This window comes from Euleptes europaea, chromosome 11 (genome assembly GCF_029931775.1).
Source record: "Euleptes europaea isolate rEulEur1 chromosome 11, rEulEur1.hap1, whole genome shotgun sequence".
NCBI classification, from domain to species: domain Eukaryota; kingdom Metazoa; phylum Chordata; class Lepidosauria; order Squamata; family Sphaerodactylidae; genus Euleptes; species Euleptes europaea.
In genome coordinates this window covers 24,772,060-24,844,148 of record NC_079322.1, presented here as the reverse complement: position 1 = coordinate 24,844,148, position 72,089 = coordinate 24,772,060, and the positions used below count along the sequence as shown (strand labels likewise).

The window sequence follows — 72,089 nt, the reverse complement described above, 5'->3', positions numbered from 1 at the left end:
CACAGCTGACTTAAGGTGACCCCCGTAGGGTTTTCAAGGCAAGAGATATTCAATGGTGGTTTTGCCATTGCCTGCCTCTGCGTGGGCTGAGAGAGTTCTGAGACTGGCCCAAGGTCACCCAGCAGGCTTCATGAGGAGGAGTGGGGAATCGAACCCAGTTCTCCAAATTTTAACTTCTACTAGTTGTTGATTGCTTTGGTGTTTTTTACAAAAATTGCAGGGCAGACATTTAAAAGTAAATGTATAACCAAATAAATTCCTGTATTTTTTCTGCCATGCCATACTAATGTATTTTTCATAATTTTTGTATAATAAAGCAAGTTACTCTCTGTTAATAATATGAATTGGAAATTAACATTCTACCCCCACCCCCTACCCCACCTCTATTCCTCTCTTCTCTCTATGTGGATATAGTCCTCAAACGTTTATTTGGGAGGACTGAGAATATTAGTACGTGTGCATGTGTTAAGTACATTTTAAGTACTTACTCGTTAAAAAATAAGTTTCTATTTTGAAGATAATTAAAAATAAATCTGTCTACGGAAAGTAACTGTGATATTGGCTGAAAGTAAGGCCAGTGCTCCGCAGTGAAATGGATTCATGCAGTAACAACTACATGTTCTCAGTTTAGGGACCTGAGTGATTTGCTGCGCGATTTCCTTTTTTTTGGGGGGGGGGTAACATTACATACCAGGCAGGATGCCCTTTAGATGCCTACTTCTGCAGAATTTATTTTCTCTTGGGTATGTCTAAATTTAGAAAAGCGGCTAGGGTACACTCATGTGTATGGAAGAAAACTCAGCTTAACCTTATCATGCATTCCTCCCCACCCCAACTCAGAGGAAAGTCGGTAACTTTAACTCTTCATTTAGGCATTCAAGGTGAACCAGCGCATTCACGCATCCCCAAGAGTGCTCTTATCACCTTGCAAAAAGCCTCTACTGTAACTGCAGGCAGAAAACTCCAAAGTGCACAACAGGAAGAGCACAAATAGCTGCTGGACTAACATCCCGGTCAACAAGAGAAATGTGCTTCTTTAGAATTTTTAATCACAGTTGAACACACCCTCATTCTAAGGCACTTTGGGGTGGTGTAGGGTTGCCAGGCCCCTCTTTGCCACCAGCGAGAGGTTTTTGGGGCAGAGCCTGAGGAGGGCAGAGTTTGGGGAGGGGAGGGACTTCAATGCCATAGAGTCTAATTGCCAAAGTAGCCATTATCTCCAGGTGAACTGATCTCTATAGGACATTTTCTGCTACTACCTGGAGGTTGGCAACCCTAGGGTGGTGCAAATGGGTGCGATTCCATTTTATCTAGATAACAATTTTCCAAAGTCGGGGTTGCCAGCTCTAGGCTGGGAAATACCTGGAGATTTTCGGGGTGGAGGCTGAGGAGAGGGTTTGGAGAGGGGAGGGATTTCAATGTCATAGAGTCCAATTGCCAAAGCGGCCATTTTCTCTAGGTGAACTGATGTCTGTCACCTGAAGATATGTTGTAATAGTGGGAGGTCTCCAGCCACCACCTGGAGGTTTCAATACAAAGTTAGCCTGTTGTTACAAAGGTTATGAACAACAACAGGAAGGCAAAGTCACAAGTAGTATGCAAAAGTGTGAACGTTGTTGTAAGAGTATCAAGAACTATGTCAAATACGAAGTGCAATAATATATAAAAAAGTACAGCAGGTCTACAAAATGTAGGAATGTCCAAGAAAGAAAGTCCTTTTAGGTCATAGAATAAACATTGTAGGAGTTTACTTCAAGGCAGTTAATCAGTATCAAAGTGGCCTTTGATACTATTGGCCATCGTATCCTACTGAGCTGCCTCAGTACTGGGACTAGAGGTACTGTGTTATGGTGGTTCGAATCCTATCTGGGGGGACAGTCAGAGGGTGGTACTGTGGAATTCCTGCTATACCCAGTGGCTGCTAAACTGTGCAGTTCCCCAGGATTTGATCTTATCCCCCATGCTATTTAATATTTATCTGAAGCTGCTGAAAGAGGGCCTCAGGAGGTCTGGGCTGCAGTGTCACCAATATATGGATGATACCCAGCTCTGCCTTTCTTTCTTACCTAATTCTGAGGATGCTGTTGATGCTCTGAACCAGTGCCTGGAGTCAGTAATGGGCTGGATGAGGGTGAACAAGCTGAAACTTAATTCAGAGGTTCTCTGGGTTAGGGGAAAGGTAGACCAGAGACTTGAGATCTCTACTGTCTTGAATGGGGTCATACTCCCCTTGAAAAGCCAGGGAGTGCTCCTGGACACAGTGGTCACCTTAGAAGACCAGACTCTAATCTGATTCCTCACTCCTCCACATGAGCGGCAGACTCTAATCTGGTGAACCAGGTTGGTTTCCCCACTCCTGCACATGAAGCCAGCTGCGTGACCTTGGGCCAGTCACAGTTCTCTCTGAACTCTCTCAGCCCCACCTACCTCACAAGGTGTCTGTTGTGGGGAGAGGAAGGGTAAACCAGTTTGATTCTCCTTAAAAAGGTAGAGAAGGTCAGCATATAAAAACCAACTCTTCTTCTTCTTCTGGTGTATCAGCTGTGCCCGTTCCTGGCTCAGTCAGATCCAGCTAGAGTGACCCATGCCTTATTCCCATCTAGATTGGGCAATCACAATGCACTCTCCTCTGGGGGCTACCCTTGAAGAGTTTTCGAACGCTACAGCTAGACTGCCGATCAGGACCAGCCATCAGGAGCCTGTGACCCTGATATTATAGCAATTACACTGGCTATTGATCCACTCCCAAGCCCAATTCAAGGAGTTGTTTTTGACCTTTCAAACCTTACATGGCTTGGGACTGGAGTGTCTGAAGGACCAACTTCTACCAGCGTGGAAGAGAGCCAGCATGGTGTAGTGGTTAAGAGCAGTGGTTTGGAGCGGTGGAGTCTGATCTGGAGAACCGGGTTTGATTCCCCCACTCCTCCACATGAGTGGCGGAGGTTAATCTGGTGAGCTGGATTTTTTCCCCACTCCTACACACGAAGCCAGCTGGGTGACCTTGGGCAAGTCGTGCTCTCTCAGCCCCACCTACCTCACAGGGTGTCTGTTGTGGGGAGAGGAGGGGAAGGTGATTGTAAGCCGGTTTGATTCTGCCTTACGTGGTAGAGAAAGTCGGCATATAAAAACCAACTCTTCTTCTTCTTCCACCATATGTTCCCGCCTGCTAATTAAGATCACAGCGAGAGGTCCTCCTGACTGTTCTAGCATTCAAAGAAGAGTCCACCTCCTAAATCAGCCGTTTTTCTCCAGGGGAATTGATCTTGGTCGTCTGGAGATCAATTGTAATAGTGGAAGATCCCTAGGTGCCACCTGGAGGTTGGCAACCCTAACTAAAGGGCTTCCTATCGTTGGCAACCTTAACTATAAGGCTCCCATTAGAATAGTTCCTCTTGGGAGAGTTTAGTGGCCATTTTTGTTGCCCTGGCAACAAGCAACCAAAAATGCCTGCTAAACTCTTGCAAGAAGGAACCTTGCAACAGTTTGGAAACTGGCATGCAGAACAACTTGCTAACTGCTTTTAAGGAGGCCAGGAAGGTTAAGGAGATAAACAGGATCCTTTCTGCTGGGTTGCCAGGTCTCTCTTCACCACCGGCGGGAGGTTTTTGGGGTGAGCCTGAGGAGGGCGGGGTTTGGGGAGGGGAGAGACTTCAATGCCATAGAGTCCAATTGCCAAAGCGGCCATTTTCTCCAGGTGAACTGATTCGCATCGGCTGGAGATCTGTTGTAATAGCAGGAGATCTCCAGCTAGTACCTGGAGGTTGGCGATCCTAGCTGGCTTCCAGGTGGAGGCCGATGTGAGGCAAGTGGCAACTGAGACTCAGATGCCCACATTGAGCACACAGGATACACCAGGTGATTTAGAAAGTTTGGATTCAGCTCAATAGAGAAGTCCTAGTTTGAGGAACATGCTGGCTGACAGGGGGAGCTTGAGATTCCTGGGGTGCTAAGCTATTGCTGCTTGGGGCTATCGCTACCTGATTGTGGTTTGGCGACTCAATGTCTATTCAATCTGTGTATTTGGGGGGATCAATCCATAATTACAGAAACATTTTCAGAATTCGTTGTTTTTGTCCACACACGTACCCACCAACTTGGTATGGGTGCTTTGAGTAGGGTTGTCAATTTTGGCTTGGGTAATTCCTTGACGTTTAGTGCCTGGGGGCAAACGCCGGTTTCTCCACCTTCTGAAGTTTCCATTTTCTCCAGGGGAACGGACCTCTATAATCTGAAGATCAGTTGTAATCCCAGGACAACTCAAAGCCCCACAAGGAGATTTCCTACCTGGCAAATAAACTGGGAACAGGAAGCAATGTGTTTTTCAGAAAAGGAACTCTTCTGTTTTCTTCACTATTTAAGATCTGTTGCAAGGCATCTCCAAACATCCAGTGACCTTTTTTTTTATCAAGATGGTGATGTGATTAGTCAATCAGTTCATTCAATTTTAATCAGAGCTCTGTGGTAGAGCTATTTGCATCTCTTGAATCATGCAAGGAGCCTAATGGCTGTTGCTAAGCATGCTTACTCTGAAGTAAACCTCAGTGTGTTTAAGTATGCATGCCCAGGGCTACAGTCTAGAGCTATAGAACTGAAGTCCTAAAATGACTTTGAAGCAAGTCTATGGGACTTAACATTTTTAAAAATGACTATAAGATATTTTTGTAAACAGAATAATACAAAAAAATTATATATCATCAAAAAGTCAACTGTATTGCTACTGTAATACTTTAATAAATGAATTTATCAGTGCATATGCTAAAGTAAGGCTGCCAAAGGGGAGTGTAAGAGTGACAAGATTCCGGAGAGGAACATAGGAAAGTCACACTATGCAAAGACCACAGATAGTTGGATAGACAAACACCACTATCTCAGTGTAATCTACCTCACTAGGGTTGCTGGCTCTGGGATGGGAAATACCTGGAGATTTTTGGGCGGAGCCTTAGGAGGGTGGGAATTTGAGGAGGGGAGGGACTTCAATTAGGGTTGCCAACCTCCAGGAACTAAGCAAAAATCAAGCACAGATACCTTTAGACAAGCTGGGTAAAGATTATGGTATCAAGCTCAAAATAGTATGCAAAAGTGATGTATTGTTTACAAGTGCAGCTATTATACAGAAATATAAAGAATGTGTAGCATGTAGCTACTCAAAGAAGGCAAATAATTTTCAAAGGTAAGTACAATGACTAGTAAAATACTTTCAAAGGTAAGTACAATGACTTGTTCATTTCTCTTTTCAGAACGAAATAATGGAGCTTGTGAACGACGTAGGCACGCCTCTACTGGAGAGTTTTCCGGATGCTTTGAACGCTTTCGCCATCCAAAGACAGCTTCATCAGCCGGTAGCCTCAAAATGTTGCTCCTTCACAAATTTCTTATTATTCACACACAGCTTTATTCTGGCAGCCATCCTGGTGCATGGAAGAATAAGACTTTGAATATACGAATATTGTGAAATATTCAAAGCATCAAAGCATTCAAAGCATCCGGGAAACGCTCCAGCAGAGGCGTGCCTACGTTGTTCACAAGCTCCATTATTTCTTTCTGAAAAGAGAAATGAACAAGTCATTGTACTTACCTTTGAAAGTATTTTACTAGTCATTGTACTTACCTTTGAAAATTATTGGCCTTCTTTGAGTAGCTACATGCTACACATTCTTTGTATTTCTGTATAATATCTGCACTTGTAAATAATACATCACTTTTGCATACTATTTTGAGCTTGATACCATTATCTTTACCAACCTCCAGGTACTAGCTGGAGATCTCCTGCTGTTCTCCAGCTGATAGAGATCAGTCCACCTGGAGAAAATGGCCGCTTTGGCAATTGGACTATATGTGTTGAAGTCCCTCCCTTCTCCAAACCCCACCCTCCTCAGGCTCCGCCCCAAAAACCTCCCGCCAGTGACGAATCGGGACCTGGCTACTCTAACTTCAATGGGGTATAATCACATAGAATCCACCTTCCAAAGTGGCCATTTTCTCCAGGGGAACTGATCTCTTTCGGCTGGAGCTCAGTTGTAATCCCAGATCTCCAGTTACTACCTGGAGGTTGGCAACCCTATACCTCACCAACAGGGTTGCCATTCCAGGTTGGGAAATTCTGGAAGATTTGGGGGGGGGGGCTAGTGATGGTTGGGTTTGGATAGGAGAGGAACCTCAATGGGGTATAATTCCATAGAGTCCACCTTCTAAAGCAGCCATTACCTCCGGGGAACTGATTTCTGTGGTCTGGAAATCAGTTGTCATTTCAGAATATCTCCAGGTCCTACTCACAGAGGTGTTGTAAGGATAAAATTTATACTGCCTTGAGCTCCTTGGAGGAAGGACGGGATATGAAATGGAAGGAATGAAAGAAAATTATGGTCACACAGAGATAACCTGTTATGATTCATGCTAACAGCTGTGATTTATTCTCTTATGATGCCTAGGTGGTGTGACCAGGGTCCCAGGGGGAATTTTTGTGGGGGGCTCTCGGCTGTCCGGGATAAAATAAGCTGGTTAATAAATTAAAAGTCATCCACTTGGATGACTTTACGGTGAGACGTTGTATCACCGGGGAACACAGATTTCCCTTTTGATCTGGTAGAGAGATCATGAAGAATGTCCTGAACATTACAAACACCACGTTTATAACAAGTTGTAATGGTCATTTTGTTTTTCTCCCTTGAAAAACGCCATTTAAAAAAAAAAACGGTGCTGCAACAGAAGGAAGATAGGAAGGAACCGAGGAAAGAAAGTTTCTCTGAACAGATTTAGGAAAGCAATTCTAATCCCTCTCCGCTCATTAGGGATGGGCCCACAGGGCCAAGGAGGATTTGCCATTAGGCCCCGGAGCCTCGGGACTCTGCTTTGCTACCATGGCAACTTATCTGCATCATCTTTAATACCCTGTGGATAGCCTTCCTCAAGCCCTATTTTCAATGAATGGAATCAGGATGACTCCGCTCATCACCGATCCTTTCTGTAAATGCACTGTGTATTCAATATGGGGAAAATAATAGAAGGGGGTTCAAACTAACAAAACATTCCCCGAGAAAAATTACCCACAGAAAAGCCTTTTTTTTTTAGGTACGCTGCTGCAGGATTTCCTGTCTCCCCCCCCCCCCAAAAAAAAACTATATATAGTTTAGCTTGAAAAGAGTGAAGAAAGGGACTCCCTGAGCAACGCGTTTAACATTTTGGCACCAGCTGGCTTGTTCAAACACAACATTTCTCGCCATTCGAACTGCCTTGGAAATCACATAGCGAAATTCGCCTGTTTGTTAACTGCACAATTGCGACAGCGGCTCCACGGGAAGCCAGTCAGAGATCATGAGGCACTCCCCTCCCCGCCGTTTTCGAAGTCTGAATTAATGTTTGCATATGCATATAACTGTAATGCAACTATTTCTTTCCTCTCTCGCTCTCTTCTTAGATTCAAGACCAGTGAATTATGGAAAGAGACAGACCAGCTTTGGAAATCTAAGAGGGCGGGGAGGGAAAAGAGAAGTTTTTTGGTAATTAAACGAGATGGCAGAAATGTTCTTCTCAGTTAAATCAACAGATTAAGAATGTAACCTACTCCTGTTGTTGATAGATCCTAATTTTCAAAAGCCGTCTTTGCTAGTCAGGTATTTCTCTCTCTCTAATAATAGGATTGCCATCCTCCAGGTGGGGCTTGGGAGATCTCCTGGAATTACAACTGATCTCCAGGACCACAGAGATGAGCTTTCCTGGAGAAAATGGCTGCTTTGGAGGGCGGACTCTATGGCATATCCCATTGAAGTCCCTTCCCTCCCCAAACCCGCCCCCTTCCCAAATTTCCAGGAATTTCCAACATGAAGTTAGTTGGCAATCTAAGAATTCAAGAGATCATATCAGTTTCAGCGGTGTGTATTTTTCCCCATATTTCTCCTGCGATATTTTTGAGCCACTTGTGAATTTTGAGCAAAACTGCTAACGGAGAGGGTACGTCAAGAATTGAATGGGCCTCAGTACAGAGAGAGGGTTTACCAGACTCCTGCTGGTCAGCTGTTTCAGGCAGGGCAACTATGCCTTTCAGGGTTGCATACTAAGAACGAAAAAAGCAGGTGGTGTTTTATTCAGCATACACATGAAACAGAGGGGAAAGATTCTGCTACCAGGTTTGTGCTTGTCACATGGTCATTCAACTAAGGTTGCCAATCTCCAGGAGAGCTCCCAGAATTACAGCAGGTGTCAGTTCCCCCTGGAGAAAATGGCTGCTTTGGAAGGTGGACTCTATGGCTTTATACCCCGCTGAGGATTGCTGACCCAGGGCTAAATGGGACGGAACGCCGGCGCGCTAAAGTTATAAGAAAGAGACTTCTAATTAATGATTAAACACAACATAACTTTATTAAACAACAACGTACATAACAATTAATTAAGAAGATTGAGATGATAATTGGAAGGTGATAGGCCATCACTTGGAATTGGCATCAGCTGCGACACCCGTGGGGCAGCATGAAAGATATGTCAGGTAACAAGGCCGACCCCAATGTGGCCCGGTATGCCAACCAGCCCACTGCGGTCCCGCTGTGAGCAACCAGAATGGCAGGCCAAGAAGACACCAGGACGATCGCCACTAGGTGTTTTTGCCCGCCGCTTGGGAAGAGGCAGACAGCCTACCCTTCAGCCAGGGCATATCCTTGAAGCCTCTCCCAAAACCCCATGTTGGGGTTCCCAAAGTTAGGAAAGCAACCCCTCCCGGCCGCTTTCCCTCCTAACTGACACATCTCCATGCCTATCTGCCAAAAAGCTGCATTGGGCCCCCTTTACTCACGGACCCGTGCAGCTTCCGCCACATCTCACAGCTGAAGCCAATTCATCAGGCCCCCTCGAATGCTCTGGAGCCGTAAATCCATGCCCCAGCTGGTGAGATGCACGCCGTTCCAACGGTATAATGCCACCATGCGGAAGGAAATGTCCCACTGACGTATTACCATTCCGCCCAATCTGACCACCTCTCTGCCAATTGCGTTGATGACCTTCCTCCTTGCCACATCTATGCGCTTGATGTTGTGGGCACCTCTCCAAGACCTCCTTTTGAGCAAATCCGACCAGCAGATTACCATGCCCGGGCATGCCGCCGACAAAGCTGCCAAGTCCCGGCAAGCCTCCTTTTCCAGGTCTTTGCCCCACATGCTGCAGAGGTCATTCTCCCCCAATTGGAGAACCAAAGCTTGAGGAGCCCCATACTCCTTCACCAACTGTAACATCACCGGCATTAACGAATGCCAACGCATGCCTCATTGACCCAGCCAATAAATCTGGACAGCACGTTCCAGGCCCAAATGTCGTCCCCATCCAGCCGCCATAGCATAACATCCAGTCCAGAAAATGATGCTGTGGCCCACGATCCACACCATCCGACAGCGTCCTGAAACTCATAAGCACAATTAAAAGAAAGCCCGGTCAGGCCGGACATAACTCTTGTATGCCGATGAACGCCAGTGACCAATGACCTGTATCCGTTCAGCTGCAAGGCCAGCGCTGGCCACTAGCATGGCCACCCCAATGCGGAAGGAGTGTCCCCCATATTCCGATGCAGGGAACCCCATCCTGCTGATTGTGGTTTGGAACACACTGACAAATTGCTATCTTGTCAAATGCATGCGGTCAGCATGGATAAACAAATACCCATAGCCTGTCGGGCGCACTCTTAAAAACTGGCGCAAAGCCCTGTATGGGCAAGGCCCCTTTTTGCCAGTGGCATGTAGCTGAAACGATGCCCCTTTTCCACACTGTTCCGTTTTGGACCATCTTATCACCAGGGTTAATGTCTTAGAGGAAATGCATGCATCCCCCAGTCTCAGTGCCCTCCAGGACCCGTCATGCCAGGTTTGGGCTACGAGCTCCCCAATCCTAAGAGCCCCAAAGAAGGCGATAGACAATGCTGCCTCAAACAAAATGGCCTCGTAAGGTGACCTGCATGCCATCGGGAGACAGGAATTTATCTTTGCCGGCATGGATAAGGTAACTGGCCTCCTATCATCGCTAGCAGCTGGTGTGTCACGCTGCCAGCCCCTCACGGCCCGCCTCGCTCGGAATGACGCGCATGGGTCAGGAAACCCGTGGGCTTTTGAAAAGAACGATATGGCCGCCATGTGAACTCCGATGGTCCTGGCGGCGTAACTGAAACTTTTAGGTGGGCCAAGTATTGAAGTGCCATTGTTTCTGTGATTGACCATGTGCTGGGCCCCGTCACGCTTTGAAGAAAACCCTTGAATTGGGCAGCAGCTCTGTCATAAGCCCAGATCGTGGCAGGGGAAACCGAGCTCCGTATGCCGTTCATAATACTGTGTCCCCAAGAGCCCACAACTCCTCTGGGCAGGGTATCGGAAGCAGGTCTGCCTCTGATGCCGAGCAACAGAATTTGTCCCACTGAAACCGAGACAATGCATCGGCTAAGCAGTTGTCTAAGCCAGGCACATATTGTGCTATAAAAGTGATGTTAAATGACAAACATGTTAAAACCAAGTGCAGAACTAATCTCATTACTCTTTCAGACTTTGAAGTTTGCCTGTTAACGACCCTCACCACAGCCTGATTGTCGCACCAGAACCGGACCCTTTTATCCTGAAAACGTTCTGCCCAAATGGAAATGACCACAACCAGTGGGAATAGCTCCAAAAAAGTCAAATCCCAGCAAATCTCGGCCCCCTGCCATCCATCAGGCCATCGCTGGGCACACCACTGCCTGTTGAAATAAACACCAAATCCGATGCTGCCTGCAGCATCGGATTGGACTTGCAAGTCTCAGTCAGCATCAAAATTATGCTGCCAAAGGGAGATTCCATTATATTTTTCAAGGAACTGTAACCAAATTTTTAGGTCTTCCTTGATGCTTTTGGACACTCTGATGCGATGGTGTGGTGCTTTGACCCCTCTGGTGGCCCTGTTTAACCGGGCACAAAACGGGGCCATGGTCTGCCCGGGGCCATGACACGGCAGGCGAAATTCAAGTGGCCAATAACGGACTGCATTTCCCTTAAGGTGCATTTTGTCCTGTTGGCCACCAAGGTGAGTAAAGCCCACAGCGCAAGGAGTTTTTCTTCTGGTAATCTAGAAGTGCCCGCTACTGTATCCAACTCAATACCCAAAAATGTTAATATTGGGGTGGGGCACTCTGTTTTCTCAGAGGCTAATGGCACACCTAGCTCCCTTGCCAACACCATGAAGGCGGCTAACAAATTGGCACATAGCAGGCTGTTCTGTGGCCCAACGAACAGAAAGTCATCCAAGTAATGGGTAACGGAGGGGATCCCCGTCCGGTGGTGTATGGCCCATTCTAAAAAGGTGCTGAACGTCTCAAACGCAGCCCATGACACCGAGCATCCCATCGGCATTGCTTTGTCTACGTATGAGGAACCATGAAACTGAAAACCTAACGAACAGAAATCGTCCAGGTGCACGGGAAGTAACCTGAAAGCAGACTGTATATCACATTTTGCCAGCAGGGCCGCATGGCCGCTGGCCTGAATTATACCCAATGCGAGGTCAAAGGAAGCGTATCTCACGGTAGTGAGCTCAGCCGGTATCCCGTCATTGACAGAAGCCCCTTTTGGATAGGACAGGTGATGTATCAACCTGAATTCCCCAGGCGCCTTCTTTGGCACCACCCCCAACGGGGAAATCCGTAAGTTGGGAATAGGTGGCGTAGAGAATGGACCCGCTATTCTGCCCAACTCCAACTCCTTCTTGATTTTCTTGGCTACCACCCCCGGCATGTCTTTGGCCGATTCCAGGTTATCTGCCTGCATAGGGACCCGGGCGTTGAAAAAGGGGATGCGGAAACCGGCCGTGAAGCCGTCCATTAAATATTGTGCAGTGGCCTTGTTGGGATATTCATGCAATAGCGGTCTTAAGGTGTTCCTCTTTATAGGTGTGCAGTCCAGGCCCCCCAACACCGCCACTTCATTCATTGGAAGCATTAGTGTTGGTTGAAGGGCCGCTCTCTTTTTTGCTATTGGAAGACCTGCCCCCTCGAAAGGGGGGCTGACTCGAGTTACCACGAGGGCAGGAAGTGTGTGGAAGGGGGTCAAAGCAGGAATCACAGCAGTGTTCGAATCTGCACGCCTTGCGTTGGCATTTTCCAAGGCCGAAGTCCCAGCATATACGCCTGTTAACGTCCCTACCGGGTTTATTGGCCCAGGCGGGCCTACCGCCCTCAGTCCTCCCTTTGATATGTGGCCCTACTTTCACAAGCCAGAGCTTGTCGTTGATGAGGTTCCAGCGGGTTCTCTCATTCTGAGAGGCCCATTTTCTAAAGGCCTCGTCGTAGTTGATGGCGGCTGAGTCGCCGGCTAAAGCTCTAGCTCTTAAAACATTGCCCAAATGGTTGAGAAGGTGCCACCCTCGTTCAGGGTAGGCCAAGGCTACCACTCCCACAAATATGTTGTAGCCCACAATCCACTTGTTGAATGACCTGTCCGCCGCCCCCAGCTTATCTTTCTTTTTATCCCTTGCTGAAGGCCTAGATCTACGCCCTTCTTCCGCTTCCGGTTTACTAAGACCCAATACATCTATATAGTACCCATTGAGGATATCTTCCCTCAGCCTTCTGGGAAGGTGGATCCCAGGGGATCTTCCTCATCCTGAAACGTGAGAGGGAGGAAGAAGCCCCTGTCCAGTTGTGCGGGTTCCCACACGTCTCTGGCCTCCACTTCCCCCTGCTTTTTTGCCTGGCGCCACCTGTGCCTAAGGGCCCAAGCTGGTAAGCCCGGAAACGAGGCTGCTGCGAGCCAGTAGTCGTCCCCATTGCCCTGAGAGGAATCGCTAGAGGAAGATGTCTCACCATCAGAGGTCGAAGAATCGGAATCAGCTGCCCTCGACCTTCTGGCCACCCTCTTCCTGCCCCTCTTTTTGTCAGGTTGGCCCCTGTGCTTAGATCGACGCGGTTCCTTGCTGGAATCCTTCTGGGGGCAGCCAGCCAGCCTCTAGATGTTCCCAGGCCACTAGGGCCAGGGGCATCCCTGTCTTCAGGCTGTTGGGCATTGAGCCTGTTCATGGTGCCGGAAAGCTGCTCCACAGCGTAGGAGAGGTCCCGAAGGGTGGTCGCACATGGCCCGGTAGCAGTAGCTTTTTGCCGTGGCAGAGGCCGTGTGAGACCTCCCCCCCCCCCGAGCAGGCTGATTGGCCTGTTCTGGATGCAACGGTATCACCAGTTACTGCCCGCCCCACCACATTCCCGGTGCTGTACGATGGCTACCAGCGCTGGAGGCGGTGCCTGATCCCGCGGGCCTGGCAGCAACCCCTACCCAGGATGGCCTGGCTTAGCGCCTGGCAGGAGCGAGGCTTGCCCATGACCACCTGGCAGCCCCAGCCCTCCCCCTCATAAGAGGGGTGGACCCACTTCTCTTAGGAGTGTTTTTACATTTAGGAGGCATGGCCATTCCCTGACTGCTGTCACTCGATAAACCTTGTTTGCTTTAACTCAGTATGTTTTTTAAACTGAGAGGGATCTGCAGTGTAGTGCAGGCTGCTTGGGCAAAGACCTTTTGGAGCTGGCACCACTGAGCCTGGAGGCTAACAAAGTAAGGGACCTGCAATGTGGTGCAGGCTGCTTGGCCCCACTGAGCCTGGAGGCTTTTTGGCGCTGGAACCAATGAGCCTGGAGGCTAACAAAATAAAGGGGCCTGCAATGTGGTGCAGGCTGCTTGGCCCCACTGAGCCTGGAGGCTATCCAAATAAGGAACCTGTAGTGGGTGCAGGCTGCTTGGCAAAGACCTTTTATAGCTAGGCCCGCTGAGCCTTGGGGTTTATTCAAGTATCGCCTCCAACAGGAGGAGCGATATCACAATTGCCGCCTCCAACAGGAGGAGCGGTATGCCCCGAGTATGGAAATATGTGTGAGGAGAGGAGATATAAGCCTGCTCCGTGCTTGGCGCAGTCGCCCAGGCGATAATATTAGGGGCGCCACAAATGCTGCCGCCAAAGCCGCGGTGGGGGCGGTGTGAGCCTGCTCGGCCCTTGGTACCATCACCCTGGCGAAAGCCCAAGCCACCCTGCCCTCCTCCGTTTTATACAAAATTGGGAGGGGTAGCCCCGCCCACTCCCAGCTCCCGCCCTTGGCCCCCATTGGCCCAGAGCCCCGAGTTCTGGCCAATGGGAGGCTGTTGCTGGGGAGGCAGGGACCGGCACGAGCCCCCACGAGCATGCGCAAACGCACGTGTCGGCCAGCTGGCCATTTTGCCTCCCCGCGCTCCGGCTCACCTCCGGCCGCGGGCAGCAAACCCGGTTCCCGTTGAGGCAGGAGCCGGAGCTTCACAGGGTGACCATGGATCAGCCACTCTCCCAACCTAGGTTTTTTCACAAGGTCATTGTGAAGGTAAAATAGGAGGGAACTGTGCTTGCAACCACGATCTCCTTGGAGGAAGGGCAGGATAAAAATGGACAGGTCTGCCCCTCTAGGTATAGCTTTTCTCCTCTCCGTGACAAACTGCACTTGGCCAACACGACCTCTTCTGCATAACTATGAAACAGGAGTCCTGGCTTGCTCGTCCTGTACTGGAAAATTTTCGTACTTGTTCACGTGCTACAGCAGCTGTGCAAGTGACTTATAATGCTGATAGCCAACAGGCCGGAGGCCAAGAGGCCCACACCTCTATGGTTGCGATTACCAAGGAGGAGACGACTCAGGCATCAGGTAAAGGAGTTGTTTATTAAGCCGGCGGGAGAAAAGCACAGCACAGCAGGGCTGAAATCAGTTCTCCAAAGATTTCCGCCCAAGGATTCAGCAGTTATACATTTTTGCATTGCCCATATTTGGCACGCCTGGTTATCTTACACCATCTATTGGTTGCCCTGTCTCATGTCATTCTCTTGTCTCCATGGTTTCTGCTATTTTGGGGGATTTCCGTGGTGGGCCTGGGTATTAGTAACGTCTATATCTGGGTTCCCCAGGTGTCAGCGATTTACGTCTTGCGGGGTCAGCGATCATTGCTTTTGCCAACTTTGTGGTTAGTAGTTTTGCTTACGTGAAGGTTAGTAATTGAGCTTCGGCTGTCTTGACCTTCACTCCCTATCCTGTCATGGCTATCTCTATTCTGGTTACTAACTGACTCCCTTCAACCTACATCCTGCATCCTGTCTGGTGCATGGCTTTTTAAGACAATGTCTAAGACATCAATCAATAAGTAAATGCAAAACAACTAAGCAAGTCATGAATTTGTTCTTGAGTAGCTATTCATCATGCCGTTCATCTTGGTAAGACCATATGACAGTATCTTTTGTTTTATATCTAAACATAGTATTTAGGCGAAAGAGGACATGCAAAATCCTTTTGGGAAAAGATGAGTTTAAAGAATAAACAAACCCATGCTTCCTCAACCAGACACAACTTAAGACTTTTTGTGCATCTCAGCAGTAGCTTTCAGTAAGACTTTTCAGACTTTGCTTAGCAAATTGCAGGCTTGGGGCTTTCGTAGAACCATGCCATGGGAATATAGAAAGTAGGACAAATATCCTGGAGGAAAGGAGAGGAAATAATAGATGGCTAAGGGAGGCAGCGCTGGGATGTTTTCCCCCTATTCGTTTAGCATTTTTGCTACGTGGGTCAGCATTTATGTCAAGTAAAATCTCCCAGTTCTGTCGTTACTGTGAATGTGCCTATATAGTTTTCATTACTACACAATGATTTGCCTCAAAAATGTCAGCTAAAACAATAGGCCTCTTCTGTTTCAAATTAATTTACATCAAGTGATCTCCTTTTCTGCCACAAAAAAATGTAGAACGTTAGACGGCAGGGCAGGCGTGAGGGGTAAGCCTCTAGTGGAAAGACCTGCAAAAACAAGGGGTACTCCCATGCAGACCCAAAACTCTCGAGGGAACAAAATAAGTCGGTAAAATTCCTGAGGTCCACATATTTTTCAGAAGGCTTTCCCTTCCTCCTTTGCCAAGCAGGTAATGGTTTGGGAAGCAATTCTGTCTTATGACTCTGTCCTCCAGACCAACTATCCAACAGCTGGGAATCACTACCAAGGCCAAAGGCCTTCAAATGAAGAAGGGTTCGTTTTGATACCCCGATTTTCTCTACTTTTTTAAGGAGACTCAAACCGGTTTACAATCGCCTTCCCTTCCTCTCCCCATAACAGACACCTTGTGAGGTAGGAGAGGCTGAGAGAGTTCTGAGAGAACTTTGACTAGCCCAGGGCTACCCAGCAGGCTTCATGTGGAGGAGAGGGGGGAAAAAACCTGATCCTCCAGATTTGAGCCCAATGCTCTTAACCACTACACCATGCTGGCTCTCAGAGGTATATATAGGTGTAGCATGGAGAAATCTCAGAGTGTGGTTTAACAAAAATGTTAAACGAATAGGGGGGAAACATTGCCTTCAATTGCCTGCATCGATGCTTGTCTTCCTCTGTGACCAGCAAAAGCAGAATGTTTCAAAGCAAGCAAATATATTCCTTTTTCTTAATTTGGATGAGGTGTACATCTTGCACATTTCATCTCTTCGATGGTGCAGAATATTCTTTTGAAGTTCAGTAATGCGGCTCTGTGTGCATCAAGTATTTGTAAAGGCCTTGAATCACAAAAATGACTTTGGTTATGTAGGAGTGGTATTGTGTTATTTTTAGTAATGTTGTGGCTGCGATGCTATGCACATTTACTTAGAAGCGAGCCTCCTTGAACTAAATGGATCTTACTTCTGAGGAATGCACAGGCTGAAGCAGCATGGTCACTGTTTAATGTAAAAAAAAAAAAAAAGCAGCTCCCTTTGAGCTCTCGGGCAGAAAACTTGCTCAATAAGCTGCAGAGCAGGATTGTCGTCTTCTTTGTTCGGTTAGACTTTAATTCATCCTTTTGTTTCACTAGGATGTCATAAGTGCACACCCCCTTGCAAGAGAAGCGGCAAAAGATCAGATATTATGACATAGGACGCTACAAACTCCCTCCCCCATCTGCTGCAGAAAGAGACGTTTATCCCTGGAGAATATGCTGGCTAGCGAAAAATGAGAGACAGTTCTTTACAAGATGATCTTATAGCCTCCTCCACACGCACACCCACTCGCAAAATGCCTCATCTTAATAACAACACGGTGCATATGCTTGCTGCGCTCTGTATGTGGGTAGCTCCTCTTAAAAGAGTTAAAACATGTATTTTTTTCAACATTCTATAGAACGTGATGCATTTGTCACACACTTGCCTCCTCGTCCAGCAGTTTTCAAGCTGTGTTCTGGGGAACCCTGGGGTTCCTCAGATGCTTGGCAGGAAATCCTCAAGAGACCTGTAACAGCAGACAGGCTTCCCAACAATGCACCGATCACCATAGATCTTCCCTCGGAATGCACAGCCAAAAAGGAACATTGCAATGCATCCCAGACACCCTAAACCAGTGGTTCCCAACCTTTTTTTGACCAGGGACCACTAGGACTTTTTTGTTCGGAGCAGGGACCCCAAGGTTCAAAATAAAAATTCTGAGAATTTGAAAATAAACTTTAATCATAACTGTTAGTTAAACATTAAACTTAGAATAATATTTGAATATATATTTTTATAATAGAGAACTTATAATTGAAAATATTAATTTATTATGGGTTTATAACTTTGTTTCGCGGACCTTAATTTAGTTCTCACAGACCCCTGGGGGTCCACGGACCCCCGGTTGGGAACCAGTGGCCTAAACCAATGTCAACTTTAATAGGCCCTATAGCCAGCGTGGTGTAGTGGTTAAGAGTGGTGGACTCTAATCTGGAAAACCGGGTTTGATTCCCCACTCCTCCACATGAGCGGCAGACTAATCTGGTGAACCAGGTTGGTTTCCCCACTCCTCCACATGGAGCCAGCTGGGTGAACCTTAGGCTAGCCACAGCTCTCAGCCTCACCTACCTCAAAAGGGCCATTTATGCAGGGTCAATTTTGATGCTCGCTCACAGCTTTTTAAAAAATGCAACCTTTAAAATGCCTATTCACGGTCCCGAGGCAAAAGGAGAAATTCCACCCCCCTACTCGTCTGCTCCTTAGTTCCTTCATTTGCGTTTGCATCGCTAATGAGCGGCTGTGATTTCGCATGCTTCTTTGAGGGGATTTTTCGAGGCGGGGGCAGAGCAAACACAAAAGATCGCGTTAAAGGGGCTCTTAAGAAATGCGAAGCAGGTATGCGCTGGCTTCACAGCCACTTCCTGAATGACGGTTCAGAGTGAAAAACTCAAAAAAATATCCAGGGCACTTCCGCCTGGAACTCACTGCTAATTACCAAGCAAGGTGTCTGTTGTAAAGTGAGGAAGGGAAGGTGATTATAAGCCGGTTTGATTCTCCTTAAAAGGTAAAGTCAGCATATAAAAACCAACTCTACTTCTTCTTCTACAGGACTACCAAAAATGGTAATTCAGTAATTTGTAGTTGTTGTTTTTAATTTAAAGGCCTTGCATAGTTTGAGGCCACTAAACTGTAGTTTGCTTGTGTGTGTGCTGTCAAGTCACAGCTGATTTCTGGCGACCCCGTAGTTTTCAAGGCAAGAGGCGCTCAGAGGTGGTTTGCCACTGCCTGCCTCTGCATGGCCTGAGAGAGTTCTGAGAGAACTGTGACTAGCCCAAGGTCACCCAGCAGGCTTCATGTGGAGGAGTGGGGAATTAAACCCAGTTCTCCAGAGTAGTGTCCCCAGCTCTTAACCACTCCACCACTTTGGCCCTCTGTAGCTTGCTTAGCATGTGCATAAACCCAGCTCTGACTGCCATGTTGCTTTCTTGCTTTTCGGAAGACAAAAAGATCTGCTACTAGTACACATGCACAGAGAACAAAGTGTTACAGCAGTTGCTTGTCTTGGCACAGAGAGGAACTTTGGGATAGCAAGGTGAAGACTTCTACATAGCTCTGAGCCTCGGCTTCTTTCTCACAGTGGGACTCCTCCTGCTGCTTGATTTATGTTTCCCGTTCCTACCGCTCCCTGTTGTAGCCTTGGTACAGGAGAGGTCTCAACTCTGGGGGCCCCTCTTCCTGTCATTTGACTCTGATGCCACATTTACAATTAAGTAGGTGCTGCCTGGGGATTAAAATGCAGTCCTGGGTCTGGAAAGATTGAACATCACTGTTCTAGGGCACACTCTGAAATCACATAGGCCTACGTTGAGCCCTTAAGCCCCCAAACTGAAAGAGAACATCCTACAGCTTTCCTCAGAAACCTCTGCAATATGCAGTTGTTCAGAGGCAGGTGAAGGGGGCTCTCTGACTGACAAAGGCTTCCATGCAGGCACAAAAACTTAAAGATAGTGTTGCAGTTAGCCTGAGGAAGACATGGATGCTTTTGGTTCAGGGATGGGGGGCATGCTTTTGTCCCTTTAAGGATGGGGAGGGAATGCTTCAGTCCCTTTAAGGGATGCTTCTGACCCTTTTAAGCAACAGGTTCAATATATAAAAAACCAGCACAGGAGTTCTCATTGCAGGGAGCTACCTATTATTGCAGATCAAGTTGTTGTTAAAGGGTCAAATATAATGGACAGACAGAAGTTCAACATTCAGCAACAGCTAAAGACAAAGGAGTGTCAAATGGTAGCCTTGTTTCAAGCTCTGTTTTGGATGGATACTTGAGCCCAGATGCTAGGGACAATCCAGGGAATGATCACCCTCATCCCCAACTTGTGAGAATCCAGAAGCATACAACAGTATGCTGGACAGTACACATCTTGGTACAACTGTCAGGTTCTTAAACTATTCAAAAGACAGGTGAAAAGGGACACCAATTTCTGATGTTTTTGTCGAACTACCTGTAGCAAAGGGGGAAAAGATCTAGTGTGATGTAGTGGATAAGAGCGGTGGACTCTTAATCCGGAGAACCAGGTTTGATTCGCCACTCCTCCACATGAGCAACAGACTCTAATCTGGTGAACCAGGTTGGTTTCCCACTCCTCCACATTGAAGCCAGTTGACTGACCTTGGGCCAGTCACAGTTCTCTCAGAACTCTCAGCCCCACCTACCTCACAAGGTATCTGTTGTGGGGAGGGGGAGGAGATTGTAAACTGGTTTCATTCTCCTTAAAAGGTAGAGAAAGTTGGCATATAAAAACCAATCTTCTTCTTCTTAATTAAAGCTTTGCCCATGCAACACAGAATAAACTTGCCAAGCAAGAAAAATCAAGCCCTTTACTGAAACCATTGCATTATGTCCTATTTATCAAATACCGCTTCTCTTTTTCCCCCTTCAGTCTCTTCCTCAAGGACAGCAATTTAAATTCCAACATACTTTACAGGCACCTCTGCTCCCTTTACTCTACAAGATTTCTCTTACGGGAATCGGGCGTTTACTAAACCTTCCAAGCTTCGGCTTTTTTTTTTTAATGGAAGGTTTCTAATAAATGGAATAGACAACCAGAACCCAACTATAATATTAAACATCAAAGCATCAGCACAGCAGGGGGGAAATGGCTTTTCTTATAGAAGCCCTGTGGCTTATAGAAGAATTGACCCACAACGCTCATAATGCCAGCACATCAGTGCTGGGCAGCTGAGCCCCAGGAATCCGTAAGCATAGCTACAATCCAAGGACTCTTCACCACCCTGCAGCCATGCAAACTATTCCAAGGCTGCAAGCATGCTTCTGGCTGAGGGTTGCTGCAAGGGTCCCAATCAATTGCTGGGCATTTGGCACAGCATGTACGGTCATTTCATCATTTGGTATCCTAGATATTAGCTTTGATTAGGACTATTCTGTGCTACTGGTAATCAATGCAGTTGGACTTATGGGCGGCTCATCGTGTTGTAGTGGTTAAGAGTGGTGGTTTGGAGCGGTGGACTCTGATCTGGAGAACAGGGTTTGATTCCCCACTCTTCCACGTGAGCAGCGGATTCTAATCTGGTGAACCGGGTTGGTTTCCCCACTCCTCCACATGAAGCCAGCTGGGTGACCTTGGGCTAGTCAGTTCTATTTAGAGCTCTCAGACCCACCTACCTCACAGGGTGTCTGTTGTGAGGAGGGGAAGGGAAGCGGATCTGATTCTTCCCTAAGTGGTAGAGAAAGTCGGCATAAAAAACCAACTCTTCTTCTTCTTCTTGCTCACCACTACCAATGCTACAGCTGGCTAGGTGTCTGTGCAGGTATGCCCTAGGAATAGACTACAAATCCATCAGCATTCTGACATTCCAGGAGAATTCTAAAGGAGATAAGGAAACAGAAAAAAAGTTTCCTACAATTAGATCTAAGCCCTTTCCTAACACTCTTCCCTACTATCCTTGCGTTGTCTGATTTTCACACCATCCCATCGTTCTAACATGACAAAACAGAGCTAAGTGTAGATATAAGCTGTCTTCATTCTAAATGGCTCCCATTGAATTATATGCAAGTGGGTGGGAAAGGGAAGAGAGGATGAGATTCCCCACTGGTGAGTCTCACAGGTTCCCCCTTTGTCTTATCTAATAGGCACCACCATACAAACCCAAAAAATCCTCAAGGGGTGCCACCAAGGCTAGGGAATGCCTCTCTGCAAATCTGAGGAAAATCCTAACTTTGCAGAAAAACAAAGAGGGGTTAACCCCCCCTCCACCCAAACAGTGATGTCTGTGCATAACCCCCTTGTACATAAAGTAAACATGGAAGCATGAATTGCTCAATTTGTTTGATGGTCTATGACTGCAAATAAATAAAGAATAAAGAATTGCTGAGTGTTAACTTCTTAAGTTTTTGTGTCAGGGAGGGGAAAAGTAGCATGAAGTTACTTTCAGATTGTGGAACACCCTGCCCCAGGATGTGGTGATGACTGCCAACTTGGAAGGCTTTAAGAGGGGAGTGGACATGTTCATGGAGGAGAGGGCTATTCATGGTTATTAGTAAAAATGGATATTAATCATGATGCATACCTATTCACTCCAGGATCAGAGGAGCATGCCTATTATATTAGGAGCTGTGGAACTCGGGGCAGGATCATGCTGCTGCAGTTGTCTTGTTTGTGGGCTTCCTAGAGGCACCTGGTTGGCCACTGTGTGAACAGACTGCTGGACTTGATGGACCTTGGTCTGATCCAGCATGGCCTTTCTTATGTTCAAAGTGGATTCCTGCTTCAAAATGTTTGAGAACCACTGGTTTACAGGATTGTTGTAAAGCAGTATCACTATTATAGAAGTCACTAATCGCTAAACAAATTTCACTTCGCCATTGAATGGTCAAGAACACAGGTTACTACTGCAATAATCTTCCTTCTTTATTTTCTTTTTAAAATAATCTAATACAAAATTTAATTTTTTTGGCATTCCGAATGTATGAAATCTTTAAAAATTAACATGAATATAAACCACAATAACACCCTGAAAAAATGCATATTTTTAACACCGTGTAAAGAACAGCTAATATAAAAAAGGGGATAAAAAACCAAAGAAGTCTGTTGTCCCTTTCTAGTTCTGCAGGGCTCTGGAGAAGGGAGACACTTACAGGGGCTTTTTGTTTGTGTTAAGCTGTCTTCTGAATGCCTTGAAAGTTTAAAATTCAATGAATGCCCTGAAAGTTTAAAATTCAATGAAACTTGAAGAACAGCCTTCCTGTTGAAATTGTTCTTAGGCTAACTGACAGATAAATAATGGAACTAAACAGTGGAAAGTAGAAAAGGAGGGAGTAATCTTTTCTCCTCTCCGCCTTGGCTTCTAAGGGCAGAATTACTCATTCAGTGTATACGGCAGTCCAAAAGACTGGATGCAGAAGGGCATGATTTAAAGGAGAAGATGAGAGGAGGCCCTAGACCCAGCGGTGTGGGCGTGCGCAGATAAAGTGTGGCAAACTGGGGAAGAACTTAGCATCTCCCTGCTGACACTTCAATTGCTTTAAACAGCACCCTCTTCCCCACTGCTTTAGCTGTCCAGCCAAAACTTGGGTCTCTGCCAGATGTGTAATTCCAGACCCTGTCTTCCTGATGAGCTGATTGCATCTGAAATTTAGCCTCTCTGGGTACTCTTAAAATATGGCCGTGATCACTATTAAACTGGTTGTTAACTTTCTATCCCAAATTACGAATTTTTTTAAAAAAGGAAAAAAACATTGGTTGGCACATTTAACTTTTTTGTTGTTTATACATGCCAATGTTCGTTTTTCAAATGTAAATAATAAAAGACAGCATTCAATAGGGAAGGGACCTCAGCATTAAAAAAATTATCTTCTTTGTCGTTTTTTGTGTTTTCTTGAGAGCTTCCTGTGGTGTAGTTCTTCAAAGTTGATCTCCTCACCTTTGACTTCATTGTCCAAGTCTTTGTCATGGTCAAACTCTAAGGAGAAAAAAGGAAGGAGCTGTTCAGTGTGGAAAGGTACTGACACACACATTTGCCAAGTATATAGCAAAGCTTGTTTCCCAATCAAGGCCCCCAACCCTGAACAAAGAGGGCAGGGAACGTTTTCCACCTGGCGATCACAATTCTGACAGACTGGTTATTTAAAACTCTATCATGTCATTCAGCTTTTCAACCAATCCAAGCAGTAAGTTCTCAACAGCAAGAAAACCTCGCATCCAAATAAAATGAGTTAGGAATGGGAATAATATGAGTCAGCTTATGAAAGATGTAGATAGGTCTTTACTTCAAATGGAAGCTGGCATTTTAAGTCCTCATCACATCTAGAAGTATGCAGTTGCTGGACTTTGAACCTCACTGTTTCTCCAGTGCCTTGGCCCACTTTTTCCCCTTAGCCAAGGGAAAGCATGTGCCAAGGTACATCCTACTACAGAATGACACAGTGGAAAGAAGAATTGTGAAGAAATGTGAAATAAGTATCATAAAAGAACTCTGGAATTATTCAGTGCTGCCCTATCTGCTGCTGATTTGACACTTTTTCTCTATTTTTCTCTCTCTTTTCCCTCTCACTTAGGTTGTCACATATCTTTCCTTATTTAATTAATAACACAGCAACTGTACTGAAGATTTAGAATTTTTGTATAAGGTTGTTATTTTTTAATGGTTGTTCATATACTTTATTTGTACCCTACCTTTCTCCCCAATGGAGACCCAAGTTGGGTTTCATCATTCTCCCCTCCTCTGTTTTATCCTCACAACAACTAGCGTGAGCCAGTGTGGTGTAGTGGTTAAGAGTGGTGGTTTGGAGTGGTGGACTTTAATCTGGAGAACTGGGTTTGATTCCTTACTTCTCCACATAAGCGGCGGATGCTAATCTGGTGAACTGGGTTGGTATCCCCACTCCTACACATGAAGCCAGTTGGGTGACCCTGGCCTAGTCACAGTTCTCTTAGAGCTCTCTCAGCCCCACCTACCTCACAGGGGGGCTATTGTGTGGAGAGGAAGGGAAGGTGATTGTATGCTGGTTTGATTCTCCCTTAAGTGACAGAGAAAGTCGGCATATAAAAACCAACTCTTCTTCATCACCTCTCTTCATACAATGCATAGTTAAATTGTGGAAATCCCTGCCCCAGGAGGTGGTGATGGCTGCCAACTTGGAAATCTTTAAGAGGGGAGTGGACATGTTCATGGAGGAGAGGGCTATCCATGGCTACTAGTCAAAATGTATACTAGTCATGATGCATACCTATTCTCTCCAGGATCTGAGGAGATTGCCTATTATACTAGGTATTGTGGAACACAGGCAGGATAACTCAGCTGCAGTTGTCTTGTTTGTGGGCTTCCTAGAGGCACCTGGTTGGCCACTGTGTGAACAGACCGCTGGACTTGATGGGCCTGGGTCTGATCCAGCGTGGCTTTTCTTATGTTCTTAACCCTGTGAGGTAAGTTAGACTGAGAGAGTGTGACCGGCCCAAGTGGGGACCAGTCTGACACATTTAACCACTACACAGGCTCTCTACCATATAACAAGAAGATTAAACAATATTAAAGAGCTAGGAATGAGTTTGTAACTTGTTTTAATTTTTAAAATTGTAATCTTAATTGCTGATGTAGCAATATTAGTATCATGACATAATGTATTTTAATTCTTGGTAATGGGGCACAAAAAAACTAGACCAAATTCAGATGACTGTTGTGATAATGAGGACTTGGGCATTAAAATGAAGCAGAAAAAAATGGGACCACAGTAGTAGGTGGGCAAACAGATATTCAGTTTTAACTGGGTTAGATTCTGAGTTTCTAAATGATTGCTGTTTCAGTACTAATAAAGAGATAATTCAAAAAGAAAACAGCAATTCTGTAATTAATGATTATGCAATACTTCCATAAAGAGAGAGAGCAGTTCCATTTTGGCCTTCCATGCAACTCTTTAAGTTACAGGATCACTTGTTAGACAAAATACTAAGGTAACGTTTATCTCCTTTCTCAGAAGATAGGGAAGAGTGGACACAAAAAATTCTTTGTGCAAAAACAGCCCCACACAGCAAAAAACCTCCAAAGAACTACTCCATGTGAAGCAAGACAACAGCATACAGATGCAAAACAGATGCCTACCCCAGATGGAGTTTGTCTAGAGACCAGATGCAAAGGAGGGTTCCTATATCTTTAATAGCTGCATAGAAAAGGAAATTTGGGCAAGGGCAGCTTGTTACAATATCATTTATTTTCATGTGTTGTATCGATCCCATCCTTCCTCCAAGGACCCCAGGGTGGCTCATATCCAGAGTGGCTCTCCTCTTCCCATGTTATCCTCGCCATAACGCTGTGAGATAATTAAGGCTGGGAGAGCTACGTGGCAGAGCTGAGATATGAATCCATTTCTCCCTGACCCCACTCTAGCCACACCACCACGCTGGCTCTCAGTGAAAGGTACGTGAGCCTGTCCTCTTTCCAGTCTGACCGCCAGTGGGCACTGCTCGACCCGCGTATCTGTGCTAGAACTGGCACCCCAACTAAAGAATTTCCTTCTCCTTGCAAAGACGGCTTTAGCCATCCCTGCCTTTCCTTCTTATGGCTATGACTAGGACTGCCACGTGAAGGGACTCTGGGCAGGCGAAAGAATGTCAATAAGGGAAGCTTCTCCTGTTACGGTGCCAAGACTTAATTATAGAATCATAGTTGGAAGGGACCACCAGGGTCATAGAGTCCAACCCCCTGCACAATGCAGGAAATTCTGAACTACCTCCCCCCCACCCCCCAGTGACCCATACTTCCAGAAGATGGCCAAGGTGCCCTCCCTCTCATGATCTGCCTAAGGTTATAGAATCAGCATTGCTGACAGACGGCCATCTATCCTCTGCTTAAAAACCTCCAGGGAAGGAGTGCTTACCACTTCCTGAGGAAGCCTGTTCCACTGAGGAACAGCTCTAACTGTTAGAAAATTCTTCCTGATGCCTAGACGGAAACTCTTTTGATTTAATTTATGGCATCCAATAGTGAGTCCAACGTCCTCAATTATATGTTCCATGGTCAGTTATATACTTTTTTTTCCAGGACATAAAATTACAGAGCAACTTGTTATATTTGGATCTTGGTAAGACTGGCAACATACCCTCCTCCTGTAGTAGGCTGGCCTCTGCTTTCTTCAGCCATTTGCGAGCGTCGTCTAGGTTAGTGCCTAAATTCCTAGCCAACTTGGACATAGTTTCTTCAGCTGGAACAGAATTGCAAATTGATACCCCAAGTCAGAACCATGGTTGGAATGGGAACAATCAAGTGTGACTCAGCATATTTTGAATATACAGGAATAGATTAATCTGGAAATCACACAGTGGACATCCATCAGGGAGAAGGGGGGGAACTGAACTGGTTTGGGAGAGAAAATCTGTAAGTATATATGTGATGGTCTCAGGGATTTAGGAGATCGTTTGATGGTGGCTCTGATACCTAATTCAAATAAGTAACCTGTTGTTATCATGGGATCCCATTAAAAAACACACATCTACACAGTGAGGGCTCTGGAAAGGGTGCTTCTCGATATGATTTAAAGGCTCTTTAATTTCAGCCCAAGCATTTCTTATTTGTACAGAACTTTCTTGATTGCCAAGGTGGGACCTATGAAAAAGATCAAAATGGCTTACCATCAGACCATGCTTTTCTTTTGTAGATGTCTTCTACTGTATCCAAAATCTTCTTAATAGCTTCTTGGATTTTTCTTTTCTTTAGTTTAGAGTGTTCCAAATGGCCTCTGATGCATGTATTTTCTTCAATGCTTTCCACCACACCCATTCCATCACGTATTACTGGATCCACCTCCTCTTTGAAAAAATCATAGTATCTTTGATAAGAAGCACGTTTATTTTTATGCTCATCTAGGATTATATGACTCTCAAAAGTTTCACCAGCAGTAAAGTTTTCATTTCTTTCCACATTCTCTTCCCAGTCACCCTCCATTGGCCTTGTTGCTTCGGTAGGTTCCTTCTCAGAATCTTCTCTCGGAGTAAGGAATTTGTCAGGACTCTGGAGAAATTTCACTCCACAGAGATCACACTGCGTTCCGTCAATATCTGCTTTTTTAAAGACTCCCAGTGGCGTTTCCAAGGACTCTGGCTTTGAGATGGAAACCCTTTTCCATCTAATGCAACAGCGAACAAACAGGAAGAAGCACTTCAACTTCCGCTTGGCGGAGGCTTTCTGCTGTTGCTTCTGCTGCCTTATGGATGCAATGTTAGCCAACGGGTCCTTCCTCTCTTCTACATAGATGTCTTTTTCCAAGTCCATTTCCGGCTCTTCAAAAGCATCTGCCTGACTGAGATACGCAAACCTGTCCAAGTCTGCAACCTCGTAATAGATGCCCCTCAGCACTCTGCTGTCTTCATGCCAGGTCCACCTCGTCCCTCTGGGATCCCACCTCCAGCGACAGTCAGCTAAAAACTCCTCGTCTCGGCAAAACAAGAGCTCCTTTAGGCCTTCTACCACTTCTTTAACCTCCGAAGCTTCACTCATCAGGCTCACAATCCTAAGCAATCTTTCAGGCACTTTGGAAGGGTGGTCCTTTTTCAGTTCCAGGAGGCTTTCCTTGATGGTGGGAAAGTGTTCCACTAAAACACTTTTGTATTTCCAGCTGAGCACCTGGTCAGCATTTATCAACATCACTAAGCAGAGGACCACTGTGCGCTCAGCTTCTCCCGATATGATATAATCAGGATCGCCAAAAGCATCCACTAGTACGTTGAAGTTTTCATATCTACACAGAACATTAGCTAAATACATGAGATGTTTTTTAAAACCCCATATGGCTTTCTTTGTGTCTTCGGGTTTGTAGTCTTGTATAATGGAATACGAGAAGTCTTTGTTATGATCTCTTCGGAATAAAAAATCCCAGTAGTGGAAGAGAGAAATGTAACTCTTGGGAAGGCAAAGAGTCATGTTTTTGCAGAGGCGCATCAGGACAGCACAACCTAAGACAAACTGAAATTCTAGTAAAGCCACTGCGTTTCCTATGCTCGGAATCAAAGGATAGACACCTTTCCTAACCAGGACGTTCATGAAGCGGAAAAAACGAAATTTACACTCCTCAACGTTTCTGTGAACGTAGAACTGGTCCATAGAGCTCTGAAAGAGTCGAATGAAACACAAGTGGGTACTTTCGGCATTTGCTGCGTATTTGTCCGGCACCAGCATGCCATACCTGCCTTCTATTCCTTTCGGCCTCACTCTTCCCCTCTCTGCAAGCAACTTTAATTCTCGGTTATACTCGTCTTCCTCTCTAAAAACAAGCTTCTCAAACTCATCAGGGTAACTGGAAGTCAAGGCGAAGACCAGCATGGCCCTCAACCACAGATCAGTTGATTCTCTCCTGTTTCGGGCCGTCTCATGTTTCAACTCCGATCTGATGTATTCCCTCAGCACCATTTTGCAAGGATTTAAGGTTCTGTGAAGACTCAGGATCTCTTTGCATGCCACTGGGTTTTCAGACACCATTCTCAGATGGAAATGTTTAGGAAAGAAGGCGCTTATAAAGGATTTACACAGTGCATATTTATCAGCTGTCAAAAGTTCATCAATGGCATTAGGTTCACAAAAGACATCTTTTGGGAACACTCGCTTTGCTTCCAACAGTAGCCCGTTTATTGTAGCCAAATGCTTTTTACAGTGAAATATAGATTTTATCTCATGGCGTGACAACGTTCTGTGGAAGTCGTCACAGTTTTCATCCTCACACTTCAAGCCAACAATGAATTTCCTGCAAAGGTTGGGGAAGCTCCGTTCAAATAAACTGTGAGTAATTGCAACAAGCCTATTCAATAAATATTTATTCAGAGCAGATTTCACTTCTTCCAGGCGGACAACAAACTGGTCACTTCTTTTCTTCTCTCTGGGGGTAGAATACTCAGGAAAAAACTCCAAAATACATCCAGCTTCGTTCTGGGACACTTGGCAAAAACCTTTATCCATTAGTGCAATGCCGAAGTTATCAAAACATGACTTAACCATTTCTTTCTCAGCGTTCGTGGCTGCTTTCTGGAAAGCCTTGACCAGACTCAGAATGGCTTCTATGCCATACGAGGCAACCAATCTCAAGATGTTCTCACTTTTTTCATCACACTGAGTTGCTCCAAAAAGCGCCTCAACAGCACCAGCATGGTGATTCACACACAAAAACATGTGGAAGGCCTTCCTCAACATGCAGAAGTCCTTCTCTTCAATTCCCAGCAGATACGTTGCCTCAGCGCTGCCAGATCTTTGGTTGGTTTGTTCGCACAACTCCAAGGCTTCTTCCAAGATGGCTTTTAAGTTCTGCAGCTTACAAACACCCGCGATGCTAAGGCGGGCGGCAGCGAGCAAACACGATGCTCGGAAATCTTTCTGGTTAGTGAGGTCTGCTGCTTCCAACACGAAGCCATGTTGCTTCATTAGCTTCGCTGCCTCTTCGTCTCGGCCTTCCCTCTTCAGCAGGTCTGCAGCTTCAGAGAAGTATTTGTGATCTTTCAAGAACACAAGCTGGTCTTCGGAGTCAAGGTGGGAGAGCACCGCCATCATCTCGCTGACCCTGTTTGCACTCAAGTACTTGGCAGCAGCTTCTAGATAAAACTGGCTTGCTGTGTATGAAAGTTTTGAAGCCAGCTGCCTTCCTTTCCCTAAAATTTTCTCATATCTGGAAAAAATGTATAGAGGTAAATGTCAACTGTGAATTAGAAGTTGACACAGTCAAACATTTACAATGCAATACTAAGCAAAATTACACCTTGCTTGAGAGCCAGTGTGGTGTAGTGGGTAAAGAGCAGTGGACTCTAATCGGAAGAACTGGGTTTGATTCCCCACTCCTCATCCACATGATGAACCAGGTTGGTTTCCCCACTCCTCCACATGAAGCCAGCTGGGTAACCTTGGGCTACTCATAGTTCCCTTAGAGCTCTCTCGGCCCCACCTACCTCACAAGGTGTCTGTTGTGGGGAGGGGAAGGGAAGGAGATTGTAAACCGGTTTGATAAAGGTAGAGAAAGTTGGCATGTAAAAACCAACAATTCTTCTTCTCCAATGGAGTAAAAAGAATGTAAGTCTGCTTAGGATAGCTTTGTAAATCTATTAGGCTTTTGAATACTTTAGCAAAGCTGCCCCTTCAAGTGTCAGCACTTTTAAAAAAGGTGGGGGATCCACCCTTTTGTAATTAAGAAAACATCATTTTAAATGGAAACAAAGTCCCTTCATTGTATTTATCCACTTTAAAGCATTAGTATTTCAGTGCAAATGAGACCATGAGTTCAGTACATAGAAGTTGTTCTCTTGCTTCCCACTGTTTTTTTTTTTTTAATATAACATTATACAAGAGGAACATCATTGGCATTTTTTCCACCAGTGGCAAAACAATCACAGTCACTTTGATTTGGTGATCTGAAAACTGCATCATACATGCAAGAGTTTCCCCATTCAGAACTTCTCCATTTATTTAGATGAAAGGGGCCAGTTGACAAATCCGTTCCCCTCCTACACTGAGACAAATGCACATTTGAGAGTCGCGCATGCAACATTCAAATGTGCAACTTCTTACCCAATCTATGCACTTCCATATTAGAAATTCAACAGTCCTGCAATGGCAACACCCACTTAAGTTGCTCCACAACGTTTAACACCTCCCCACACACCCACTTGCGGCTTTTTGAATAAACAGAGTAACCTGATTTTTGCACCTTTGAAAACAACAGTGGTAAAACCTCTGCTGATGTAAGTAGTGAATTGTCCCTGATAACCAACTTTCATACCTAAAATAACACCTCCTCCCACCCGCATATACGCACACACACCTGGTATGAGTAATATTTTTCAGAGATGAGTAAATTAACTTGGGCTTTTTATAATCATCTGCATGCAAAGAGTGGGAGATAACATTCTGTAACCAAGACATATAATTTGCATGCATGATTTTGCAAAGCTGATTTAAAAACAAAAGTACTGGGTGTTGTAAAAAAAACACAGAACGTGTACTTTTCTATTATGCCTCTGCAAAGTGCTCCAAAATATCCTCTGAAACATGGTATTAGTTTTCTCCCAGGCTTTCAGATACGCCATATCAGTGCCACATACTTTTCAACCCAATAGCAGTTTTCAAATTTGCAAAGGCTATTTAAAAACACGTTCTTCAAATACGCACCTTTTCACACACTGGGCCGCTTCTTCATACCGTTCTTCATAGCAACACATTTTAAGCGCTAGATCAAACTCTTGAATCTGTTCAAAACACCTGAACGCATCTTTGTAGCACTGGCCTCTTTTATAGAAATATGCAGCATCCTTCACCTGCATGACAATAGTGTATTACAAGCAGCAATTCCATCAGCCTTCGTCCAAAAATATCTGCCTTCTCCCTCAACTTCTCTCCCTCCCCTCCTGCCACTGCCCAACCAGTACTTTCTGTCTGTCTCTTTCACTTCCCCTGCAGGCTCCCATTTCCCTGCCTTCTCTCTCCTCTCCATTGCATCTTTCTACACTCCAACCTTCCAGCCAACCAGACCCCCTATCAGTCAGGTGCCAGAGGGGAAGGAAACCTGAAGCAGAAAGTATATCCTTTGCATTTTCTGCATCAAGCCTGGGGCTGCAACTACCCGCCTGCTGATGGAGAGGGGGAGAGAATGGAGAGGAAAAAGCCTGTCCGAAACTCCTCTCCCCTCAGCAGGCAAGGTGGTGGGTGGGATAGGGGCCTGAAGCAGAAAGCATGGCCTTTTATGCAGAGACGTTTCCCTGCGGTCATCCCTGCCAACTGCTTCGGGGCTTCATTTTGATTATGCGTGCCCTATCTGGCTGTCAGATGTCACCTTGCTCTCCTCTCCCCACACATTTTGCCTGCATTTTCCAGAGTCTGCCTAAAACAGCATCTGGAAAACACGGGTAAAATGCGCAGGGAGAGTGAGGTGACCTCTGATGGGCGGGAAAGGCATGCATAATCAAAATGAAGCCCCGAAGCAGTTGGCGGGGGTGACCGCGGGGAAACGTCCCTACCTGCCTATGAAGGACACACTTTTTGCTACAAGCCTCCCTCCCCTCAGGCACATGGCTGCTGGTTCCAAGCATCGCGCTGCCAACTTGCCCTTGCCATTTCCCCCACCCCCACTCCTGCCAACTCAATCCCTTCCTTCCCTCCAACCCTCCAGCCATTGCCCTGTCCCCATCCTTCCAGCACCGCTATCTCCCCTTAGTAGGTTTTAATTGGTACATACACTGATGGTTGAACACCTCAAAAATTATTCTCCACTCAGCAGGTTTTAATTGGTAGATATACTGATTGCTGAAAACCTCAAAATTATTTCCAACAACAGAAGGTTATAATGAATTTGATTTCCTACCCTTCTATGAGATGAACGGGTCCCTGCCTTACCGGTGGCCTCCATTTGTGGTGGATGGCATGCTGGGGCCTGGGGCCATCTTTGCCGGGCTTCCCAGGGCCCCAAGCAGTTTGCATAGACCCCTGCAGCTCCCTTACCCAGCCAATCAGGTGGCAGCCCGGGCTGTCTTTGGGAGAGGGGCCAAGTAGGCAGATCTGAGGCAGCCAGTTTTTATTCTGGTCCATCTGCCCGGCTTTAATGCAGCCCTCCCAGGCACCCAGGGACACATTCTAACTCAGCAGCTTTCCCGGCTGACCCTCCCTCGCTTCGATCGCACAGTTTTTTTTCCATTTACTCATTTGTGCAGTTCTGTTCTTTTATCTTGCAATTGCCACGGCTTGCTATGCGATTTTAGCATTGGCCTGGATCCTTTGGGGGGGGGGGGGAATTGGTCCTGTAGGCCCATCATCCCGGTTGGGTGCCCCATTCAAGGACCTCGGAGGTGTGGGTTAAGGAGGCCTGCCCAGCTCAGGGGCCGCTGGTGTCTCCCTGCCCTTAGGTGGCAGGGCGATCACATAGTGGCATGCACCCAGGTGTTCCATACCACTTCCATCCCAGGTTCTTTCCTTCAACAGGCCAGGTGAGGAATAGGTTTTCCGATCGGGCAGCAGGCGGGTCGCTCAATGCCTTGCATCCACTGCCCTATGCCAAGCCAAACCTCTGCAGCAGTAATCTATAAAACTATGGCCTGTTATACCCACATGGTGTTGTCTTGGTTATCTGCCCAGCACAAGGCCCCCCCATTCACTGCTGGGGCTGAAAATTACAAAATCTACCTTCCCCGTACAGATGGGGGAGAGTTCAAGAACTTATGCACACTATTGTATCAGGGCAGTAAGATTCCCACAGTTTTAAAAACAGACAGAAGGAGAGGAGAGGCTATAATCACCTTTCCTAGTTTTTCGCAGAGCTGTGCACAAAGCCGGTATTCTTTGGCATGAATCAAGCATTTGAGAGCCAGGTTTGGTTCACTACATTCCAGGTAGATTTTAGCTAGATTCATGTATTCCATTTGCTTTTCTCTGTTAATAAAACAAAAAGTTAATCACACATTTAAACAAACCTTCCAAGCACTTAGTCTGAGCACAAGCACCAGCATGTAAGAAAGGAGGCTGCTTAAGTTATGCTGGTGGGAACTGAAGTCTTCCATGCGTTCCCCCTGCAATGGGACACATTCTCTGGAGTGCGGAGTTTCCCAGCCCTGACTTAAGAGCAAGGGGCTGGAGGAGAAGGAAACACTATTCCTTGCTGTATTTTTCATGGGCAGATCCCCTCCCAAAGAGCATGGCTTTTTTGCTTGCCCATTCCGGCTGCAGTCGCAAATGTTCCCCAAATTGCTATTCCTGGGGGTTCCCTCTTCTCCCCAGGAGCAGCTTTTCAGGGAGCCATTCGGGGCTGTAGTGGGATAGGGGAGGCAAGGAAGTTAGGCTCCATGGGCAGAAATCCTTCCAACTGTGGGAGTGCTCTAGTAGATTCAAGCTTTCATCTGCCGCCTCCCTCACACACTCTTCAGGATCTGTTCTGGCAAACGTTATCTAATAGATGCTTTTGTTCTTTCCTGGCAGACCTACAAGCCCACAGGACTTGCATTTTGCTACCAAATCTGAGACCCAATTCTTAATAAACACATTTCGGTCACACTTCTTACAAGTGCAAGGGTGCTTTAAGAAGAGTTGGGTTTTATATGACAACTTTCTCTACTACTTAAGGAAGAATCAACCCAGCTTACAATCACCTGTCCTTCCTCTCCCCTCAACAGATGCCTTGTGAGGAAGGTGGGTCTGAGAGAGTTCAGAGAGAACTGTGACTAGCCCAAGGTCATCCAGCAGGCTTCTTGTATGGGAGTGGGGAAACCAACCCAGTGTACCAATTAGTGTCCGCCACTCATGTGGAGGAGTGGGGAATCAAACCCGATTCTCCAGATTACAGTCCACCGCTCTTAACCACTATACCACACTGGCTTTCCAACCAGCCTTTCAGGGAGACATTCTGGGCTATAGTGGGATAGGGAAGGATATCCCCTTTAGGATATGTCAGACAGGAACTACTGCCACTCTGTCCCTCTTCTCTGCCAGCTTGAGACCACTAAGAATTTTACTCCGAAGTGGAGTTTTTTTTTCCTACGAGCAATATCAGACCAAGTAGTACTGGGACATGGAAAAGGAGGGCAGCAGAAAATTCCTTTGTGCAATGATAGAAGGAGATGGAACTTGTTAGGGCCAGATATATCGCAGGAGCCAAGAAGCGTGCTTCTATGAGACAGAAAACTAAGCAACTACACATGGGTGCAACCCAGTAGCTACATGTAAGTTTTTAATATAGTTTTTTAAAAAACCACTTACTTGGGACTGCTTTTCTTCGACTGCACTTTAAGCACAGCATCGTGTGCCAAAGCCAGCTTTTCCTTTTCAACTGCTCCCCCCTTTTGAAAGCACTTGGCTGCCACCTGAAACAAGGATCACTTTTATTCAGGGCACTGAAATATAGAATTAACCAATTATTTAAAAAACACACCACAGGCAAGATAAGGTGGCCAGCTTTTTTACCACACTGTTTCTAGGCCTGTAACACCAGCTTGAAATAGAGACCTCAAAATTTTACCTCAATTTTTTACTTCAAATTTTACTTCTACAAGTAAAAATGTTAAATGTTAAAGGACCAGCTCTCTCGCCGACTCTCAATGTATTTTTAAAAATTATATATAAAACATTTTTGTAATACTGTCATATTTAATGAGCTGTCATTAGCAAGTAATTCCTACCAGTTAGAAAAGCAGCATCTGAAAAACTCATGAAAGTCTTCGCTTATTTTGAAAAAAATCATGCCTCAAACTATGCCACACAGTTAAGAGTACATGCACAAGAAAATCATTAAGTCATGGGTTGGATTCAAAGAACCGTGAACAGCCATTAGCACTTGCGTAAGAATTCAAACAGGGGTGTCATTGGTAGGTTCTTTCGCAGTTCCCATACTTCCATTTGAGCACAAGTTTGGGCGCATTCATTGCAAGCAGATCTTTAACTGTGCATTTAAATTTCACAGAGCTCACGGCGTGCGCTAGTGCTTGTTGTAAAGCTACCCTTCCATCATTGTCTGGCATCTTCTGCATGCGGAAAGACACCTCTGGATCCAACCCAATGTGACTATGCAACCCAGAGAAAAATACGAAACATCCATCCTCTAGTACGAAAACAGTCCAAGTGTTTCAACTGTGCAAAAAGTAATCCAAACTAAGGCAGGGATATTATATTTAGTTAGTTTACTGGGTTAAAAAATGAAAACAGTGAGGAATCCAGCCTGTTATCAAACTGTGCCAATTTAATTATGTTCTGATCTACCAGAATGTCAGGGGCAAGTTTTTGTTTTCTCATACCGTTGTGGCATTTGTTCCACAATCATTGATCTACCTGCTGGTCACATTTCACAGGCTGACACTGTATCAGTGACAATGAAAAATAAGCATTCGTGTTGCACTGCAAGGGGAAAAAACATTTTAAGTACAGCAAGTATCAGCAGGGCAAACAATCTTCAACACAGTAAGCTTTACAGGAAAACTCTTTGCACTTTTATCACAGACTATACAGGCTTTACAATTAAAAGCTAAAATCAAAGTCCAAACCCACCAATTGTGGTTTGAAATACTCACCAAGGAAGGACAAAAAAAGAAGAAGAGTTGGAGAGCCAGCGTGGTGTAGTGATTAAGAGCGGTGGTTTGGAGCAATGGACTCTAATCTGGAGAACCGGGTTTGATTCCCCACTCCTCCACATGAGCAGTGGATGCTAATCTGGTGAACTGGATTTGTTTCCCCACTCCTACCCATGAAGCCAGCTGGGTGACCTTGGGCTAGTCACAGCTCTCTTAGAGCTCTCTCAGCCCCACCTATCTCACAGGGTGTCTTGTGGGGAGGAGAAGGGAAGGTGATCATAAGCTGGTTTGATTCTCCCTTAAGTGGTAGAGAAAGTTGGCATATAAAAACCAACTCTTATTCTTCTTTATTACGGTCATAGACCAGCATAACAGTGATAAAAATAAATATTGTAAATAAAATCAGAGTACAATAGATAGTTAAATTACATTAAATAACATTAAATTAAAATCTGAGGTCTATCTAAAATCAAGCATCATCTTCTAGCATTTCACCTCCTTCCCTCCCCTCAAAGTTATAGACTTCTGGCTCCCACAGACTGCCCCCCCAAAAAAGGTCAAGTGTCCACATTCCTTCACCCCTCTCTTATGCAGGACCCTGCCAAAATGCAGCCCCCCAACCATCTCTGAACATCTTTCCTTCCCCAGCCAATGCCAAGAGGAAATTCAGCACATTAGACCACCAGCCTTCTTTTTCATCTAAACATTAAAAGAAAAGCGGAGGCCGCAGGTAAGGGCTCGGAAGGGTAAACAGGAATTTGGTAGTAGTTACAGGATTCACGTTGGAAGGATGGAACTGGTGAAGAAGGGGTTCAGGCATGGGAAAGACGACCAGAAGGCAGAGTTGTAGGAAGTAAGGCTAAGTGAGTGGTTGTGGCCTTTTCCCTTAGGTTAGGAACAGAGAGAAAGTCGAGGTGGGAAAAGACAGAAGATGAAGGAGTTGGCTCTGGGAGCTTAACACACATAAATCTGTCCTGCATCAAACTAAAAATAAGGATATAATGAACTAGGTTGTGTTTTAACTGAAACCTTAAAAAAAATTTTTTTTAAAGAAATCAGTCCATCACACTGAAGCAGATCATGATGGGTAGTTGGGGTAATGTTACTACTTTAAAATGTTTTTTTCTAGAGATTAAGTAATGAACGAAATAAGATTTCGTTGATGTCAATTCCATGGTTCAGTGAAATTTTGTGCAATTTATGATCACATTTTCTTTGTTCTTCTTCAATACTACCAGTATATCTTTTGTCATAGATAACAGGATAATGAAATGTTTTAAATAAACAAAATTCACACTTTTTGGTAGATATTTTCTTTAGCAGTGACAAACTAGGTCATCAGAATTGACAATATGAATAATTAGATCTGGCATTGGGGGGAGTTCAGTATAATGAGAAGGGCCTCCTCAAAGGCTTGGGGGGGGGAATCTGGACCCTTGTCTCCTCCCCCCCTACAAAAAAAAAAGTTTTTTAAAGCAAATGTGTGGATTTACCTTCCAACACTGGTGTTTAGCATAATATTCTCCTTGCGCAATCCATTCTTCTGGAGTTGATGTTTTAACAAACATGCTATCATCCAAGACTAGAATCAAAAGGATGAGAAAATTAATTCACCTTTTAGATGTATAGTCAGAAAAGTTAACAGGTGAATTTTGTGATATCCAAACGCACATAGTAATTATGCCATCTCAAATATTTGTGAATTAGCTTAAATAACGGTAATGGTTCCTTCTAAACCAGCTAGTTATCCTTAAATCTGGCTAACTAAGGTTGATACAACATGAGCTTCAACCTCAGGTGGTAGGTTCAAGTTAATCTCAGACATCTGTATAATACCTTTCTCAATCATGGAAAAAAACAACATTGAAAGTGCTCTCATTTGATTCGCAGGATCCCTCTTTCTCAAAAGTACACTTTATTCTACAAACTGATAAACTGACAAACTGGACTACTTTAACATGTAGGGTTTCGAAAGTAACATCCAAAGTGCTGAGTTTTCCAAGCCAGTGTCCTAAAATGATCTCTGCAGTGCAGAGACAGGATTCCAGGACAGAGCCATACATCATTACTCTGGACATGACACGAGAAGCACAGATTTACACGCATCAATGATTCTTATATCTATTACTTCAATTTGTGATCAAACATGCAAACTGTACCCCGGAGAGCCACAGCTAGGAAAAAACATTTTTATGTCTTTCTAATTCCCACATGTGCCCTCTGACTGCGGATGCATAAATCTGCAGATAGGAGGCACACTTCCCCCCAACAGGTTTTTCTGCAATCTTAGGGAACCCCAATAGGTCTACAGAAAAATCTAATTAAAAAGAAGGGGGGGGTTAAATCCCCGATTTTTTAAAAAAGTGTTGTCTGCACAGTTTCAAAATGGCTGTGGCTGCTGCTGCAGAGAGCTGGGCCTGGTTGCGTTGCCTGCCAGGCCATGCCCGATGCTGGGAGTGGGTCCTGGGCTGTGCCACCTCCACAGCAGACACCTTGGGCCACTCCTGGGATGGCTGCTGCCCTGGTGGTCACCTGGGGCCACCCTGGGCCCAGTCACTGCTACAGTAGATGCCTGGGGCTGCTCCAGGCTTTAAGGTGATTCCCCCCCCCCGCATTGTGGCTCCAGGCCTCTCCCCCAGCTCTGCTCATTCACTGGCTCGCCCTGAGCTACCCTGGGTGGGCGCAGTGAGCTCCCCCCCCAGCCCAGCTCTCTTGCCGACTCACCGAGTGGGGGCCTGCAAAGGGGAGACGGGATTCCTCCCTCCCGCGAGTTTCACGGGCCCCTACTTATCTTCCTTTATTTTTCACCCGCTTTTGACTGAGCTGAGTTCTAGCACAGGCCACCTACAACTACTGTTTGTGCTGAAGCAGCTTGAAAAACGCTGACATCATTCTGACAGCCTTCAAACGCTAAATGTTATATAAGTTTACTAAAGATAGATGTTATCAGAGTGTACATTAGAGGGCAGTGACTGGAAAGCCCAGTAACAAAGCCAGGGACAGACAGAGGTGAGAAAGGTGGCGATAGCTGGAATGGAATTGACTGACAATCACTGTGGTGTGTGTATGCCTCAGGAGTAGGGGACTAGGCCGGCCACTACTCCTTTCTCAAAATGGCCCTCTGGCAGTTACTTGCTGACCAGGAATGTAAGCTTTCCATTTTAACTAACCCAACTGAAATCAACTGGAATTTCCTTAAACGTCGGCACTGGAAAACTTACAGTACCATTCTTATACACTCCCAAGCCCACTGAAGTGAACAGACTTAGAAGGGTGCAACTCTATTTAGGATTGCTCTGTCAGTTACTTCAACATGTCACTTGCAAGTGAAAATTACCCAAAGCAGCCAAGTTAACTCCCTATCACCTCAGTATCGTCATATGTTAAGCAAAATTCAAATAACGGTTCCGGATCTGTCTGAGAAGAAATCTTACGATGCTCTTACCTTTATTTTCATCTGTTTTGACAACCTGAACAAATTCTCGCTTGATGAAATATTGAAACGCCGGTGCACGCCTGTCACAGTTTTCATCAAAGATCCACAGATTGACCCTGGCTCTCGTAATAGCAGTATATAATTGCTTTAACTCTCCATTAAGCATCTAGGATTACAGCAGTTCAAGAAGGTGTGAGACACAAGTGAGGCTCTTCTAAAAGCAGGAATACCCCTAAAAGCATTTGGACCAATGTCTCAAAGACACATATTCTTTATTTCTATCTTATCTTCTTTGACTGGCCAAAGCCCAAGTCAAAGAACAATTTAAAAATGACCTAATTTGGTTTAACTTATCGCTCTCTCTTTTTGGTTTTTCTTTATAATGTTATTATCTCACCTAAAGACAGACATATCTGAATGCAATTTGGTACACATATTTAGGACGCCGCTTAACCCAAGCAGGCCAGGAAAGAAGCCCTCACCATGCTGCTGCAGATTCTGAGAGCTGAGATATGGCACAGATACTTGGTATGTATGATTATGACACAGATTTATGGCTCAAAAAGCAGTTAACCTCCCCCTCCACACACACACACACACACAATGTTAAGGGGGTAGCAGACATATGCAAAAAGCATCCTAACGCAGCATCTGAAATAAGACCCCTTGAACACTGAGGTAACTATAATCAGCGCTTTTATTTGTGAAAAAAAAGTGCTGATATTCATGTATAAGGTTGCACCAATTTCCACCAATTCTCCCATACAACTTGGGAGAATCCCCCATAAAAGGTGCCAGTCAGGTACACAGTACCAGTGAGTACCACCACACACAAAAAAAGTCCTGACTATAGGCATCTTTTCCACTTAGTATTATTGTTTCCAAGGGCTTTTATCTTCCCACTCACTCATCTTATAAGCTTTCCAGCCTCACTCTACCAAACACTTCTTCACTTTCTACAACTGTGCTCTTTGCCCAAATGGTGGCTGAAGAACAGTCTCTTCCTCCACCCCACCCCCCGGCCCACCATGGCTGATCTGGTCACACAAGTAAACAAATGAGGGGCACTAGGAACATTATGTGTTGATGAATAATCACCTTGTACATTTCTGTATTCAGAACCTGAGGCTTGCCCTGATGTTCGGTGTCTTTTTCCAAGGGTATTTCAATGATTAGCTTGTTTTCTTCAGAGAAATGACATGAAGGATTGAAATAGGAAACTATTTTCCATTCTTTGTAAGCCTGAAATGCCAGGAAAACAATATAGCTCAACTGTAAAACGTCTTATATTTCATAGGATGTAACCCACTGCTCTTATATACTATCTGAGATAAGCTAACATTAGAGACCCTTGTGAAGAATTGAAGCCATCTAAACCAGTGGTCTTCAATCCATGGGATTTGGCCGTCTTACTGTCTACGTTAGTCTTTATCTATGTTATTTATAGTCTGCATTTCTCACTGAGTCTCAAGTGAATTACATAGCATAAGTCAATACATTCGACAGGATGGGGCATCCAATAAGCAATGTGAAAGGATTAGGATTCTAAGAATTTGAAACCAAGCAGAAATCTGAAACAAAGCTAAAACAAAACCTGAAAGAGAGACTTTGAACCAATAAGATCCAGAGTTATCGCAAGGAAAATTAAAAGCTGCAGGTCACAGAGCAGAATGCTATGAGGTTGGGGGAGGCATCTGAGCCCCCCCCCCCAATTCTGCTCTACAGTGGATACATCCGTCCCTCAGTCAAAAGGTCGTGCGTGAATTCTGCAAAGGTAGATGGCAAAGCGCTTTTCATACCTCCGAATCTGTGAAAAAGTTGTAGAGGAGCACATCATCAAATTCTAAGCCTTTCGCTTCATAAATGGTCAGCACAAGAGCCAAACTAAGTTCCTCAGGAATCCTTTCCTTTGCCGCGTCATTCGCTACCAGTATTACCTACAATGAAATGGAGAACGTTAGCTCATTATAATCAAAGTGTGGTGCTCAGAGCCAGATCTCTCTCACACTCCCCCTCGAGCAACCACTGAAGAACCTCAATAGTACATAAAATAATGTTAATGCCAATGATGGAGAAATAAGATGCAGGTGAATGTATGAAGCTGAACTCAGGAACGACTACAGTAATGATAACCAGTAAGTCTTGTTGTTCTTCATGTTGGGGACCCCTGGTTTAGATCCTACCCATTGTTTACCAACTCCAGTTAGAATGAAGGGCCTAGCGGCCATCACTCTTGCTCTTGTGGCAGCCTCTAAGTTAGACCGCTGTAACAGGCACTAAGGCGGTTCATTGGAATTCTCAATTTTGCAAGAAAGACATCATTTCAAAGAAGATTCAAATACTGGAACAAAAACAATGATGGCTGAAAAAAATTCAGGATTACTCGCTGTGATTTATAGTAGTAATAACAACAGCTTGGATCCCACAGACAAGTTTGCTCATTTCCCCATCCCGTTGTACACCTCCAGCTCTCATATCATGCTGCCCCTGAGGGAAATCCCAGTCTCCCAGAACCAGGATTTCAGGGATCATTGTGGCCTGCAGGCGAGGATGGCCCATTCCGCTGACAGAAATTTCTTCCATGAAATCCAAGCCATTGTTAGGGATCATGAGAACAGTGGATTCGGACATGGAATTAGGCCACACACAAACTATCTATCCACCGAATACCTTGTATTAAGTAAAGCATACCTGATGCGCTCCAAATTCTATCGGCTGTGTTTTCCTTTTGTTGCCTCTCAGCAGAATTGCCAGATCACTAACACTACAAGATTCCAACACGGTGGGCTTAGGCCCATCAAAGAGACCCAGATCCCTAGGAAGACGATCAAAAGATTCAGGGAAATAGTACTGAAGCAAGTCGACAACTCCAGAGGCCAAGTGGAGAATCCCTGCAAAGACAAGTTGGGTGAAATTGACACACTGAAGGCAGGAAATGGAAAATAAAACAACATTAATGTTCTGAAGTTGGCAGATGTCTGACTTAATATGGTAACTGCCGCAGACAGGTGGGGCTGAGAGAGCTCTAAGAGAGCTGTGACTAGCCCAAGGTCACCCAGCTCGTTTCATGTGTAGTAGTGGGGAAACCAACCCAGTTCACCAGATTAGCGTTCGCCGCTCATGTGGAGGAGTGGGGAATCAAACCCACTTCTCCAGATTAGAGTCCACTGCTCCAAACCAGTGCTCTTAACCACTAGACCATGCTGGCTCTCTCAGAAATGCAGGAAATTAGTCCTGCCTATCACTAATTTTCTGCCCCTAAGCATTTCTCCCTTGCTTTAATCAAGCCGATCACATTTTGCATTGTACTTTTGTGTCCTGACTCCCTTCTTTGCACACCCCCTCCCTCCTTCTGACTGGGATATAAGGGCTCAGGGATCTCCATCCCTACTTGTATCTGACAAAAGGAGCTTCGTCTCTCGAAAGCTTTTACCCTGGAAATCTCGTTGGTCTTTTAAGGTGCTACTGGACTCCAATCCCTACTTTACAACTGCAGGCCAACATGGTGACCCACCTGAAACTATCCCGCTGAAGAAATAAGAGAATGCCAAATCAACATCATACAGCTGTTGCAAGGTCAAATAATATAAAGCATTTGTGTTGCTTACCATCAAGCCACAGGGGGGAAATTGCAGAATTATAATGGGACCAAGGCACTGCTTTTAAGTCAAAGAAAACGTATGACGTTCAGCCTTGGTACGTATACAGAACTTTAAAAGATACTGAGTGGCTACATTAAACGTCACAACAAACTGGGATTAAACAGAGGTGTGCTGATACCAGGAATGAACTGGTGCCTGCATGAATCGGTGTTTGTTTACTGTTGAGTTCTTCATTGGCTGACTTCTGCATTATCTATGGCTGTTGAGGCAGCACTGTCAGTGCCAGTTTGGGGAGGGGCCGTGGTTCAGTGGTAGAGCATCTGCTTGGCATGCGGAAGGTCCCAGGTTCAATCCCCGGCATCTCCAGTTAAAGGGACTAGGCAGGTAGGTGATGTGAAAGACCCCTGCCTGAGACCCTGGAGAGCCGCTGCCGGTCTGAGTAGACAATACTGACTTTGACGGACCAAGGGTCTGATTCAATATAAGACAGCTTCATGTGTTCATGTGTACCACTTACAAGCTGGGATTTTAAGCCTCAACCCTGGTTCAGAATCCCTGGACTATGGGGGTTCACTCCAGTTTTCTCAAACATTTGTTTTTGGATGTCACGGTCAACTGGAGCTTGACTGATTGAAGAACTTGTTCAATCAAGCTCAGGGTGTAACAGGGAGAGAGGGGATCATGTGAATGCAAATAAACGGTGTTCATTAAAAACACCGGCAAGTTTCTGTTTCATCTCAATTCGTTGTTATGGGGGAATGCAGCCATCGTGTTCCAAATGGTTTATTCTCAGTTGTTCAACTTGACTGTTACAGAGCTTTTGCATCACAAAATACAAATAACCATTTTTCCCAACCTTCCTTTCTAGCAGCCACATAACTGTAAATATAAAATTTCAATACCTGAATGAGACCTGTAGTTCTGATAAAGCTGATATATCCTCTTTGGTTTTCTTACAACATGCTGTTTCTTGACAGTAGAGTTTTTACTGGCATAATGGAAAAGCGATCTCAGGTCGCTGAAACGGAAAGCCACTCCTTTCATGATGCTCTGGGCTGTATCGCCAGTCAGAAACATTGCATTGGGGTCATCGATACATTTCATTAGTAACACGAGCTCCGCCTGAGTGAAATCCTGAATTTCATCCCCGTAAAGTTCATGGATGCACCATGGTAAGTCATTGAGCTTCATCAGTCTTTGAGACAAGTTGTACAAGAGATCTTCCTCATCAAAATAACCTCCTAGTGATTTTATTTGCTGGTAAACACAGAAAAGTTGATAAATTTCACTACGATCCTCTTTGAAGTTTGGAGACCTCTTCCGGCCAAGTTTCTTGTATTCTTCTTCTGTCAGTATGCCCTGGGGACTGCACAATGCTTCAATAGATCCTTTCAAAAATGATTTTATTTCTTTCCAAACCAATGCTGGGTTATAAGGACACTTGCCTTTTACCATTTTGGGCCAGATTTCATGAGCAAATGTGCCATATGTCACATAGACTCGAGGATCATGCTCTTTAGCATGAATTTCTGCAGCCTTTTCATCCTCGTCATAATCTACTTCTAGATCAACATCATCGTCCTCCTCTTGCCAATTTGAGATAAGACAATCGTCTTTAGCGGACCAGCCAGTAATGAAGCGCTTGAGGCTTCCATCTTCATTCCTATGGAAAAACGGGTCCGGCATTGAAGCATCAAGCAAAAGAAACCATTGTTTAGATGTGAGGAAGAGGGGGAAATTTTCATCTTTAACATCCTGAAGTCGGTAAACATTTGCCTCAAGTGGTTTGAAATGATCCGTTGCCTTGGCAGATTTACTGAGCTCAGTGAAGTTCCTCTGGACCTCTTGGCAAAGAACATGATTTTTAGTAATAAAGACCTGATGCAAATGTTCCAGTTTTTCAGATTCTTTTGCAGCATGTCCCTCTTCTTCCTCACAGTCATACACCCCGTTTCTTTCTGGATCATTTTCCCCTGAAGAATCTTGGTCATCTTCACTTGGTTGTTGCTCGTCGTCTGTACTTTCAACTGTTTCCAGTTCAGCAGAATCAGAGTTGCAGCTGTCTTCTTTTCCATTGTGATCTTCCTCCTCAGCCGCTGCATTTCCCAACTGCATATCAAATTGTAGTCTGCGCCACACCTGTCGGACCAGCAACGGACCTCCTGCACACTCTACTTTCTCCCAGTAAGAATGAAATTTCTTCCAAAGCCTATATAAGCAGCAAGTAGTCTTTCCTGTTCCACTCCGTCCAATTAAGATGATTGGCTCCAAAGGCCTAGGGTTCAAATCAATGACGGCATACTCCAATTCACCAACTCTGAATGGGTATTCAACAGTAGAAGTCATATCATTTATGATGTTGAGTGCCATGTTAGTACTAAAACTATGAAATTTCATTATATTGTATTCGGTTTCTACTGCACTAGCTGGGGGGAAGTATTCAGGTATGACACGACCTTTCGACTTTTCTGGCTTGCTGTCTTCAACATAAACCCGAGGAATGCGCTTTTGCAAGTTGGATGAAATGACAGCTGTATTTATACCTTTCAGTTTTTTTCTCAGGATGCATGAAAGCCCACGCTTGTAGGCACTACATATTGTTTCTATAGCATGGTCAAGTTTGTTGTGATCTAGTACAATGTCCCATAGTCGAATGATTTCGGTGTAAACTCTCCCCGTTTTTTCGGCAGGATGAACCGAAAGCTCGTGCTCTATGATCGTTTCCACATTCTCACTGCAACGGGGAGAAAAGTCTATTGCAAGCTCCCAGAGCATCCTTCCCCCCTTGTCCAACTTTGCTTCGTAGAGCTGAATGTCAGTGTTCAGATGCTTCAGCCGCTTTTGGACACCATGTGTCCACTCTCCATTTCCTAGCTGTTGAATCACATGTATTATATTCTTCTTTATGTAATGAGGGGTGCCCTTGTTTCCCAACTTCTTCAACATTTCAGATGTGCATTCAATTTCCCATGTCATGTTATCGAAGTCTTGAGTGTGCGCCTCAATCTCCTGAATTTGCTGATCGTCTTCAGCGGCTTTGTCCTCTTCTTCTTTGGTCTTATTAAGCTCAGCACAGGCCTTCCCTGCTGGATCTCCACCGTTGGCACAAACATTATAAGCCAGCCCCTCAAGTCTAAAGCTGTGATGCTCACCCTTTTCATCTTCGATCGTAGCCATGGATGGCTTTGGTGCTTTAGATGTCACAAAATCCGTTTTTATCAAGACTGCACCCAATGCCAATTTCTGGATCAAATTTGCAATTTCTTGCACAAGACCTTCTCGTAGTGTCAAGGGCTTATTAACATCTCTGTACGTCAAATTTTGCACTCCAGCACCTTCTGCCTCTTCCCACTTAGGGTAATCAGGATCTCTATCCAATGGCAATTTTCCACGCAGTATTTTTGATACCGGTGCAGATGACGAATGGTTTGTGTTTTTTGGCTGGGATTTGTTGCCGGCTGCGGCTGACTTCCGAGCTACCTGCGCGAATGCATCATGACGACATTTCTTCTTGCTCTCAGCCACGGCTTCATTCCAAGCTATAACCACTGGATCACTCTTTTTCTTCCTGTAACGCACATCTCTCCCCAAGGTATTTTTTAAATTAAACTTAATATGAAACTTCGCTAGCAGGCTTAGCATTTTCTTAACTTGCTTTGTCACACCTTTCTGAAAAATAATGTGCATTACTGTATTTCCATTCTTGTCTTGGACATTAGGACTAAGGTATGAAAATGCGGATTGATCTGAATCAAACAAATCTAAAAGGTAGCTCAGGAACTGCAAACCAATGTCATCTGGGGGGGGAAAAGAGCATACTGAGATAAGAGGATGAAGAGACATTTTAACAAAATCAATCATTTTTTCTTAAAATCCTAAAAATGTAGTCCTAAGTAATTATACACTTGTATGTCTACTAAAGTCAATGGGTTTAGACTGCTGTAACTTTGCTCAGGATTGCACTGTAAGACACCTAATGAAATTAATCCCTGTTATAGCTTTCCCAGCCTTCCCCTCCCTCCTCCAATTTTTTTTAAATAATGTGCTAACAATGGTATTCTATACGTGACAGACTTTCCTGGCCCAAAAAGAGAAGAGTCAATAGTTTGGATCTTATGGATCCATTCCATTAACAGGGTTGCTTTTTACACTACGAAGAACCTTTCCCTGACATCTACATCAAGGCAAGGTTCCTTGCACCAGGAGGAAGCATCACCATTAACAAAATGAATCCAAGGCATCTAGGTTAAAGGTAGTCCCCTGTGCAAGCACCGGGTCACTCCCGACCAATGGGGTATTGTCACATCCCGACGTTTACTAGACAGACTATGTTTACGGGGTGGTTTGCCATTGCCTTTCCCAGTCATCTACACTTTACCCCCAGCAAGCTGGGTCCTCATTTTACCGATCTTGGAAAGATGGAAGGCTGAGTCAACCTTGAGCCAGCGACCTGAAACCGACTTCCGCCGGGATTGAACTCAGGTCGTGAGCAGAGCTTTTGACTTTTTTTTTTTTACTGTAGTACTGCAGCTTACCACTCTGTGCCACAGGGCATGTAGCCCATAGCATAAAAGGATAGATGCTGAGCTTAAGGGATATTCTATTTGTCTCCAAGATCAGAGCTGTTATTTATAAAGGATTCGATTAAAAAACACTGGAATATTTATGAACCAGGGCCTAAAGGGCTTGTTAGTCATGTCCCAGGACCTTGTTTTCATCTGACTGACCCACAGCTTCTTGTGCCAACAGATCATTGATTAATCTATTCTGATATTGACAAGGAGCAGTTTTGGGAAGTGTCAAATGGAGAATGTTCCTCTGCTACTGCTTCTTCTCCATCTGGAAGTGCCAGGAACTGAATCTGCACATAAAGCCCACATGAGCGATGGCCCCTCTCCACCAGACCACTCGATATTGCTATGAACCGTTCCCACGTGAATGGGCTGCACGTCATAACACCACCTTCTCATCACTAAGGGGACGGTGATGGGAGATGAAGTTTAGGAAGTGTATGAACCTACCCAAGCTGAACGCTTACCTCCGTGTTCAAAGCAAATGGACAATGCCGCATGCAAAGGAGTGTCGCCTTCCGTAAGAGACAAACCCCGAGGATTTGTGCGAGAGCTCAACAGCAAATACGCCAACTCGAAATCATGGTTTTGCAAGCATTTTTGAAGTGGTTTTTCATGGAGGGGTCCAGTCCCATCAGGTGATGCTTTGAAAACAGATTACAAAACACAACATTATAGTCATATGCTACCTGGGGGGAGGGGGGGACATCATGGAATAAAAAGGTAAAGGTAGTCCTCTGTGCAAGTACCGGGCCTTTACTGATCCTTGGGGTGACGTCACATCTCGACATTTACTAGGAAGACTAATTTTCTCGGGTGGTTTACCATTGCCATCCCCAGTCATCTACACTTGATCCCCAGCAAGCTGGGTACTCATTTTACCAACCTTGGAAGGATGGAAGGCTGAGTCAACCTTGAGCTGACTGATACCGACTTCCATCGGGATCAAACTCAGGTTGTGAGCAGAACTTTTGACTGCAGTACTGCAGCTTAACACTCTGCGCCACGGGGCTCCGCATGAGATTAAATTCAACAGTTAGTGCAAATAGCCAAAAAAACATTTCATTTCATCTACATTTAAACTATTGGCAACAAGAGATTCTCTTGGGTCCTGGCTCTTCAGCTAGAAGGGAAAATGAGCTACATGTGCATTTTTATGCAGGCCTTTGCTTTTAAAAGGGCCGTGGTTTATGGAAGCAGAAACAGGGCTCTCTTACAGCCTCTTCAGCTAAAGATGGTTTAAGAGACACACACAGGCGGACTCCATAGTGTTGCCTTTTGTTAAGCAAGACGGAGCTGTAAAGACTACCTGTGATCCCTGCCTGGCTGCCAATCCTAAACCCAGACACAGTGGCAGGAGAAGGTAACATACTCTTGGAGGGAGATGCTGTAATCCTATCCTCAAATCCTGAATAAAATGAACCTTGACTAAGAAGGTGGACAACCATTTCTTTAGCAGCTTATTTGAAAAAAATAGATATGGCTTTACAACTGATCAGCTGGAAGGTCTTGCTGCCCATTTACATTGAAGTGTCCATAGTGTTTTTATCCTATACTTCCTTAAGGAGATCAAGGCAGCTCGCACAGTTCTTCTCTCTACCCTCACAATAACACTGTGAGGTAGGTTTGACTGAGCGACACAATGCACTTTATTTATGGCAGAGCAGGATTTGAACCCATGTCTTTTCGCTCCTAGTCCACCACTTTAAGTTACACGAGACTGGTTCCCATTCCTTTGAAGTGCATAGGGATGTGATTTAAGCCTTTTCCTGAGCCAACATGGCTCGCACAGGAACACTCAGCCACTCCCAGTGCCAAAAATTCAACAGAGTTAGTTACAACCCATTCAAAACTTATTTGTACTAAGTTAACTCTGCCACCCCAATCACAATAACCTTTTATCCATGAGACAATACTTCAGCTTTTCCAAATCACAGTTTCAGCACTCACAAAGGAGATGCTCTAGGGTGTTTTATAAATATCACCTCATTAAAGATGGGGGTGACAGACTGACTTTTAAGACATCTGTTTTGGTCAAGAATAGATAAGATTCAGATTTTCTACAACATTTCCATATTTAAGAGTTTTCACCTCCTCTCTCTATCATGCATCTTATGAGCTGTACTCGTCGCCCATCACTCTTGTCAACATGATTCAAGATAGCGCCGATGTCAAGATCCGAGAGGTCGCAGTTTTTAATAGGACCGTCTCCTGACGTCATCTCCTTCGTGGCCTTTCGGGTCAGCAGCAACAGAACCTCGTGCCAGTTCTTCTTCTTTATCAACCGCTTTATCAAGTTGCTTCCACATGTAGGAGGAATGTCACAGACCACCTCTTCAGGGATTTCTGTCAATACACGCACACGGACAGAAAAGTCTAAGATAACCAAACTCCTGAGGCAGAAACATACAAGATGCTCTTCTGTTCTGCAAATGGCAGTGTTATGTTGTCTTACTGGCAGCCCCAGGGGGGACTCAATCACATCATTCAGTTCTCCTGCTTCCTTCAATGGCCCTGCTGGCTTATCACTGATGGGGGCAGAAGAACTAGTGTGGCTCAGTGTAGACCACAGCTGGCAAGCTGGGGAACAGCATCACAAGTGTGTGCTCCCTCCCATTCCCCCTAGCATATTTTTCAACTTTCCTTTCCTGCTCGTAACCACATTTTAGCGTTACATTTCCTAACCACAGCTAATGAGGTCCCTTTTAAAGGTACATTTGCAAATCTACTTCAGAACCGTGGCTAAAATCAGCACAAGAAGCTGCCTTATACTGAATCAGACCCTTGGTCCATCAAAGTCGGTACTGTCTACTTAGACCGGCACTGGCTCTCCAGGGTCTCAGGCATAGAGGTCTTTCACATCACCTACCTGCCTAGTCTCTAACTGGAGATGCTGGGGATTGAACCTGGGACCTTCTGCATGCCAAGCAGATGCTCTACCACTGAGCCATGAAAGACATGGGCTAAAAAAAAAATTCTATTAAGCAAATCTGGTCCCTAGTTTTTTTCTATGAAGTTTCCAAAAAACAAATCTGGTTTTTGTGCATCAGTGACTTGCAATCTACTGGACCAATCACAGCTTGGCTGCTTCTATCATTCTTGCTAAGTACTTCACTGAAGCATTTCTAGATTACCTGAGAGCCAGCATGGCGTAGTGGTTTAGAGCAGTGAATCTGGAGAACTTGGTTTGATTCCCCACTCCTCCACATGAAGCCAGCTGGGTGACCTTGGGCTAGTCACAGTTCTCCTAGAGCTCTCAGCTTCACCTACCTTACAAGGTGTTTGTTGTGGGGAGAGGAAAGGAAGGAGATTGTAAGCCAGTTTGATTCTCCTTAAAAAGTAGAGAAAATCGGCATTAAAAAACCAACTCTTCTTCCTCCTCCTCCTCCTGTAATGTCAATGCATCCTTACTACAACTGGCTTTCTGGTACCACTTTACCAGTGGGCCTTCTTCCAGCTTCTCAGGAGACAATTAGCATGAAATTCTCAGGAGACAATTAGCATGAAAATTCTATCACTTGCATACCAGCTCAGAGTTGTTTATTGCACAAAAATAAGCACAGAGTATATTTTTGCTAAGAGAAAGGGGCATGTGGAAGATGTCTAAAACAATACACTACAAACACAGGCATTCTAAAGTCGCCTCGAACACTGACCAAAAAAAAAAATCAGGAAATGTGATGTTTCCTCTGCCAATCTAAGATAAGAACAATGCGCTGAAAGCATCATTGTTTCTCCCCCAGCATCTCAGAAAGTTTCCCTTTGTGACAGGGATACAGAACCCTCTCCCGTTACAAATGTATTATAAACGCTAAATCACAAGTAAGTCCAAGGTACGTCAAACTTTCTGGCAAACACTGAAAGACTCCTTAAGTGAGACAAGGGTGACAAAGCCCGTCTCCTTTCGATAATCCACTGATGCAATATGATGCCGCTGTTCCTCCGCTCAGCTGGTCAGCTTTCGCTGCACATTAAAAGATCCAAAGTCTGTTGCCCAGAGAAGAACCTTTAAAAAAATTGCAGCAAAGACTTGACTTGCTACGCCGATTCCACTCAAATATTAATGCGGCGAAACTGCCACCACATTCAGTGGATCTGGACTGCATTGGTCGGGGTTTTATGCTATGAAACCCAAGCTAGTGACTTGCTAGACAAGGCAGCTGATAGGTCAGCCAATAATAATACTTAATATTTATACAGGGGCCATAGAATGAACGTTCAAAGCACTTCATAGAAATATTAGCTACCAGCCTGTAAGATGAGTCTGGTTTTTATTCCATGCTGAGAGTGATTGCTCATAAAAAGTTGTTCTTTCTGCTGCCCAAATTGTTTTAATCTTGGTCTGCTGTGGATTCAGGCTGTAACCCTAAAGAAACTTTCCTGGGAGTAAGCCCTACAAAATAACATAGGACTTAATGCTTAGGATGGCTTTTACCCTACACTGAATTTGCTGGGTTTTTACCATCCTGATCTGATATTCCAGGGCAGTTGATGGAGTGCTGGCTGTATATGGTCTCTGGGGAGAGGTCCCAGTAAGGAGCCCTCGCCGCCACATTCAGTACCAGCTGGAGATGTCGAATCAGTCTCAAGGGCAGTCCTACATAGAGCGAGTTACAGTAATCAGGTCTAGAGGTGACCGTCACATGGACAACTGTGTGGTGGAACCAGTATTAACCTGTGTGGTGGGAAATGCCGTCAAGTCAAAGCCGCCTTACGACAACCCCATAGGGCTTTCAAGGCGTGAGACATGCAGAGGCGGTAGGCCATTGCCTGCCTCTGCGTAGTAACCCTGTACTTCCTTGGAGGTCCCCTATGCAAATACTAAACAGGACCCACCCTGCTTAGCTTCCAAGATCTGAACAGATCCAGCTAGTCTGGGCCATCCAGGTCAGGGCATTAACCTCTTATGAAATACTTCAAGGGAGGAAACATGCTGTACCTCTGACTGTAGACAGCTGATTCAGAAGCCTCTGAACTGCTTTATGCTCCAGCAGGTTGGTGACACGCACGCTGCTTTCCAAACGGCAAAAGTTCTCAAACTGCTCAAAAGCATCCTGCAGGTAGGTAGCAGTAGCAGCCAGGGAGACTTTGGCTTCAGCCTGCTCTGCAACTGAAGAAGATGGAAAAGTTCAGTGATGACTCTTCTCTGTTTGGAAGGGGAGACCCCCGTGGGTTTGGAATACAACAAGACAACAACAGACTGAACAACATTTCTTGACATCTCCCAGCTAGGTGCAATTCACTCCTGTGGTTTCCAAACTTACCACCTTATCGGGCCCTCTGATCTACCCTGGGCCTACCCTGGCACCCACTGGAGATGGGCGCAGGAACGGAGTGAAGCACAAGAGCGGGCACTGCTGTGCTGCCAGGGAAAATATATTCACCTGAGAATGTATTTATTTATTGGGTTCAGCCTGCCTTAACTATCATTATTTCTGTGTTACATGGATTTCTTTTGATACGAAAGTTTCTTTAATGAAAGCTTTTCCCACTGTTTTGCTCATCCCTCGTATACAATGGGAAAGACTCGGTTTGAAACCCTCTCGTAGTGCTCTAAGGGTCTCCGTAGCTAAATCCCCCCACTGAAACCAGGAGACCCCATCTAATTCCCTTAACAACCTTTCCATATCAGCCATCTGCCATAGACTCTCCATCAACTGCACAAGATTCAGGGAAGAATTCTACCGTCAATACCTCATTCACATAGGATACATTCTGGCCCCATACTAACTGAGAGCATTTATTTATTTATTTATTTATCTGGGGATCTTATATTCCACCTCTCCCGCAGGCCTGCTAGAGGTGGCTCACAAAGTAAAAACAATGAGATCGTATCATAAAAGAATTATCAATGTTAAAACAAGATAGGGCATAAGAACAGCATAAAACAACATTTGGCAGCCTAAAACATTATCTATAAAAACAGCCACAGGCTAGATGCAGACCATGAAGAAAGCTAAAAAAAGTGGAACCTGGCAGTTAAAAGCAGAGGTAAAAAGAAATGTTTTGGCCCAGTTGTGAAGACAGGAAAAGCCATTCAGTGTTAGCTTTTGCTTAGCATTACTATTCTCCATTTTGAATGCTTAAGAAACTGTTGCTCTGTAATTGTAGAGGCCTAGCAGAGACCATAACAAGATGCACCTGCAGCCTGTTACCAGGCAGATAAGACCCGTTCAAGGCCGAGCCAACATACCAGCCTAATCGGGAGGTAGTTTCATCTGTGGGAAGTTGGGAGGGGGGAATGATCTCACTCTTCTCTTAGGACCCAGTCCGGCTTGAACCAGCCTGAATCATCTAGAGGTTTCTTCGAACCACTGTTTCTGATTGGAAGTCATGGGTCATCTGACTAGGGTCCAGACTGCCGTACGTTTAGCCATGTTTATTCTATGCTAACTATCATCATCACCTGAACTGCTTTAGCACGTTCCTCTGCTCAGCTACAGCAATGCCGCAATGCAAGAAACTAAGGCCTGAACCAGCTTAGCTTAAGAATAAGGAACTTCAGCTATGTAGTAGAGTTGTAAGTATAATTAGCAAGACTTTGTTATTTTCTTTGCCAGTGTGCCTTTACGATTACTGTACTCGCATTTTAATTACTTTTAACTTTTTAATAAAACCTTTTCATTTAAAAGGTGGTTTGAGTTATTTGACCTGACTCGGTTACGTTACAACACGGCTGGGGCTCTGGAGAGGGCAGCCAGTCGTGATACCAGTGCCTAAAGGACAGTAAGGCAGGTGCCAGGTGAGCAGATCCGGAATCCACCTAAACAGTGCTCTGCAACCGCACAGGTGCAGGGAAAGATTCTGTGGGCACCAAACGCCCATATATTATACAGGTAACACCTTCACTACATTGATAACAGTTCTGCATTACTTGCAAACTCAACTCCTTGGCTACAAGCACATCCTGGTTAGCATTAACCATGCTTTATATGCGTAAGAATGTAATGACAAGGCCTGGCGGTTATAAGGAATGGCACAGTTGGGGAAATTCACTCACGGGGGGAGAATGTTCCAGCTCTGCCTCCAAGACGTTTAACCATGGCTAAGTGTTATGTCTGAAGTAGGCTATTGCAAACAAAGGGTACATTTTCTCTACCTTATTAGCTGAACAGAACAGGCAGCCCCATGAAAATACCTGACGACTCCTCAGAAAACAAGGCATTTCTCTCCATGTACTTGTTGATTATTTCTACGGGCCTAAACTTCTTGTTCTTTTTGAAGATATCCATGGCCGACTTTGAGTGCACATCACGGATCCTTGGATCCACCCCGGCATTCAGAAGCATCACCACATCTTCAATTTGATCTAAGGTACAAACACACATACGAATATAAAACCTTCTTGATTCATAACAGAAGCGACACATCACATGTTCATGTTTGGAGTCTGACACTTTCAGGAAGAAAGAGCCTCTGATTAGAACACGACAGCTATACAGCAGAATTTTAAAAATTATTTTACATAATGTATTTAATTGTATATACGTTCTTTAAGTTCTCCTTGTGTCTCTTAAATTCAAATAAACCCAAAATAAATTTCACTACGGGAACTGTGATAGCTGGTTCACAACCACCCAGCAGAAATTGTAGCTTATTAGCTATAGGCATGACTATATCAGGAATTAACAGATTGATCAGCTGTGTTAATTGCTTATATCTTCTACAATAAAATAAGACATACTCGATGGTTTCGATAGAACCGGTACCACATTCACATAGATGCTCGGAGTAGGACTTTTTACAATAGCTCCCATTCAAAACGGCTGTGGGTAATACATTGAATCGTGCTAAAAAGAAAGCTCTTCTGTAAAGTGGGACTTCACTCTGTTGGTATGCATTAAACTGGTGGCACAGAGAACTTCTACACAGATACATCCTTCAGTTGGGCAGAAGGCACATGTATCAAGTTACGAAGAATTTCAGAAGCGAAGCCCCAGAAATCAACAGGGTAAATGCCTCTCCCCGCTATAAAACTTGTACAGTAGTTCAAATTGTGATTTCAAACAAACACAGAAGGTGCCCCTGGAATTACAATTGCATATATTCAGCCACAGAAGTATGCTACATTTACTTCAAGTAAGCAAACATATTTGATACCCAATGACCCAATTGCCACTAAACGCAGAAGTCAGAAAGCTGTGAGGGACTCTTTCCCAGCAGTTTTATGTAGATGTTGGAAAGCACTGTGGATAAGGCTGAAGTATGACATACTGCCCTATACCGTAAGCTGTGGGGTAACGCCCAATGGTACTTTTTGACACTGACTCAGAGGGGGGGGGGGCGGACGCTGGTTGCAGTTTAAAGAACCAAGCGAAGAACCTGGACAAAGGCTGGACTCAAGCACTCCATTCCGTTCTTCCATTTCCTTTTGGTGATAACTACGCCTTCATTCATCGCAGTATTTAACTTGTCAGTCACAAAACTGTCTTCTGTTTACAGGAATGACGTTCACTGGGCAGGTGAGGGAAGGAACAGGTCGTCGTAGGCAACTAGGTTAATAATCCGATGCCTATCACAAAAAGAGAACCTGAATGAACGGAAACCTATTTCCCCACTGCCACCCAGTGGACTAAAGAAAATTCCAAAGTTTTGAAGCAAGTTAACTATGCAGCTGGAGCTCTAAGCAGAAACATCTAGAAGCAGACGTCTATAAAACCAAGACCCCACCAGTGAGAGAAGCTTTTCACTGGGGGAGGGGGAAGTAAATCTCGGGGGGGGGGGTCAGATGATGCTAGGTGTTCACATTTAAGCCCCACTGTCTTAAACAAGCCTCCTTTTCGCAAAAGGACAGCGAACACAGCATCCATTTCAAGTCTCTGCTGCAGATTTGAAACCTTAAAACTCAGCATTCTGCAGTGTTTGCAACTGGAACGTCCCAGAACAGCAACAGGAAGCATGGAGGGGGAACAGGGAAGTCTACTGGAAGGGGAACAGGGAAGAGAGCCAGCGTGGTGCAGTGGTTAAGAGCAGTGGACTCTACAATCTGGAGAACTGGGTTTGATTCCCCACTCCTCCCCATGAGCGGCGGACTCTAATCTGGGGAACTGGGCTGGTTTCCCCAATCCTCCACATGAAACCTGCTGGATGACCTTGGGCTAGTCATAGTTCTCTCCAAACTCTCTCAGCCCCACTTACCTCACAAGGTGTTTGTTGTGGGGAGGGGAAGGGAGGGAGATTGTAAACCGGTTTGATTCTCCTTAAAAGGTAGAGAAAATCAGCACCTAAAAACCAACTCTTCTTCTTCTTCCTAACAGCCATACTGCCATGGCTGGTAACAGGCACGGAACTCTCACAGTAAACAAGCTTTATTTATTTTTCACGTTTTAAGTGTTCTGATGACTTGTATCTTAAAAGTTGTTGCTTATAATAAAGGAGAAAGCTGAAAACTGGAAAAAAAATTCATGTCACAGGAAGTAAATAGAAGTTAAGGTAAAGGTAGTCCCCTGTGCAAGAACCAGGTCATTCCTGACCCACGGGGTGACGTCACATCCCGACGTTTACTAGGCAGACTTTGTTTATAGGGTGGTTTGCCAGTGCCTTCCCCAGTCATCTTCCCTTTACCCCCAGCAAGCTGGGTACTCATTTTACCGACCTCGGAAGGATGGAAGGCTGAGTCAACCTTGAGCCGGCCACCTGAAACCGACTTCTGAGCCTCGGGGCTCCTAAATAGAGGTTCCAGTAAAGATAAATCCCGAATTGCGTTTAACTTACTTTTTGAAGAATAGCCACTGGTGTTGGATGCTACAATGTGAAGAACAGTGGACCCATCCTCATTCTGCTGGTTGATAAGAGCGTTCAGTTCAGGTTTATGGTCAAGCAGCCATCTGAAAAGGTGGTTTCCTTCTAAATAATGTAAAAGGCAGAAGCATATGCCATTGGTCTAAAGCGCAAGTTTTGTGTGGCACTTTTACAATGATCAAGGAGGGCAAGGTAAGCAGTCTCGTAATAACACATTTGTTTTTACTTAGTTTTACCTATTCTGTGTGTAACGTAGGTCACTGCAGGGCTCTCTGTCGGACAGCAGGGGCCATTCTTTTCATCAAGGGGACCACAAGTCAAGACCAAAGTATATATATAGTATGAATAAAATATTATAAAGCAGGGTTAAATATATTAGTTAGAAATTATTAATATAGCAGAATGGTAAGAGTTAAATATAGAAAGACAGAAAAAAAATTGAGGATTGTATTTAATGCGCTGTCTTTTCAGAAAGGTCTTAAGTAGAAACATGGATTTTTAATGATAATATACATGATGGTATGGGTATGTAAGCATTTTAAGTTAAATAGTTCGGTCTACTGAATGTATGAAATAATTTTATCATGCTAGAATAGATGAATTGTTTGTATCTACTGTAACAACCTCAGTTTGATAATACTTCGAAGTATCTGTTGTTGGTTTTTAAATTATATCTTCTCGTATTCTTGTCATATTTCCTATTTTTCTGTACTTTTTATACCTATTATATAGTAAAAATAGAATAAAAGTACCAGAATTATGTAGAATGTCCCTCCAGAGTACACTTTATTGATTAGTTCTTTGAAAAAAATTTTTTTTACTAGGTCAGTTATGGTTGCTAAGCTAGACAGCAGGGCTATCCCACAGGTAGGCCCACCAGTTTTCTACCCTGGTCCAGTAGAACAGCCAACGCCTCTGTCAGAGCCCATGGCATTCATGCCACATACACAACGGAGGCTTTGAAATTCACTTCACTGTTGTGATGAAATTTGTGTTTCGAGGTGTTCCTTTTATAAATAGCCTTCAGCATCAAATTAAGTCTTCGGACACTCTGCAGAATCGTTCAGGTGGCCCCTTGTTTAGAGAAGATTGCCTTTTTGCACTTACTTGCTTTGATGCAAAGTTTGATGACCGCATGAAGAGGGCAAGCGCCGACACTCTCTATGTTTGCTCCAATGGAGATCAGCCACTCCACCAGTTTGGGTACCCTTTCCATTCTCTCGTACAGGCCAAAGAGAACATATTTCTAGTTCAAACAATAGAAAATATATGGTAAAGCCACTGTAAAATCGTCATTATACATCAGGGTAAAGGATATTCACAACAACAACAACAAATGTATGATACATTTTCTCGGGTCTCCCACTAAACCCCCAAACTGTTTTTCTGCAAATTTTTCTAATTCAGGAGAACTGGGGGCGGCAGGTGTGTGTGTGTTGTGCTGCATGCATCCACTTCTGAGTTGTTAAAACACCTAGGGTATCACCTACCATACCTGCTACTTATGGAAAAACCCTGGGTGAAATCCATTTTCCAGTTTTGCTCAACCAGTCCCAACAGAAAGTACTTCTATTAGAAGGTTTGGACTCACGTCAAATAGATCTTTCAACGATAAATTGGGGACTTGCAGACCCTTTGGCAACCTGTCCTTTTCAGCTGCCAACAACAGACAAGCCTAGAGGGAGAAAAATATTTGTGAGCAAATGGCCTTTACACACATTAACTCTGAAATACATTCAAGCCAATTCTTTTGCAGATTAGTGGTGTTTGCAAGAAACCAGTCCAGTACTTAAAGGCTGTGTTGTCATCTTTCCCAGGGTCATTAGTATAAGAGGCAACTCTACAGCAGTATTTTGTTAATTTGGAATTCAAGCCAGTTTCTAATGCCAGCATTATCCTGAGGTTCTGTTATAAAGCATTATCATTCATGGGGGGGGATACACACACACATACACCCCCCACAATATCTGAGGACCCACTCCTACAGCCTTACGAGAACCAACGTCTATTTTGTATAGCAATGCCGCTAAATTAGAAAGACCGTGGGATTATAATGCAAGTTTCCACTGAATGTAATGTTAGCTTTTGCTGAGCCCTTGTCCTGGACTTCTTACTCCAATCACAATTTAAAAAATAAGATGTATTTCAGGCTTACGTACTGCTTTTGCACCTGGCCAGTCAGTATTCATCAGACTAGACCATGAGGGATGGTAGCCATTCCCAGTTTACACTTAGAAGTTGATCACTTTGTTTTTTTACTTGGACTTGAGGGAAGTGTCCTGAAAGTGTGGGAGACAGTAGCCAACCCATAGCAACAGGTGCCTTTCTCTTGGGTGGCAGGAGTGACCCATGGGGTGGGCCACATAGGTCCCCACTGAAGATACTTCTGCTGTCTCCTCTATATGGGGAGCTATGCTCAGCAAGAAAGAAATCTTGGGTCAAGGCACTGTAGTGCACATGGGATGAACGGAGCACTGCATTGTGGTAACCTATACCACATGCTGTGCCTTCCAAGCAGCAGTTGAGTCTATAAATTGTGATTTCAAGATGCTGGAAGTCTGCCATCACAAATTCTGAGTAGATGTTTGCTTGGACAGTACTGACTACCTTTTGGGGAAGGAACATGATGATCCCTGTTTGAGAGAACACTTTTTAACGAGTGAAAAAGCACTACAAGTGCATTGGCGAGCACCAGAGGAGAGGTTTGTTTCCCTTTGCCAGCACAGGAGAAGACTGCTTGCACTACAGTGGGATACAAGAATGACAAGTGGGAGCATCCAAGAGTGGGATACAAGAATGACAAGCGGGGGCACCAAATTCTATTCTCTCCCCTCCCTCCAACTTGCCTGCCAGGCCTGCAGCATCTCCTGTACTCGGTTGCCAGGCCTGGAGTGGCTCCCAGATTCCTCCAGACACAGGAGATAAGTCATAGAACATAAGAAAGGCCATGCTGGATCAGACCAAGGCCCATCAAGTCCAGCAGTCTGTTCCCACAGTGGCCAACCAGGTGCCTCTAGGAAGCCCACAAACAAGATGACCGCAGCAGCATTGTCCTGCCTGTGTTCCACAGCACCTAATATAATAGGCAGGCTCCTCTGATCCTGGAGAGAATAGGTATGCATCATGACTAGTATCTTTTTACTAGCAGCCATGATTACCCCTTTCCTCCATGAACATCTCCACTCCCCTCTTAAAGCCTTCCAAGTTGGCAGCCATCATCACATCCTGGGGCAAAAAGTTCCACAATTTAACTATGTGTTGTGTGAAGTCCATTGTCCGTGCATGCACAGACAACACTCTTCCTCTTGGGGGAATTTGAACCCATGTAATTTTTTCAGGTTTTCACATTTTTCTGCAAACTTAGGAGAAGTATCTGATTTATGTCCGCCTTTCTTTCCCGAGCCATAACGGGTATGAACAAAACATTCTGAGCTGTAGTAGGCATCAAAATTAAGAATAAACATTTATAGTACATACCAACTGATCCCAATCACAAAAAGGATTCATAGCCACATAATTTGAAACTTAATCTTGTTTGTAAAGCCACCCTAAGCTTATGAAAAGCAAAGATGCCAACATTCAAACTATAGAAATAAAAATTATCAGCCTACCTGCCATTGTCCCCTCTTGACCAACTTTTCAATCACTTGTTGCCAAACTGATCGCTTGAAATTCTCTCTCACAATTCCTCTAGTGATAGATAAAATTTCTGGGGTAATCATTCTTTCATCTGGGGGGGGAGGGGAAAGCAACTCAAGATTACACCAAAGTTGTGTACTTACAAAATTACAACACTGACACAATACTGAGGGTTAAGAAATTCAAATTATCTACCAGGAACTATATCATGGAATGTTGAACACACGAACACACGAAGCTGCCTTATACTGAATCAGGCCCTTGGTCCATCAAAGTCAGTATTGTCTACTCAGACAGGCAGCACTCTCCAGGGTCTCAGGCAGAGGTCTTTCACATCACCTACTTGCCTAGTCCCTTTAACTGGAGATGCCAGGGATTGAACCTGGGACCTTCTGCATGCCAAGAAGATGCTCTACTACTGGGCCATGGCCCCTCCCCACTCCCAAGCACTGTTTAAACTGCTAGTGCTTAAGAGTGTCAGATTAGGATCTGGGAGACCCAGGTATGGATATCTGTTCTGAAGGTAAGCTTGCTGCATGACCTTGGGCCAATCACAGACTTTCAGACTAACTGACCTCACAGGGCTGTTGTGAGGATAAAACTGAGGAGAGAAGAATGATGGAAGCAGCTGTGAGTCCCCACTGGGGAGAAAGGCAAGGTATAAATGAAGTAAAATAAATTAAGTAGTATTCAGACCTATTCAAACATCATTTTACTTAGCCTGGTGTAAGGAAGGGAAAGTATTGGGCTTGCATGAACCCTCATACCATCTCCATCACACATTAGTACCATGCAAAAAACACAGTGCCCAAACAGGGTGATCCCCTAAAGAGATTAACATGGTATCTCATTGACCCTATAATTCAATCTCCTACAAATCAAGTCATAGAACCTAAGAAACTCCTTCTACAGGTAACACAGATGCATGTATCTTGTTCGATCAGAATACCTTAAAACAAAATGGCACCGCAGACGCATCAACTACAGCCTAACAGTTGTAAAAAACCAATTTGCAAAGAATAAAGTCGACTAGTCTTCTACAGTGTCATTAGCCTCTGAATCTACTCCTTACTGCAATAGTCTACTTAAAATACAGCTTCTGATGTTTACTTACTGTTAACGCTTGAGAAGATGCCCACTATAAACTCTGAAATTTGAATCACATCCGACGAATTCAGGAGAAACTTCAAACCTTGACAAAAAATTCTAGCCGCATCTAGAGGCCGCGACAATTGAATCAGAGAATAACCAGCTCTGTAGTAGCCCTAAAAGGGGGAGCAGTCATTATTATATTTCAGTACACTATGAGTACTGAACAAATTTTAACAGCAAATGCATAATGGCCTTCCTTCCTGAACAAAAATCAAAGGAGCAGACAGTAAAGAACAGCTACGTAGAGAGACAAGGGGATAAAACTGGTCCCTTCCTAGGCAAAGATGCTCTGGTGGAAAAGGAAGGAGGAACAATTTCACCTCCCTGTCCCTCCTGACTCCAGCACAGCCAACCTATGTGGCTGCTTGTTTAGAAAACTTTTAAGGTACCTCTCCAGGACAACCTGCCTGAGGCAGCTTACGAAATAAGCCATTAGAAAAACATAAAGCATTAAAAGCTGTTAACTAAAGTAAAGCAGTAAAAAACCCAGCCAGAACATAAAATCGTAGACTGCTTAAACTGAACTGACATTTTTTCAGACTAAAATACACTATAAAGATGGTGCTAAGAGATCAACCAGGGTGGTGTAGTGGTTACGAGCGGTGGACTCTGATCTGGAGAACCGAGTTCTATTCCTCACTCCTCCACAGGAAGCCTGCTGGGTGACCTTGGGCCAGTCACAGTTCTCTCAGAACTCTCTCAGCCCACACAGAGGCAGGCAATGGCCAACCACCTCCGAACGTCACTTGCCTTGAAAACCCTACGGGGTTGCCAGAAGTCAGTTGTGACTCGACGGCACTTTCCACCAAGAGATCAACTGCTTCCATAAAAACCTGGGAGATTGAAGCGTTTTGGCCTGGCGCCTAAAACAGAGTAATGCAGGCACCAAGGAAGCCTCAAGGGGAAAAGGTCAGGTGCCACTATTGAAAAATCGCTCTGTTCGCCACCTGCCTCCCCTCTGATAGTGCAGCATGGAGAGCAGGGCTTCAGAGGAAGTTTGTAACCGAAGGGCTGGACTGGCTATTGACCCATGCAGGTCCTGCAACCCTTGGAATGATCTTTCCAGGGGTGGGAAAGAGTTGCAGGCACAGAGTGGTACTGATGTTTATTAGCTCACCTGCCCTTACATACCAGCCTAATACATGACACATCCTCAGCCTGAACACCCATTCTTATCCAAAGACCGACTTCCTTATTCACTAAGATGCAACGCTTACTGATAAACCCAAGTCCTGTATCATATTTTGTCAAACCCAAGATTCCACATTCTGCTGCCAAAATGTTTCAAGGAAGCCCTCTAAAGAGTTTTACAATCAAACTGTAGATACAGATAAAAACCCTTAAAAGAAACCCTTGTTTGAAATCAGCTGATTTCTCAACCTGTGATGACTGATAGCCAAATATGTCAACCATCAAAAAGTACAGAATTTGAAATATGGAGAAACATGAAAGAACTGTCTACTTTTTCATTCCATGTAAGCTATAACATTTGAACATTGTTTTTTTAAAATTCCTGTTTTTGTAATGTAAATCAATAGCACCTAAACCCATCAATGGAGAGCCGGCATGGTGTACTAGTTAAGAACGGCAGACTCTAATCTGGAGAACTGGTTTGATTCCCCACTCTTCCACATGAAGCCTGCTGGGTGTCCTTGGGCCAGTCACAGTTTTCTCAGAACTCTCTCAGACCACACAGAGGCAGGCAATGGCAAACTATCTCTGAACATCTCGGTGATGAAAACCCTATAGGGTCACCATATGTCAGCTGTGACTTGACAGGGCACACACACACACACACAGTGCAACCCTGAACAAACTTACATCCTTCTATGCCCACTTCAAAAGACTTAGAAGGGTGTAAAGGTTGCACAGCTGGCAACTAGCTAGCACAAAATATTCATGAAGTATCAAGGAGCCCCGTGGCGCAGAGTGGTAAGCTGCAGTACTGCAGTCCAAGCTCTGCTCACGACCTGAGTTCGATCCCAACGGAAGTTGGTTTCAGGTAGCCGGCGCAAGGCTGACTCAACCTTCCATCCTTCCGAGGTAGGTAAAATGAGTACCCAGCTTGCTGGGGGTAGGGGAGATGACCGGGGAAGGCACTAGCAAACCACCCCATAAAACAAAGTCTGCCTAGTAAACATCGGGATGTGACATCACCCCATGGGTCAGGAATGATCCGGTGCTTGCACAGAGGACTTATGAAGTATCAGCATTATGTATGGCAGGAAAACATTTCGAAAATTATAAAGGCACCAACATTAACATTGCAAGTACCTGAAACCTTCCCATTCATACTGTAGCTTTAGGATGGGATCACTGTTCTGACTGCTTTAAGCTAAGGCCATTAGGAGTTTCCCAATGCGACAGAGTGACCCATGAAACCTAATAAACAAATGTAAATTCCAAGTTCTTCCTGCAGCAGGAACATGGTCAAACTCATTTCACTTAACTAAATAGAAATGCAAAGAAGCAGACTCACCCAATCTCCCCTTGCAAATAGCCTTTACAAAGTCAGACACTGCTTCAACGTATTTGGCTTTCAAAACTTTTCAATCTTGATCAAACATTTTAAAAAAAAGAGTCCGATGAGAAACACAGAGTGCAGAAGTACCTTAACGTAAGTCGGATCAAACTGGAGACTTTCTTGCGCAGAGTAAAAAGCTTCATCCCATTTATATAGATTGTAAAACGCGTTGGACCTGTTACACAGCAACACTGCCATGTCTCGGCGGTGAAAAATCCTACAAGAAAAGCATTTTAATGTAACAAAACATATCACTTTCAATCACTGCTATGAAAGAAAAAAAACCCAGAAAAACGTACCCTCCCTTTCTCTACACGAGAACAAGAAATCTGAGGGGAAATCTGCCAATTACACATTTGCTCTGTAAAATTCCAACCGAATCCCGCTAGAAAAAAAGGTTAACAGTACAATCTACGTTTACTCTATTTGGGGTTGAGCTATTAATAAGCCAAAAACAGTTAAAGCAGATTATAGAACTTTATTTTTACACTTTAAGGCTGCAATCAAGTGTCACAAAAACAAACAAACTGGTGCTTGTTGGCAACAGGCATGAACCTGATTGCTGGACTTAAACATCAGCTCCCTCCTACCCCAATGTGCTACACCAAGACTGAAGGAGAAAGTCTTCAATGAACGCCACGTCATTGCAGTGTCCAAGTGCTGACCCCTTAGCAAATAAAGAACCCTTTCTTCCTTTCCCAGTAACAGTATTCTTAAAGCATTCTGTCAAACTGGGGTCAGCTGAAGATTAACGTTTTCAATCTCAGGGAACAGCCTGCATTTCAAATTATGAAAAAGGGGAGAAAAGGAATGCTGGGAGACCAGAAACAGAATGGTTAGACAAAATAGGTCCAAGTAAGCAAAACCAGGAATCTGAAGAAACCATAGGTGGAGGCATAGCCTGCACTCAAGACATCGTGATTAACTATAGCTGGATGAAACTCTAGTTCACAGCAACGTCCAACTGCAGGATGGAAAAGGGGGAACTGCTGTTTGGTATTAAACCAGGATTCTGAACACTGGATGGAAATTTTGTTTACTAAAGCAAGCATTTAAACTTCAGGCTGAGTAACCCTTATCCGGACTGCTTGGGACCAGAAGTGATCCATATTTCGGATCTTTCCGTATTTTGGAATACTTGCATATACATAATGAGATATCTTGGGTATGGGACCCAAGACTGAACACAAAATTCATTTATGTTTTATATATGTTTTACATACATTTTGCACACATAGCCTGAATGTAATTTTAAACAGTATTTTTAATACTTTTGTGTACACTGAACTATCAGAAAGCAAACTGGCGTGCTGCTGAGGGCTTGTGAGTAATGCCTGCATGCCAGCTCAAAAAGTCTGGTTTTCAGATCAGTCAAGATATCAGGTGTCCGGATAAAGGATACTCAACCTGTAGCAACAAATTACCACTTTATCATGAACAAGTCAATAATCGAAACTACATAAATATTCTTACATATGAGCTCTGCTAGTGATTTTTGTTAGACAAATTAACATGTTACTGTGTTCTGGTGTCAGTCATGCAGAAAATTAACAATAAGACCAGCATTAGAAAACACATTCTGCAGGAACAGATGATCCTAGAGTGCACAGGTAACCCTTTGCTCATTTGCCAAGCCTTGTTGCTAATTGTCAAAAATAAACAACACTGGCCTTAACCTAATGAACTACGTCCTACTTATACACACAGTGTACTTTTTGACAATAAGGATACAGTATACAATGCATTATTTAATCCATAATAAGCCACTAACAATATAGAACCAGTTATACATTACATACAAAAACCCTATCAACTATACATACATACAAAAAATCATCCCGAAAGGTTTTTAATATCCAATTTCTATGATCACATCTTAAATTTTAAAGTGACAGTCCACATCCCATGAGCTCGAGCAATAAACGGATTTGAATCCGCCGACTCTAAACTGCAGATGCAAATACAGTGGCTGATGCAGAGAAGTATTCTAGGGCCCAACTTCTACAGTCACGTTCTTTGTAGATTTAAAGGGACAGTCTGAGCTCTTTCGCCCGGAATGGAAGGCTGCTAATGTGCACCTCCGGAGATTTATAGAGAAATACAAGCTTGCTGAAATGTGACTTTATGACTTGAAGCACGGATGTCAACTGAGCGATTTCCTGCAGCAGCGATCCCTGTGTGTGTAAAGTGTGTCATGTCGCCCCCGACTCATGGCGACCCCTTATGGGGTTTTGAAGGCAAGAGACTAACAGAGGTGGTTTGCCAGTGCCTTCCTCTGTGTAGCAACCCTGGACTTCCTTGGTGGTCTCCCATCCAAATACTAACCAGGGCTGACCCTGCTTAGCTTCTGAGATCCGACAAGATCAGGCTAGCCTGGGCCATCCAGGTCAGGGCTAGCAGCGATCCCTACCAGCGATTTTTTGAATGTGACTGAAGAAAATCATAATTGAAATAGGATTAACTGGATCCTATCTCGCATTAATAATAATTTTTGATGTTTACATCGGTCGGTGGATCGTAATATTTGACAAGCCGCATTTTGGCTGAACCGCTGAGACGGGGACTGTATACTGTACCCTTTTTGTCAAAAAGTACACTGTGTGTATAAGTAGGATGTAGTTCATTAGGTTAAGGCCAGTGCTGTTTATTTTTGACAATTTGCATACCTTTGCAGCACGATTGCAGTTTGCATTTTTTGCTAAGCCTTGTTGCTAGTCAATGAATCCTTATTGTTTAAAACAGGGGTCCCCAACATGGTGCCTGTGGGTGTCATGGCACTCACCAAGTACTTTTAGAAAGTCGGCAGGACTAGGTGGGGTTTTTGCCCAACAGAGATTCGGATTGGCTATGCAGATTAAAAGGTGTCCTGTTAAAACAGAGCCTCTGCCTGAATTGTCGAAGGGTTACTATTAAGAGTTACATATAACCTCAATCTCCGACAGCCTCCTGCAGCAGGAGTTTGGAATTGTCAAATTCCAAAGGTTCCTGCAGGTTCAAAAAGGTTGGGGACCCCTGGTTTAAACATTTGACACTTTACATCCCTGTTCTAAACCACAGTTTGTAGCTGACTTGTTAACTGTGGTTCGTATTAAATTATTTGTTGTTACATTTAAATGCAGAAATCCCAGTTTAGTCAAGAGCACCACCAGCATACAGAGCAGCACAATATATCTTTTTTAGCTATCAACAGTGCTTTCTCATGAAATACCCCTTTTCTCCCTTCTCTCAACCCACACATACCCTCCCCTATTAGTAATGACTCACAAGCAGGACTTCAGCTTCAAGCCGCTCCAGAGGGGAAATTATTTAAATGGCAATGGAACAAAAGATCTCACTTAGTCACATACTTTTATGTAGTTTGCTAATGTATACAACATAAATCCAAGCAACACAGAACATTGTTACAGTCTAAAGTAGTTCACAACCCACCTACTGCCATACCTTCTTCCCCATGGTTCTCACTTACCCCCCCCCCTTATATCACAAGATGGAGCGAGTAAGTAAACCCATCATGATTATGTTTTTTCCCCCGGGGCTTCTACGCTATGATAAAATGGAAGGAAATAAAGGATTAAGGACTATTAAAGACCTGTGCATTTCAAGAGTAAAAAAAAGTTAAAGGAATGCAGTGAAGTAGCTAGAAAGAAAGGGAGAGGAGAGGGCAGCTGACAGTTGAGACGGACAAGGGAGGCAACTTAGCTTGCCCTGCCAACATCAAATGGATGGCGTACATAGCAAGATTCCACTGGCAGCCGGGCAATACAAAGGGGGTCAAAACAACATCCAGGGATTCTGCTTAGAAACGGCATGCCACGGACCAACTAGGTCAATGAACAAAACGTAGAGCCCATTCCTGAAATGGGGGGAGATCTCTTTAGGAGCCAGTGTGACCCCATGCTGGCATAGATGCCACTTTGCCACAGAATAGAGTGGCACCTACACCAGCGCGGGGGCAAAAACGGCAGTGTCCAGGAGCAGGGGAGCTCTGCCGCCCCCCGCCCCCCCCCCACCGCCAGCACAGTTACTCTGGGAACTAAATCCCAGAAGAGAACGCCCATGCCACTGTGGGGGAGGTGTTCCCAGGGGCAGAGTTGGTGCTAGTCAGCCTCCTAACCGCTCTCGCTCCAGGAACGGCCCCCTCACACAGTGGCATTGTGACAACACCCTTTTTGGTGTCATAGCCTTGCTGTTCTCTATGGGGCGTCATTTCCTTTTTGTGTGTGTGTGTGTTTTAAATACCATTTTTATCTTCACAGGGGCTGGGAAGCCTCTGAGGAGGCAGCGTGGGTGCGCTGTTCTTGTCCGCCGCTGAAATGCACCCCACCCGCCCCCAGGAATGGGCTGCCCATCTGTTATGAGCATGTGCTAGACTAACCAGGGTTTATGCAGACATCAGAATACAGCCATGAGTTTTTAAAAAAGAGAAACCCCCCCCAAATTGGTCCTAATGTAGCATTTGCAGAAAAGGAAGTGGCTGGGGATAAAAGAAGTTTGGAGGCTGGGAAATCATTCAGGCAGTAAAGCCAAGCAATGTAGGTCTTCCTTGGACCAAAATCTGCAAGCGAGAAATCAGAACCAAAAACTCATGTTTGGAGGCACTGAATTCCACACATAAATTTGAGCTAGTCAGCTGATACTTCAGCTACAACAGTCCCATAGTAAACAAAACAAAAAAAGCCCAATTGCGGGCAAACCATCAGGGTGGATACAGATTTTTGTTTTGTTTTTAATTTGCAGCCATAAAATGATTTTTAAAAAAAATCTGGTTTAAAATGAATTCTGGATTTAATGCAAATGTGTACCCTTAAAGCTGGAGTTACCGCCCTCTTGCAGAAGGCTGCTTTTCTCTGCATAGGAAACAACTTTAAAAGTCATAGAGATCAACAGTTCGTGCACTGGCTTGAACTGCAGGCCAGGGACTGGAAAGTGATTCACTGAGGCAGCTGGCTGCACTTTTACTCTTGTTTTAAGCCTAGTAATTATCTGATTGCTGCACTGATTTGGTACTCCACAGGTGTTTATGACGATACTTACCAATCAAAATACATGGATATTCACTTTCCAGTAACTAATACCCACCCTTGCTTCTGACTGAGAGTATTTACTGTTTTGTAGGGCAGGGAAGATATATAATAAAGGGAAAGATGAAAGCAGACAGGAACACTGTAATAAAGGAGACCTTTCTATGGTATTGATTCCAGCCAGCACCTAAATGGGAAAAAAATCATAGCTGGTCTTTCAAAAATTCTTACCTGAGAGCACAAGCATTACCTTACCTAAAAATGAAAAGTATCATATATAATGATACTAAAACAGTAAAAATATTGTGTTAGATCCAGCCTGCATTTTCATATAGTCCCACCCAATTCCTCTCCTTACCACATGCATGACTTTTGTCCTTGTAGGTCCCATGATCTCCAGCATAACATTCTTTGGTGGTCAAAAGGGACCCCCCCCCAATTCCCTTTTCAGCAGCTGAAAAAGTGGCTGGAGCCCACTCATAAAGTTAAATATCTTAAAAACCTACAGCACGCTCTCTCGGGTTGTTCAAGGGCTGGGCTCAGTTTTAAAGCAATACATTTTATACTCATAGCAGCCCATTAGTATGCACCTTCATTGAGGAAGCAGCTTCAAAAAAAGTTATTTAGATCAACCAACTGAAGATGCTTTCTTTCTTCTGAGCAGAGCTGCATTTTTCAAAGCTCAGTAACGTCAATGGATGTAAAATGGAACAATGCAGTTTAGGATTGCAGGACTGGCAACTGAAATCAATCTGCTCCGCTGTAAACATTACACATAAAATGTTGTACTCAAATCAAGCGATGCCCAAGATGTGTATAGATTATCACCATATACCCTAATAAACCTTACAGAAAGCATCAGGGACTGTGAGCATATTTACAGGGAAAACAAAATAGCACTCCAGCCTACTTCCATGTTCCTTAATATAGCGATGTATAATGGCCTGCATAGAAGAGATGAGTTCAAAGAGATAAAACTTTGTCTTCACTCTAGCTATGCTACCCTTTATCTCCTAGATTGCAGAAGGCAGCTGACAAATCTCCTGGTTTAGGTATGTATGGAACACGGTTCAAGGAGACAACAGAACCCTGTCCCAGTGTCCCCTGCATTCTTCTGCCTACTAAACTTCAATGTTAATGATGTTCTTTACAGCCTAAAGATGCTAGGGACTTGCTTTCTCCTACTCCAAAGGAAATACACATAAAATTGACCTAGGATGAATTTTCACACAGGTCTTAACTACTACTGAAGCATGTCAAAAGCAGTTTCAGGTCCACACTGGGGGGAAAAGTGGGGTATAAATGTAACAAATCATTTTCTTAAAAACTTACCGTGCTTCTGGATGAGAACAAACCAGCGAGCGTATTGCTTCGTCATACTTTCTGATGGCCATAGAATAGTTCCCATTTTTGAAGTCATGATTTCCCTGCGTTTTCATGAACTCAGCGTAAGCAAAGGGATCTGTAAAGCTGAGAGGATCCATCCTGACAGAGGAGAGGGGGGGAAATAGAGATTTAATGCAACAATGACTCCCACCTAAAATACCAAGAGTATTCACCAGTGAAAAAAACAAAACTACTTGAAGAGCAGAGAAACTCATCTGAAGACCACTGCGTGCTGATTCTGCTATCAACAGATGACCCAGGCTAGCCAGATAATGCACAAAAAGAAGCAAGGTTCCCACAGGAAGGAAGCCATAACACGAAGTGATCAACAACCTGCCCTTGTTTTGTTTTTCTTATTTAATTACATTTTTACTGGGGGGAAATGTATTAAAGAATAAAATATTCAAGTTGAAGAATCAGTGGAATTAATGACAGAGCACTTTTGGGAACTGCAAAGTGATTTAGCATCCTCATGGCATCACCCTGATGGCAGTGACACCCAAGACAGATTTTGGTTGAAAAGGACTTCTCTTGCTGGGGCAACAGATTCCACTTGTGAAGGACCAACTGCAAGGAATTCAATAAAACCTCCTGTGCAGCACAGCTATGCTACGAAACAGGCCTTTACATGACCAGGAGATGGATGTATTGCATTCCATGTTTCAGAGCAGCAAACATTCCCTATTGCAAAAGTGAAACTAAGCAGCAAGGACAGATCCAGACATCTTTAAATGTCCAGCATTTATAAGACTGCTTTAGATGGGGGAGAAAGTATAGGACTGTTCT

The 72,089-nt window shown here is 44.5% G+C and overlaps 1 protein-coding gene across 1 annotated transcript; it reads right to left on the bottom strand.

Annotated features, from left to right (window-relative positions):
* Positions 1–23,072: 23,072 nt before the first annotated feature.
* Positions 23,073–71,401, bottom strand: TRANK1 (tetratricopeptide repeat and ankyrin repeat containing 1). The gene is made up of 24 exons (XM_056857053.1): positions 71,250–71,401; positions 64,984–65,113; positions 62,335–62,485; positions 61,193–61,311; positions 59,173–59,256; positions 58,689–58,827; positions 57,555–57,686; positions 54,979–55,149; positions 52,780–52,950; positions 49,932–50,186; positions 48,308–48,484; positions 44,172–47,066; positions 42,359–42,558; positions 41,467–41,604; positions 40,766–40,909; positions 39,677–39,833; positions 37,725–37,813; positions 34,928–35,031; positions 33,475–33,607; positions 31,358–31,503; positions 27,597–29,864; positions 26,848–27,563; positions 26,319–26,420; positions 23,073–23,185 (listed from the first exon to the last, which is right to left on the bottom strand). The coding sequence occupies exons 1-24, from the start codon at positions 71,399–71,401 to the stop codon at positions 23,073–23,075; spliced, it is 8,886 nt and encodes a 2,961-aa protein (XP_056713031.1).
* Positions 71,402–72,089: the final 688 nt, after the last annotated feature.

What these genes read in the sequence shown, in the direction of transcription:
- TRANK1 (XM_056857053.1), bottom strand. Translation starts at nt 71,401, where the DNA reads ATGGATCCTCTCAGCTTTACAGATCCCTTTGCTTACGCTGAGTTCATG. An exon ending in ACTTTTTCACAGATTCGGAG is followed by an intron (nt 40,910 to 41,466) that starts GTATGAAAAGCG and finishes CTGGCATTTCAG; the next exon opens with GCTTACAAAGAATGGAAAAT. An exon ending in TCTGCGAAAAACTAGGAAAG is followed by an intron (nt 31,504 to 33,474) that starts GTGATTATAGCC and finishes ATTGTCATGCAG; the next exon opens with GTGAAGGATGCTGCATATTT.